Genomic DNA, 72089 nt, shown 5'->3' on the forward strand with positions numbered 1-72089 from the left:
GGAGTTAAAACAGAAGGAAACATTTTCTCTCACAACCAGGAGACCTTAATTGCCCCCTTCACTCGTACATGTTTATACTACTGCGCATGAGTGTTTCTGCTCTTAAGGAAGATTCGTTATTTGAATCATAATTCCTGTTGCTGGTGCTGACCGAAAAGCAAGAACAACAAATAATGAAAGATGTTTAATTGCAGTTTGGGCCTTGAGCGTAGATAGGAGCTTATTGTCTGAATGTTGACCCTATGATGAGGGAAATGGTTGCCTCTGCTCTCGGGTGATGTGTGGGATGGTGCCAGTGTAATTACATCAGAGATTTTAGATTACAATCTTTTTTTTTGCCCCACTTGCGCGTCTGAAATCATTGCACATGCTCAGATAATATCTACAATGTACTCATTTACAAGAGTGGGTCATTTTGTTTTATATAAACAACTTGTGGTACCGTGGGTTTCAGTGTATACTAATGCTGATGTTATCTCAGCCACAAGGAGTGAGTGTTAGCCTGTTGACAGGCCCACCTGTATGCCTCCGTACATTATTGAAGACTGCGTTGTCATGGCAACTGCAAGATCTCATTGGTATTCTAGGCTAGTGAGGAACTACAGCTGCAGAGGAGTTTATGTGCCACACACGTAATGACTGATCTGTTCTATGTGGATTTGGATAAAATACATTTTGGCTTGAAGACCAGAACCTAGACTCTATTTTTAGATCGGGGGAGGGGGATGCTTGAAGGTATGTTTTGCTGTCCTCTCTATCAAACCAGATTATTCTCCTCCCATTACATACTACGTCCCTCGTAGACTTCATACTACGTCCCTAGTAGACTTATCAGGACTGTGAGAAAATATCTAGGCAATTTAGATTGTTGATCATAAAAAATGAATTATTGAATAAGGAGAATGAAATGGTATTTATTTTCTTATCTGAATACGATGAAGTATCCTAGTAACATTGCCTGTTTGTCACGCTGATCACAGAGTACAATCAAGCCTTGTGGGAACTGGCATTGTAGTATTCTTTTTGGGGAGGGTTCAATTCCCCCTCCCCTTCCTGAAAGCACACTTGCCCTGGTGTGACTGCACTATTACACTGTGGCCATGCTTTGCTCAAGACAACTGAATTTCGGAAGGCCATTTGGTCATTTTATACTTCTTGACATTTCTCAACAATTAATTACAGCTTAGAGGGTGATTATCCTAATTTCTTCTTGAAAGCCCCTCTATTTATTCCAGTGCCGTTTTCAAAAACAAATATAACCCATGAATTAGCCTCCAAGGCTTGCCATTTTGACACATTTATCATTCGCCCATGCTAATTAAATATTTGTTGCCTGTCTGGATGTGTGACACTTCAGTTCAGTTTTTTCCAGTATGAATCTTTTGGATTTACTCAGGATTCAGCAGTGTGGTTTTAGGGAGCTACTTTGCTATGGAGGGAAGGTTGGTAATTAGAGCACAATTTCTGCCCAAATGGTGGTCATCGGATGGCACTGACATTATCTGGGGCATCTGCAGCCCTCTGGTATCTTGCTGAGGAGGCCATTCTTTATGTGAGCTTAGGCAAGTGAGTATTGGCAGTCCATCTGATGGCTGGGGTGAATCACATCTGAGTTTGATCCTGTCTTTGTCCAACATTCACATATACTCAGGATGTGGGCAAGGCCACATTTTGTTGTCCGTCTCCTGTTTCTCTGAGAATGTGTTGGGGGGCACTTCAGGGGCGATTAAGAGATGACCACATATTGCGGGACTGGTAGGTTTCCCCCCCTGGAGGACATCAGTGAATCACTTGGGTTTTCACGGTCATTTTTTTTGTGGTGCGAGCCCACAAATTATCGCATTTATTGAGTCCAATTTCACAACTTGCCATGGTTACTAGCCAAGTACCGTAACCATTAGGCTACCCTACACATGTGTAACTCGATAGCAATCAAGAGTAAGAACCTTGGCACATTTACCATTTCCCCTCTTTAGTCAGTTGCACTGAGGTCAATTTGATCATCTCTCCCAATCCCATGAGTGAGGTCAGCTCATTCAGCACAGAGAAAGGATGGAACTTTCCAGGTCTGCAAAGCTCATTATGACACTAGGGACTGCATCTTCTTACTCAAGGGTGGGAGCGATTCTTATCAAAGTTTGAGTTCTTCTGCTAACAGTGGAATACCCAAAATGATACCTGCACAATCCTCAATTTTTTTCTCCCCCTCCCCCCACCCCCCCCCCCCCCCCCCCAAGTTAAAATTCAAAAGCGAAGTTGGGAGACTGGAAGATTCCCATTTCACGCACTCTGCACCATGTTTTTCTCCTTGAGGAAGAAAGAAAAACTGAAGATACATTTCTTCCCACACCATGTGAGCCTCTTGGCAACTAATTACATTTATTAACACTCCCGGCACTGTGGAAATAATAAGAAAGTATCTGCACTGATTACATCCAAATGAAGCAATGACATTTGCAAATTGCTCTGATTTTTCAGCGTAATTATTCCTGGCATCATATTCTGAGAAGCATAGCTGGAGTGTTTGTAAAACAATGTGATACATGAAGAAATCTCAAATATGAAACTTAGCTGGGCTTCCCCAATTACTGATGCACAGCCTGGAGTGTGGCACTGACCAGAAAGGTGAGTCAGCTGACCTCAGCAAGGTTGCACCCATGGATAGTCCTACTGGAAAAATGCACTTTTGGAACTTGTGCAAGGACAAAGTTGGGCTAAGGTGTGATGCCTCCACGGCAAAATAGCCTGCTGGCATTTTATGTCTTGGCTAATACATATAATGCCACTTGGACAAGGTACCAACTGGGTAAGGCCTGTGGAACTGTGCCCCAACAAGAGTCTGCATACTCAAGACATGACTGGAGAGAAGGAGAGAAGGGGAAGGGGGAAGAAAATCACATCTTCTACTTCCTTGTGCCCTATAGGCCTTACCCAATTGGTACCTTGTCCAAGTGACATTATATGTTTTAGCAAAGACATTTTGCTGTGGAGGGCATCACAGCTTAGCCCAACCTTCTCCTTGCACAAGTTCCACAGATGCAAATTTCCAGTAGGACTATCCAGCTCTACAACCCTCCGAGATCTCTGCGCTCCTCCAATTCTGCCCCCTTGAGTATTCCTGATTTTCATCGCTCCTCCATTGGTGGCCGTGCCTTCAGCTGCCTAGGCCCTTAGCTCTGGAATTCCTTTTCTGAACCTCTCCGCCTCTCTGCCTCTCTCTCCTCCTTTTAAGACGCTCCTTAAAACCTATCTCTTTGACCAAGCTTTTGGTCACCTGTCCTAATATCTCCTTATGTGGCTCGGTGTCTAGTTTTGTTTGATAACGCTCCTGTGAAATGCCTTGGGACGCTATATAGATGCAAGTTGTTGTATATTTACAGAAATACAAGCCATTTTTCTGTTTATCTTTCTCAGATGCAATATAACTTGGCACACAGTGGCTAACACTTCACTTCTGAGTAACCATTTCCTGAACCATTCCTAACTTTTTCAGGATGTGGAGATGCCGGTGATGGACTGGGGTGGACAAATGTAAGGAATCTTACAACACCAGGTTATAGTCCAACAAATTTATTTTAAAATCACAAGCTTTCGGAGATTATCTCCTTCGTCAGATGAATGAATGAAAAGGTTCTCAAATCGCATATCTTATACTATGTTGGGACAGCATCACACCAATCAAAAGGTGTCGTTGTTATTCAAACAGGCCAGTCACGGAGAACAGCACGTCCCAGTACACTCGATATACATTGTGTCTATTACACAGGCAGGCAGAAAGAAACTCAAAATGGCAGAGAGAGAGAGAGAGAGAGAGAATTTTAAAAAACATATAATTTTTTTCCCCCCTTTTTGCTGGTGGGGTTACGTGTAGCGTGACATGAACCCAAGATCCCGGTTGAGGCCGTCCTCATGGGTGCGGAACTTGGCTATCAACTTCTGCTCGACGATTTTGCGTTGTCGTGTGTCTCGAAGGCCGCCTTGGAGAACGCTTACCCGAAGATCGGTGGCTGAATGTCCTTGACTGCTAAAGTGTTCCCCGACTGGGAGGGAACCCTCCTGTTTGGCGATTGTTGCGCGGTGTCCGTTCATCCGTTGTCGCAGCGTCTGCATGGTCTCGCCAATGTACCATGCTCCGGGGCATCCTTTCCTGCAACGTATGAGGTAAACAACGTTGGCCGAGTCACAGGAGTATGAACCATGTACCTGGTGGGTGGTGTCCTCTCGTGTGATGGTGGTATCCGTGTCGATGATCTGGCATGTCTTGCAGAGGTTGCCGTTTTTTGATGTCTAAGATAAACATCCTTCTTCCTGCATTGCTCCCCTACCCAGTTTATTTATTCCGTGGGTAATTAAACCCACGAGATCACAGTTTTCACTTGTGAAAATCAAAAATAGTGACTTTCACATTCATAGTTGCTGTTTCTACATAGAATAATTCCAGATACTCAGTGACGACTCCAACCCTCTCGATAAGACAACTTCTTATTGTGAGGCCATTTTCAGAACAGGTACATGCTGTATTAAGAGTTCAAGCAGCATGTTTGTACTTGGAAAAGAGACAAGCTTTGAAATTATCTACTGCCTTTAAGTGAAAGAACTGCACTTGTATTTTGCCAGTTTATTTTTCCTAATTTTTTGAAATATTTGTGCACAATTATTGCAATTATTTTTGAGTTCATCAGACAAATCAAAGAAATATTTTAAAATTTTTCTTTTTGTATCAGTATGAATGCTCTTAATTTTTTAATGAGGTCAATTGGCAGCATTCCTCCTTTGAAACAATATCAAACCGAGGGCAGCGTGTCCTGTTTTTTCTCTTCCCATCTTTATTTGATGGATTCTGTTAAAATTGGTTATACACAAGTCAGTTTTAACAGATGATTTTGAGCTTCTTATGTGTTTGCAGCTGCACTCACCGGGGTGAGTGGTGAATATTCCATCACACTCCTGACTTGATCCATGTAGATAGTAGAGAGGCATTGAGAGGTCAGGAGGTGAACCACTTGTTACAGACTACCCAGCCTCTGCCCTGCTCTTGTAGCTACAGAGTTGATATGGCTGGTCTAGTTATGCTTCTGGTCACTGGTGGCTTCCAGGGCATTGATGGTAGGGAACATGGTGTTGGTGGTGCCATTGGATGTCAGAGGGAGATGGTTGGGCCTTTAGTTGTTGGGGATGGTCATTTATGCCACATGACTGCCAATTGATGGGTTCCCAACCATTTGTCAGCTCAAGCCTGGATGTTGTCCATCCTCCTGTAGGCTAGCATGAGCTGCTTCATTATCGGAGAGGTTACAAATGGAGCTGAACATTGTAGAATCATCAGCGAGCATCCCCACTTCTGACCTAATGACAGTCATTGATGAAGCAGCTGAATATGGTTGAGCCAAAGATACTGCACAGAAGAACTCCAGCAGCAACATCCTAGGGCTGCAACGATTGGCCTCTGACAACGACAACCTTTGTGCAGGTATGACTTGAACCACTGTAGGGTTCTCCCCTTGACCCCCACTGAAGTGATCTTGCTAGGGTTCCTTGGTGTTATATTTTGTAAACTGCTTCCTTGATGTTGAAGGCAGCTACACTCATCTCTCCAATAACATTAATAAACTTATAAAATTGACTTTTTTTTTCCTTGACTATCTTCATTAATGTTTTTATTTGGAAACCTCAATTAATCTCAAGAGCCTGGGCTTGCAGTTGATATGTTTTCCAAAGCTATCACTATGTGCTGCAGGGAAACATCAAGTGCAACTTTGCCTGCAATTCTAAGCAGGGCAGCAGCGTCCATGGAGAGAGAAACAAAGATAACGTTTCAGGTCGATGACCTTTCATCAGAACTGGGAGATGTTAGAGATTAACAGCTTTTAAGCAAATACAGAGCAAGGGAAAAGGGGGGAGGGAAGGTCTGTGATAAAGTGGAGGGCAGGAATAATTAAATGACAATAGGGCTGATGGGGAAAGGGAAAGTGGGTGATAATGGGACAAATAAAGAAGCAAAAGATGGGTCCAGAGGAAGTGTAAATAGTTACAGCAACAGCAGAAGCATGGGAAATCTGGCAAAGAGGAGAAGGCTCCCATGGCCCGGGAATGTGGCGGAGAAAGGCAGGTAGATCCCAGTCTCCTCACCCCCATCCCCCTCCCTCTGCTGTTGCTGTAACCGTTTACACTCTCTCTTATTGGAGATGGTTATTGCCTAGTACTTATATGGTGCATACGTTACTTGCTATTTATCAGCCCAAGCCTGGATGTTGTCCAGGTCTTGCTGAATGTGGGCATGGACTGCTTCATTATCTGTGCAATCAATAGCAAACAGCCCCTATCCTGACCCCTTATGATGGAAGGAAGGTCATTGATGAAGCATCTGAAAATAGTTCAGCAAAAGTGATGGGAAGAGTTGTCAACAGTACTATCAAGCGATACTTACTCACCAATAACCAATAGCCAAGGGTGGTACAATAGAAGAGGCCCACAGAGGAAAGTTGGTGTATGAAAATGGAGTGGTCTAAGACCTCAGAGAGATCATGGAGATGAGAAGAGAATCCACCACAAGTCTTCACAAATTGGAAATATCAGATTTCTATTCTGGAATAGGGGATCCACTTTTAGGATTGGGATTATGGACAGAGTAGAAACTTTCCTCCACACCTGGTCCATGATGGGAATGCTTGATGTTGGCACTGACATTATAGTAAAATGTTCCTTTTGTGCAACTGGCACAGCTTTGATGTCCTTCATGTGGACTAGTCCAAATTGCCCTGCTATACTTTAATTAGTTACACTTTTCCATTGGCACAAATCAACAAATGTATCTGTGCCAGCGGTTAGCTGGAGCACTTCTGTGGTGAACATACTGATATTTTAAACTATGGAAAACTGTCTTAAGGTTAAGTATTGTAGAGGCCATGATTCATTCTTTATATTGGAAGGCAGTGAAGTCGAAAACACAAGGCAGCCTTGCAAACTCATAGAACAGTGCAGGCAATTTAATATAAACTCAAGACTGTTCCAGGAGCAATCCTTTCATCTCAGATCGGAAGCCCTTCCTGTTCCGAACGGAACCCCTTCCCATTCCGATTGGAACACCTTCCCATTTCATGTACTCTCAGGTCAGGTAAAGCACAGTCATACACTCCTTCCACTCCACAGTCAGTCCTGTGGCCTCATAGTGAGTTCCAAATTAGGAGCAATTTCTGCTGTGGAGCAAGGTCCAATAGAAACTGGGCAGCAATTAACCAAGCTCATTTCATGTGTGGCACTTGCAGCCAATAGAGAAGGGGGAGATCCTCATCCCATCTGTCTGCACTGACACTGAACACATTTATTAAAGTGAATGACTAATGTGCGAGCCCTCTGCACTACTGAGGCATTTAAGATTTCATTTATTGCTTCTATGTGCTGGATATTTTGGCCATTAAGTTTCTCAGCCTTGCAGGTTTTGACTATTCTTTTGTTTTAGTTGCTGTTTTTTTCCCTGAGCTAAATACTCCATCGAGGGTCTCGTGTCTTGATAAAAGTAGCTCCATTTTTGCAGTATCAAATACTAAAATTAGGTTTGACACAAGCAAAGATTTTGTGTGTGTGGTTTAATTTGTTTTTATACTATAGTTTGAGGCTCTGTTTATTACAGTCCCAACCTCCTCTGTGGTTCTTTGTGTTACACTGACAGCTGAAACAAATGCAGTGTGATGTTCACAGAAGGAGGTTTCAGCTGTTTGTGGATACTGCTGTTTTACAGAAAAACTGCAGTTGATGACAGAGATATCCTCTGAGGTATAGATAGATTGATAGATGAATGATAGAAAATGTAGGATACATAATGAGCTGAGGGATATCATGGTGAGTGGGCTGGCCTGGTAACTCACTGGCCATAATTTCATCAAGATTGATGGCATAACCAAGAGTGGAACTTAAGTCCGTTCCTCTGAACCATTAAGAAAATCAAACGATAAGTTGGATGAAAATTTTAATTTTAAATAGAAATTAAAATTTCCCATAATGCCATTTGTTCTCAATTATGGTATCATTGCCATGAAATATGAAAAATATTTAATGTGCATAAGTATGTAATATAAAACGGTATTCAAAATTAATAGGGGGCTTTTGTGAAACACAAGTGTAGTCATCGTGTCAAAAATATTGATGGCTGCTGAGAGATTTGTACTTTGAGCCAGATTCAATATGTTAAAAATTAGAGGTGGGTCTATCCGATTTTAAAGAGATGCTGTTTTTATGCCTGAGAGGAAGGCTAGTCATGCAACCGCACATCAGTTCCATCACGTTACACCAAAGCAGTACATTTATAGGATGGGATTGTGTGTTTTGATGCAAATTGTGTCACAGCATCCAATTGTTAGGCAAACTCTGGTCCTTTGAATCCTCCGCCCCTTTATGTCCACTGTCCGATGCTCTCCCTTCACCAAGTTAAATTCATCACTAAGAACTAATATCAATACCTCGGCACTTTGGTTCTACTTTTGTTGACGTTGGTATGGCACTGCCAGGGAGATTTCCTCCCAATCGCAAGTTTCGAGTGACAGCTTGTCCTGAACAGCTTGTCACTGACCACGGCCCAGGTTTGGCTATCTGATTCTGGTCACAGTGTCTGAGGTGAGCACAACTTAATCATTCACCTCTGGCCCCAGCACAAAAATGAGTGCCCTAGTGTCTAAAGCCTTCTGGAAATCCAAGTACACCACATCCACAGGATCCCCTTTATCCACGTTGCTTGTTACTTCCTCAAAGAACTCTAATAAATTAGTCAAACACGATTTCCCTTTCACAAAGCCGTGTTGACTCTGCCTGATTGCATTGAGATTTTCTAAGTGCCCTGCTATAACCTCCTTAATAATAGATTCTAGCATTATCCCTATGACAGATGTTAAGCCAACTGGTCTGTAGTTTCCTGCTTTCTGTCTACCTCCTTTCTTGAATAGAAGAGTTACATTTGCTGTTTTCCAATCTGATGGGACCCATCCAGAATCTAGGGAATTTTGGAAAATTAATACCAATGCATCTACTATCTCTGCAGCCACTTCTTAAGACCCTAGGATGAAGTCTGTCAGGACCTGGGGACTTGTCAGCTTTTAGTTCTAATATTTTTTTCCGAACCTTTTCCCTGGTGATTGTAAATGTTTAAGTTCCTCCCTCCCTTTCACCTCTTGATTCACAATTATTTCTGGCATGTTATTTGTAACCTCTACTGTGAAGACAGATGCAAAACATCTGTTCAATTCATCCACCATTTCTTTATTCTCCGTTATTAATTCCCCAGACTCACTCTCTAGAGGACCAACGCTCACTTTCCTTTTTTCCTTTTTAAATACCTGTAGAAACTCTTACTATCTGTTTTTATATTTCTCGCTAGCTTTCTCTCGTAATCTTAATTTCTCCCTCCTTATTGTTCTTTCAGTCATTCGTTGCTGTTTTTTATATTCTGTCCAATCTTCTGACCTGCCACTGATCTTCATGGAATTGCATGCTTTTTCTTTCAATTTGATACTATCTTTAACTTTCTTATGATGTGGAGATGCCGGTGAAGGACTGGGGTGTACAAATGTAAGGAATCTTACAACACCAGGTTATAGTCCAACAGTTTCATTTGAAAATCACAAGCTTTCGGAGGTTTTCTCCTTCGTCAGGTGAGTGTCGGATTCTTTGAAAATTACCGCATATATAGTCAAAGAACAATGCCTGGTGATTACATATAATCTTTCCAACTGCCCGTTATCAAGGCAATCAAAGGAATTGAATAGTGTTCAGACAGAAAAACATTAGATACTGGACCACTGAATATACAAATGGCCAGAACCAAAGACAGGGAGGGAGAGAGAGAGAGAGAAACATCCGAAAGGAAGAGAAAGAGAGAGAATGACCAGTTGTATTAAAAACAGATAGCTTTTTTTTTCGCTGGTGGGGTTATATGTAGCGCGACATGAACCCAAGATCCCGATGAGGCCGTCCTCATGGGTGCGGAACTTGGCTATCAATTTCTGCTCGACGATTTTGCGTTGTCTTGTGTCTCGAAGGCCGCCTTGAAGAACGCTTACCCGAAGATCGGTGGCTGAATGTCCTTGGCTGCTGAAGTGTTCCCCGACTGGGAGGGAACCCTCCTGTCTGGCGATTGTTGCGCGGTGTCCGTTCATCCGTTGTCGCAGTGTCTGCATGGTCTCGCCAATGTACCATGCTCCGGGGCATCCTTTCCTGCAACGTATGAGGTAGACAACGTTGGCCGAGTCACAGGAGTATGAACCATGTACCTGGTAGGTGGTGTCCTTTCGTGTGATGGTGGTATCTGTGTCGATGATCTGGCATGTCTTGCAGAGGTTGCCGTTGCAGAGTTGTGTGGTGTCGTGGACGCTGTTCTCCTGAAACCTGGGTAGTTTGCTGCGAACGATGGTCCGTTTGAGGTTGGGTGGCTGTTTGAAGGCGAGTAGTGGAGGTGTGGGGATGGCCTTAGCGAGGTGTTCGTCGTCATCGATGACATGTTGAAGGCTGCGGAGAACATGGCGTAGTTTCTCCGCTCCAGGGAAGTACTGGACGACGAAGGGTACTCTGTTGGTTGCGTCCCCTGTTTGTCTTCTGAGGAGGTCTATGCAATTTTTCGCTGTGGCCCGTCGGAACTGTCGATTGATGAGTCGAGCGTCATATCCCGTTCTTACGAGGGCGTCTTTCACCGTCTGTAGGTGTCCATCGCGTTCCTCCTCGTCTGAGCAGATCCTGTGTATTCGCAGGGCCTGTCCATAGGGGATGGCCTCTTTGACGTGGTTAGGGTGGAAGCTGGAAAAGTAGAGCATTGTGAGGTTGTCCGTGGGCTTGCGGTAGAGTGAGGTGCTGAGGTGCCCGTCTTTGATGGAGATTTGAGTGTCCAAGAAAGAAACCGATTCTGAGGGGTAGTCCATGGTGAGTTTGATGGTGGGATGGAACTTGTTGATGTTATCGTGTAGTCTCTTCAGTGATTCTTCGCCGTGGGTCCATAGGAAGAAAATGTCGTCGATGTATCTGGTGTATAGCGTTGGTTGGAGGTCCTGTGCAGTGAAGAAGTCGTGCTCGAACTTGTGCATGAAAATGTTGGCGTATTGGGGTGCGAATTTGGTCCCCATGGCTGTTCCGTGTGTTTGGGTAAAGAACTGGTTATCGAAGGTGAAGACATTGTGATCCAGGATGAAGCGAATGAGTTGTAGGATGGCGTCTGGAGATTGGCTGTTGTTGGTGTTGAGTACTGAGGCTGTTGCAGCGATGCCGTCATCGTGGGGGATACTGGTGTAGAGTGCCGAGACGTCCATCGTGGTGAGAAGTGCTCCTGGTTCAACTGGTCCATGGGTACTGAGTTTTTGTAGTGTCGCGACAGAAGCCGGGGGTTCCCTGTACGATGGGTTTCAGGATGCCCTCGACGTATCCAGAGAGGTTCTCACACAGGGTTCCGTTGCCTGATACGATAGGACATCTGGGTGTGTTGGCTTTGTGTATCTTTGGGAGGCAGTAGAAGTCTCCCACGTGGGGAGTACGTGGGATGAGAGTGCGTAGGATGCTTTGAAGGTCTGGATCGAAGGTCTTGATCAGTTTGTTGAGCTGGTGGGTGTGTTCTTTGGTCGGGTCTGTGGGTAACCGTCTGTCGTGTTCCTGGTTGTCCAGTTGTCGGTATGCTTCTTTGCAATAGTCCGTTCTGTTCTGTATGACGATGGCTCCTCCTTTGTCCGCTGGTTTGATGACGATGTTGCGGTTGGTCTTGAGAGCGTTGATGGCGTTGCATTGTGCTCGGGTGACATTCTGGACTGTCCTGTGAGTGCGGCTGATGAATCTGGCATTGACACTGATCAGCCGCACTCACAAAACAGTCCAGAATGTCACCCGAGCACAACGCAACGCCATCGACGCCCTCAAGACCAGCCGCAACATCGTCATCAAACCAGCAGACAAAGGAGGAGCCATTGTCATACAGAACAGAACAGACTATTGCAAAGAAGCATACCGACAACTGGACAACTAGGAACACGACAGACGGTTACCCGCAGATCCGACCAAAGAACACACTCACCAGCTCAACAAACTGATCAAGACCTTCAATCCAGACCTTCAAAGCATCCTACGTGCTCTCATCCCACGTACTCCCCGCGTGGGAGACTTCTACTGCCTCCCAAAGATACACAAAGCCAACACACCCGGACGTCCTATCGTATCAGGCAACGGAACCCTGTATGAGAACCTCTCTGGATACGTCGAGGGCATCCTCAAACCCATCGTACAGGGAACCCCCGGCTTCTGTCGCGACACTACAGACTTCCTACAAAAACTCAGCACCCACGGACCAGTTGAACAAGGAACACTTCTCACCACGATGGACGTCTCGGCACTCTACACCAGTATCCTCCACGATGACGGCATCGCTGCAACAGCCTCAGTACTCAACACCAACAACAGCCAATCTCCAGACGCCATCCTACAACTCATTCGCTTCATCCTGGATCACAATGTCTTCACCTTCGACAACCAGTTCTTTACCCAAACACACGGAACAGCCATGGGGGCCAAATTCGCACCCCAATACGCCAACATTTTCATGCACAAGTTCGAGCACGACTTCCTCACTGCACAGGACCTCCAACCAACGCTATACACCAGATACATCGACGACATTTTCTTTCTATGGACCCATGGCGAAGAATCACTGAAGAGACTACACGATAACATCAACAAGTTCCATCCCACCATCAAACTCACCATGGACTACTCCTCAGAATCGGTTTCATTCTTGGACGGGCACCTCAGCACCTCACTCTACCGCAAGCCCACGGACAACTTCACAATGCTCCACTTTTCCAGCTTCCACCCTAACCACCTCAAAGAGGCCATTCCCTATGGACAGGCCCTGCGAATACACAGGATCTTCTCAGACGAGGAGGAACGCGATAGACACCTACAGACAGTGAAAGACGCCCTCGTAAGAACGGGATATGACGCTCGACTCGTCGATCGACAGTTCCGACGGGCCACAGCGAAAAATCACATCGACCTCCTCAGAAGACAAACACTGGACGCAACCAACAGAGTACCCTTCGTCGTCCAGTACTTCCCCGGAGCGGAGAAACTACGTCATGTTCTCCGCAGCCTTCAACATGTCATTGATGACGACGAACACCTCGCTAAGGCCATCCCCACACCTCCACTACTCGCCTTTAAACAGCCACCCAACCTCAAACAGACCATCGTTCGCAGCAAATTACCCAGGTTTCAGGAGAACAGCGTCCACGACACGACACAACCCTGCCACGGTAACCTCTGCAAGACATGCCAGATCATCAACACAGATACCACCATCACACGAGAGGTCACCACCCACCATGTACATGGTTCATACTCCTGTGACTTGGCCAACGTTGTCTACCTCATACGTTGCAGGAAAGGATGCCCCGGAGCATGGTACATTGGCGAGACCATGCAGACACTGCGACAACGGATGAACGGACACCGCGCAACAATTGCCTGACAGGAGGGTTCCCTCCCAGTTGGGGAACACTTCAGCAGTCAAGGACATTCAGCCACCGATCTTCGTGTAAGCATTCTTCAAGGCGGCCTTCGAGTTATCTGTTTTTAATACAACTGTTCATTCTCTCTCTTTCTCTTCCTTTCAGATGTTTCTCTCTCTCTCTCTCTCCCTCCCTGTCTTTGGTTCTGGCCGTTTGTATATTCAGTGGTCTAGTATCCAATGTTTTTCTGTCTGAACACTATTCAATTCCTTTGATTGCCTTGATAACGGGCAGTTGGAAAGATTATATGTAATCACCAGGCATTGTTCTGTGACTATATATGCGGTAATTTTCAAAGAATCTGACACTCACCTGACGAAGGAGAAAACCTCCGAAAGCTTGTGATTTTCAAATAAAACTGTTGGACTATAACCTGGTGTTGTAAGATTCCTTACATTTAACTTTCTTAGTTAGCCAGGGATGGGACGTCCTTCCCCTCGAGTCTTTCTTTCTCTCTGGAATGTATCTTTGCTGAGTGTTATGAAATATCTCATTAAATGTCTGCCGCTGCATCTCTACTGACCTATCCCTTAACCTAATTTCCCAGTTCACTTTAGCCAGCTCTGTCTTCATGCTCTCATTATTGCCCTTATTTAAGTTTAAAACACTAGTCTTAGACTTACTTTTCTCTCCCTCAAACTGAATGCGAAATTCAACAATATTGTGATCACTGCTACCTGGAGGCTCCTTTATAATGAGGTCATTAATTAATCCTGTCTCATTACAGATTACCAGATTTAGAATAGCCTGCTCTCTGGTTGGTTCTGGAACGTGCTGCCCTAAGAAACTGTCCCGAAAGCACTCTATGAACATGACATGGCATGTTTCACACAGCACGGGAAACATGCTGAGGCAGCATTGAAATCACTTGCCTTCATTCTTAAATAGATTTATGTATATTTCAAGTCCTTTAAGGTGGGACTTCCGGGTTCGGGAACGGCGCGCTCCCAGATAACTCTGGATCGTGCGCATTCTTAGGCATGTTGGAGCCGGGATTTCTGCCCGCTCCTGGAAATCCTGATTTTCTTTGCGCTTCCCCTGCCCCCCGCCCCCAAAACACCCGCGCTTTCATTTCAAAATAGAGCCCATATTCTCTCACTCTCTCTCACTCACACACACACACACACACACACACACACAGTGGTATTTGTGATGGAGCAGCAATCTCTTTTGTTTTGAGTTATAAAAGACCGTGGAGGGGTTATTTGATGAAATTGCACCAGTAAATACAGAGCCCCTTGCTAGTGGGAGTTATGTGGGAATTTGGGCACTATTTCATTTGGACAGAAAATCATGGAGTGCATGCAATTGAATTTCCAATATGTTCTTCCACCAGTCAAGGCTCTGTGCTGGGAGCCTGATTTCGTTACATCTATTTTTAATTTTTCTTTGAGAATTTGTATCTGGTCTGTATTGTGATTATTTTTAATCGGTTATTGAGTGGCTGGAAACGGCCAATCTCGGTGGAATACAAAAATTTAGCTGGAACAGGATTCCCACCGTACTGCCCAAAGCTATTTAAATATTGTGGCTTTGAGTTCCTTTCCTTTTCTGATGTTTTTAATTATATGTGTATGCATGGCCATCAACAGGTTATGGATGGCGGAAGCATTCCTGCCTTATTGTTTACAAGACAAAACCCTCCTGAATGCTCTCAGACCCTCACAACAACTCCTTCCAAATTATTCCCAGATCACAGGTCTCTTCTCTCTACCTTCTCCAACTCAGGACTCCCTCGCCCCCTAAGTTAGAGGAGGTAGAGTGATTCAAGGCCCTGGGACATTCCGTCCAGTGTTCACAGACTCTGGGCCCTCCCCAGTACTCTGACAGTACCTCTACTACTTTTCACTCCCACATGCACCAACCTCCTAGCATTACTACACTCCAGAAGTATCCTCCCACCATTACTACACCATTCCCACTAGACCCAGAACCCAGGAGCCCTCTCCTCAATATCCCGCAACAGCAACAGCCCTTCATTTATCCCACACTTCTTACTGCTCCCAGACCTCTGAACCATTTGCCCAACATGGCCAAAACCACACGATCCCCTCCTCCTCAAAAGTTAGTATTGCTATATGTCATCTATCTACCTGCAATCTGAAACATCTCTGCTATCATCTTGTGTATCCTAGACATTACATCGAGATACAATTGAGTACATAGCAAAACAAACAAGTAATAATAATTAAGATTTACAATTTTCACAAAAAATATGGACATAATTGAAGCCAGCAATAGTGCTAACATTCCCAAAAGACCATGCAATGAAAACACAATTTGACTGATTCACCTTAAAGCAGTGATCCTAATGATATATTGTACATTACATGGCATATAAGAGCATGCCCTCCAACTCACCAGGAGCAACCCCAAAGGGGGTTCGCTAGTTCATTTTAGAAGACTTGTATTCAGTGCGTGTCTGACCCACTCCAGATGGAACACTTAGTTACAGATACAAAATATTCTTTTAAAAAATGAACAAAAACCAGAACTTTGCAGGCAATTTACTGACCTCTAATTCACCCTGAGAATTTGCAAGCAGCCCTAATTACCTGGATTTCCACTGGAAGTACTTGCACATTGGCCTTAAAGGGACAGGCCATGTTAGCAGCAAATATCAGAAGCACATATATATATAGATAGATATCCCATGGCATTGTTCATAGTAAGTTGGAGGATGTGCTGTATTATAAGGACAGAAACATTATTCTGCTTATGGGTAGAGGTAAAGGCAACATGGTCAAATTACTTTAAATGGACACAATGTGATGTGAGTTAAAAGATCATGGATTCTCTGTAGATTGGCAGCTGCTTGTAAATCTCCAGCTCCTCCCCAGGATCAGAAAATAGCAGAAAATGACTGTCTCTCTCTTTTTTAAGAATTGTTGTCAATCTGTAACAAAGTGGGGAAAGGGTGGGGAAGTGGAGTTAAGGTAAAAATCAGATCAGCCATGATCTCATTAAATGGCGGAGCAGGCTCGAGGGGCCGAATGGCCGACTCCTGCTCCTATCTCTTACGGTCTTATGGTCTCTTATGGTGATGGGTGTGTCTAGCCACAAGATTTTATCCATAGACTAGCAAACCTCACATGGCACTGCTCGTGATAAGTCAGTATGGTTAAAGAAAATTATACCATAATAGACAATGCTCTCAAAAGTCCTCGATGGGGTTTATCTTGGTTTAAGTGTCGAGATGCGCCTGCTGGGAACCTCTGCTGCTGACTCTGGTGGACTCTCCAGGGTCACGGGACGTTCCTTGATTTCCCTGCTAATGGTGGGTGCCTGAGCCACTGGAGGTGCATCTGGGATGCAGCAATAATGAAGATGTCGGAAAGCCTGGTGGAGATGGTCCAGCCAAGAGTGTAGGGAGGAGTTGGAGTGTCACAGCCCAAGCTGGAAAGAAGATGTAGCAGCCCCCACCCCACTCCCCCTGTGACTCCTTTTGTAAGAGCTGGTGTGCCGAATCTCAGCTTGGACCCCAGGTGGGCCCCACTTCTGCCCCTTGTCTGACCAGAAATATGATTGGCAGAGGGCATTTCTGCCAATCTGCAAACCATTGGTATAATCTGAGCTCACAGAGTCTCAGCCGAATTCCATGTAATTAAAATGGAGTTTGACGTAGCCAGTCATTGTAAATCAGTGGCACTGATAATATATTATGTGTTACATACCCTAGCCTCCCTATTGTTCTAAAATGGCTACAACCACTGTGAGCAATGGAATAGGAGACCCACAAGTAGATATAATTTTTGTCTCTTACTTCAACTTCGCACTGCACATCCTGGTGGCCCCCGCTATCATTGGATACATCTGGGATGCTCCTCAAAGAAGTGTCCCAGGAAGTACTATACCAGGTCTGCATATTCAGTGAGCTCCACCAGGGGTAAATTCATGACATCTAAGGAACCAGTCCCCTTTCAACAGCACCTTGCTGAACAGTGCCGGCACACTGCGGCTCATCATTCCATTCATTCACTTCCATGGGGTAAGAAATTCTGTTCTACACTGACCTTGTGCCAACTAATGTAGGCAAGGCAAAAGGAGATGCGGTGCACTGCATTTTGAAGAGTTCATTGAGTTGCATAGCAGCCAATTCCACCTGCCTAACTGCTCAGTGAATGAACAAATGAACTGTCCCACATTGCTTCACATTTCCAAAGCAACAGAGTGACACACAGGTGGAGCTGGGCTGCCACCTCTCCCGTCTCGATGAGCTGCCATAAGCCTAGCGCTAGACAGTTTTTACACAATGATTAGCAGCTTTTGTTAACTGCTGCCTGGTCTATTTTTAGACGGCGCTCCCAGAGTCTTACTTAAGCCGCTTAAGAGATGCATGTGGCTCGTAAGACATTGATTACCCACCCATGTGTTAGAATGTAGCTAGTGATTCTTGCAGTATGCAATAAATAGAACTCCAGCCATAATTTTGACACTGCTACATGCATGAACTGTTTGTGTACAATAAGGCTCACTGCCACACTTAACAGGTCAGATTCTAGGTGATATTGAATATCTGATGAATTTAAATTCTATTTTGGTAAATATTTTAGAAATGTATCTGCACTTTTTTTTCATGATGGTGTAACAGCTGACAGAAGCAGCTGGTGTTTGGATTACCCGGAATGGTTCACTTTGTAGATCAAGATGCCCAGACTGGGGATAAACTGAGAGGGTCATATAAGATGCTAGGGAAAACTGATAGAAAATCTTAGTAGACCTAAGATTATTCATTTAGCAAAAGAGAAGCAGTACATTGTACTACTTGGAAACTCTCAACTTAAAACATCAAAGATTTCAAGTAAAACAACAAAACGCACTTAGTCTTGCTGGAAAAATATTTACTCATCGTTCGATGAAATAAACTGATGTGAAACTAAATGGTTCTGACACAACCTTATATAAGCTCTGCCTACCCTCTTTTGATGGCACACGATGAATAATTTAACCAGTACTGTAACACTAATGGCAATGTTATTGAGAAATCTCATACGAGAGACCAATATGTGAGGGGGAGGATAAGGCAATAAAAGAAACAGAACAGCCAGATCACACCAGTGGTTTTGAAACTTTCTATGTGGAGGATCTCCTGCAAATATTGATATCCCCCCACCCCCCAAAACCCCGCAAGTCTTAACTTCTGAAGGACTGCCCCAGCCAGTCAAAGGAAAGCTCTGCAATCATTAATTTTTATTGGTGTAAAGCAAATAAATTCCATGCTAGGGAGTCAATAAATACAGAAAAACAAAAATAGAAATCATGAGACACGAAACCAGATTGTCAGAAATCTGATCACCTCAGAGACCCATTGGGATCCCCTTGCGGACCCCCTAAGTTTATCAGACCCCGGATTGAAAAGCTATGGATTTCATTAATGCCTAAAGTGAAGGGTGACAGAATACAATTGTTGATCTGAATTCTAAGACTGTATTATTGCACTTATTATTATCCATCATGGGAAGAAGCGTTTCTTATTGTAATAAGAAAATATAGCTTTGTGGTACAAAAGGGACTTTTATATGTGCACAAGCACCATGCTTTAAATGGACTGGTACATCTGAAGTTGACATTTGAATTCTGCGAAGTTTGGTTCCTTGAACATCCAAATCTTGATCCAATTTGGATTCAGATTTTTGTTGAATTGCTGTTCTCTGCCTCCTTATTCTCCCCAGTTTGTTTCCGCCTACAGTCCTTGGTTGTTGACTCTTACAGGGATACAGTTAAATACCATAACTTAGGATGTGGAAAGACAATAGGAGACTGTGCAATGCAGTTGACAGTCACAGTTTGTACCTTTGGATCCTCCTGGTTGTTCAGTAAAGGAAATGGACATCACCACCACTCTTGAACAGACCAAATGTTCATCTAAAGAAGACTGATCTCCACAGATTAACACTTCATTTTGCCTTCGGTACCTCATCCAGCTGGTCTGTCTTCATCTAAGAGCCTAGCAGGTGAATGTCTGGAGATTGTTTGAAAGTAAAGGACATCAGAATTGAGCCCAATCCTGTTCTCCCTTAATACCCACAAACATACACTTTCCAGCAGTGGTCACTGGATCGAGGTCAGGGGGTAAATTTTAATCTAGCGGTGGGATCTCAGCAGGGCGTCAATAAGCGGGTGGGAAACCGAGAACATTTTTTTGTGCGTTTTCTCGAGCGATCACGACTAAATTGAAGGCCCTTAATGTTACTTCCGGGTTTTGCGTCTCTAAGCTACGCAGAGGGTGTACTGCACACCCGAATAACGTACTGGGAGCTGGTGTATTTAAAGGACCATTGCAAGCATGGATTTTGAGGGAGAAAGGAGGAATGTGCAGAGATGCAGCATCACAGGTGTAAGGCAGCACCCTGCTTTAGTGACTTATCTCTGGAGCTGTTGCTGGCTGGTGTCAGGAGCAGGAGGGAGATACTGTACCCGGCTGACTGGAGGAAGCGCCCCGCTTCTGCCACCAAGAAGGCGTGGCAGGAGGTGGCAGAGCAGCTGACTAGCAGGAGCACAGTGGCAAGGTCGTGAGTACAATGCAGGAAGCGAGTTAATGACCTGACCAGGAGAGGAAAAGTGAGTATAGTTACCGATTCACCTACATCCTGTGGTGTACATCACCTCCCCTCTCACTCTGTCTTGCTAAGCCTACTCCATCACATCACTCCTCACACCCACTTAAGTCTCATTATCAACTTACCTTCACTTTCTGTATATTTCCTCACCTCCCCATTTGTGAACCCACCTCTCCCACTCAGCCCAATCCTGATGCAATGTGATGAATTTGTCCGATACTCACCCTCTGAAACAGCTCTTTCATTGTCAGCCTCACCCAAAGCAACGCATCCATCGGGTGACCACATCACCCTCACTCACTCACATGTTTGTTCTTTCTCCCGTTGTAGCAGAAGAGAGTGCAAAATGCACAGGAGAGGAGTAGGGCAGGAAGGGGCCCACCACAAATAGTGGCCCTGACCGAGGCAGAGGAGGATTCATTCTACCTCAGCCGCATGGTTGAATGCCTGGCCATCGGAGATGGCGAGGCTAGCAACCCACAACGGCTGGTGATAGAACTTTAACATCCTTCACGTACATCATGAATTGATGTTATCAATGATTGACCTGTTGCACACTTCAGGATGCTCATCGCAACATCACTTCTGCGATGATTCTTAATATTGCTGTATGTTTTCTTCCAGGGCCTTCTAGGAGTGCTGAAGAGGCACATGACCTGGACGAGGGTGATTCCTCAGAGGAGCTCCATGCCTCTGAGGGCGCACCGTCACATTATAGCGAGCCATGCATCAGTGCGGATACTCACCCTTCAGTGGATAGGAACAGGAGTAGGCCATTCAACCCCTCGTGCCTGCTCCGCCATTTGATAAGATCTGTGATCTAACTCCATATACCTGCCTTTGGCCCATATCCCTTAATACCTTTGGTTGCCAAAAAGCTATCTATCTCAGATTTAAATTTAGCAATTGAGCTAGTATCAATTGCCGTTTGCGGAAGAGAGTTCCAAACTTCTACCACCCTTTGTGTGTAGAAATGTTTTCTAATCCCACTCCTGAAAGGTCTGGCTCTGATTTTTGGACTGTGTCCCCTACTCCTAGAATCCCCAACCAGCGGAAATAGTTTCTCTCTATCCACCCTATCTGTTCCCCTTAATATCTTAAACTTCGATCAGATCACCCCTTAACCTTCGAAACTCTAGAGAATACAACCCCAATTTGTGTAATCTCTCCTCGTAACTTAACCCTTGAAGTCCAGGTATCATTCTAGTAAATCTACGCTGCACTCCCTTCCAAGGCCAATATGTCCTTCCAAAGGTGCGGTGCCCAGAACTGCTCTCAGTACTCCAGGTGTGGTCTAACCAGGGTTTTGTATAGCTGCAGCATAACTTCTGCCCCCTTGTACTCCAGTCCTCTTGATACAAAGGCCAGCATTCCATTAGCCTTATTGATTATTTTCTGCACCTGTTCATGACACTTTAATGATCAATGTACCTGAAGCCCTAAATCCCTTTGGACATCCACTGTTTTTAACTTTTTACCATTTAGAAAGTACCCTGTTCTATCCTTTTTTGATCCAAAGTGGATGACCTTACATTTGCCTGCATTGAATTTCATTTGCCTCAGTTTTGCCCATTCACCTAATCTATCAATATCGCTTTGTAATTTTATGTTTTCATCTACACTGCTTACAATGCCACCAATCTTTGTGTCATCGGCAAACTTAGATATGAGACTTTCTATGCCTTCATCTAAGTTGTTAATAAATATTGTGAATAATTGAGGCCCCAAGACAGATCCCTGCGGGACTCCACTAGTCACATCCGGCCAAAGTGAGTACCTTCCCATTATCCCGACTCTCTGTCGCCTTTCGCTCAGCCAACTTCCTAACCAAGTCCGTACTTTTCCCTCGAATCCATGGGCTTCTATCTTACTAGACAGATAGTTGGGTTGTCACCTGGTGATTCATCACAGGCAAGTGAGCATGAGCAGACACTGGTGGCAGGGGCAGATGTGGAGAGTCCGCGTTGGTGAGCACACTCCTCTCCAGGCTCTGCTCAGTTGGACGTAGATGCTGAACCCCGGGAGCCTTGAAAAGGAGAATGATCGAGGTACAGATGTACCTTTGCAACATACTGAAAAATGTGTCGCGCTCACTCTCCACAATAGCGGAGAGGATGGAGGAGTCCACCTCCAGCGTTAGTGGACTGGTGGCGCAGGTAAGTGCGGGAATGTCTCTGATGGAGAGAGTGGTAGGTTCCGTTGCGCTTCAGGCACGATTCACAAATGAGACCATTCAGGCCGTGCAGACTCAGGATGACCACTATTTTGCCACCTTAAACAGGCAGACAGACATACATTAGCACTGGCATTACAAGGCATCACAGATGTCCTCCAAGCTGTTGTCCAGCAGAGTGGTAGGAGTGATGAGGCCCTACCCCAGGAGAGGGATGATGGCGAAAGGTGACATATAAATGGGGACTCCACTCAAAGCTCTCCCACGTCTCACCTAATGCCCCCAACCGGTACCTGCAATGCAAAGAATTTGTGATCACCAAGGGAATGCACAAGGGTGTCTGAATAAATGTCATGTTTTTCATTCCACGTTGTAAATGTCATACCTGTCACCACCACTGCCATGTCTTGTCCATTCTTGAGTCCCATTCGTGAAAGCACCCTTGCATGTCCCTCATCGTGTGCCGCAAGACTTGATGCCAAGCATTGAGTGCATTTACAATGGGTGTATGTGTGGTTCTAGGACTGTTTTGTGCAAACGGGGATGCGGGGGGGGTGGGGGGGTGCGGCTGATGGTATTGGTGTTCCAGGTGGTCTGAGTACTTCACTATTGTCACTTTGCAGATCTCTTTGAGAATCCATCAAGTATGAGTGACTCCCAGGCATCACGAGCAGCCAGATGTGCCGCTGTTCTGCCAATAGGTTGCCCATTGTCGCCCTCCTCGTCCCCCTCCTTGTCCCCCTCCTCCTCCTCGTCTTCTTCAATGTCGATGGCAGGATGTCATCCACCTGTAACCCTCTCTGTTGAGAGATGTTGTGCAGGATGCAACACACGACTATTATTCTACACACTCTTGCCGGTGAGCACTGAAGGGCTCCCCCAGATCGATCCAGGCACCTGAAGCGCATCTTCAGCATTCCTATGGCTTGTTCAATGACAGACCTGGTGGTGATGTGACTGTCGTTGTACCGCTGCTGTGCCTCGCTGGTGGGGTTTCTCAGAGGTGTCATGAACCATCTCTGCAGGGAATTTCCCTTGTCTCCAAGGAGCCAGCCCTTAAGCTGGGCTTGTGCGTGGAAGAGGGCCAGGATGTTGGATTCATGCAAAATGAAGGAATTATGGCAGCTGTCAGAAAATTCGGCACACACCTGCAGAAATCTCTTCCCGTGGTCGCAAACCAGCTGCGCATTGAGGGAGTGATATCCCTTTCGGTTGATGAACAGTCCTGACTCACGTGCAGGTCCTTGGATTGCTACGTGTGTGCGATAAATTGCACCCTGCACCCGTGGGAAACCAGTCAGAGAGTGGAAACCCACTGCCCTCTCAGTCTGGCTGATGTTGATGGGGAAGTTGATGTAGTGGGATGGCCTGGCAAACAAGCCATCCGTGACTTGTCGTATACACTTATGTGCAGACGACTGAGAGATCCTGGTGATGTCGCCTTACTTCATCTCACTCCATCAACATATAGGATTAGATGAAGTAAGAACCTTGGTTAGTCCACACTTGGAGTACTGTGCACAATTCTGGTCTCTATATTATAGAAAGGATATGAAGGCATTGGAGAAGGTGCAAAAAAGATTCACAAGGATGATACCAGAACTGAGAGGATATCATTATCAGGAAAGGCTGAACAGGCTGGGGCTCTTTTCTCTAGAAAAGAGAAGACTGTTGGGTGACCTGATAGAGATTTTTAAAATAATGATAGGGTTTGATAGGGTAGACGTAGAGAAAATATTTCCACTTGTGGGGCAGTCCAAAACTAGAGGTCATAAATACAAAATAGTCGCTAATAAATCCAACAGGCAATTCAGGAGAAACTTCTTTATGCACTTCTTTGTGGAACATAAGGCTTCCTCAGTTTTGAGTTGAGTAGATGGCATAGTCGGAATTGATTCCATGGCTATCTGTAGTTAATTGTGACAGTTTATAGAACCTCTTCTCAGAGTACAATCCAAAGACTGTCACAAGACGTTGTCCCGAGCTTCTGGCTATACCATATTAGCCCTCATGTGTTTTTTACTTGCATATTGTAAATCGATCACTAGAGGGCCCCCTGATGGGAGTAAGCATACTGCAGCAATTACACTCCCCAGGTCTCCTCTTATACTGGAATGTTACACCGTTTGGAGAATATTCCTGAGGGTCTGAAATAAAAGCAGCCATTATATTACCACACCAACTTGAGTGGTTATTCAGACATAACAAGCCATGCTCTCAATTTAGTCTTAAACCATCCCTTTCTTTAAGCTTGCAACTTAAGGATCCATGAAGCAGCTTTTGCGTGAGAAGATCGCTCTACAGTGGTCGTTATATTGAATGATATTCCAGTCTGGTCTCACTGAAAACGATAAACAGATCCTGTAGATGTTCTGTAATATTAAGAAAATACCATACATCTAAACTAATGGGACTGATTCATTATGCATACAATATCGTAGCCCTTGTACAGAGTGTAGAATAGCTACAAAGCCTTAAGGCTGAAATCACTGGGTTCCAACTGGCATTTGTGCAACAAATTAAAGAAAACACAGTGTGGAGTTGTAGATTTTCCTTTGTAGATTTCCTGAATCAAACACACAGTGTAATTTATAAAACTTGATCTTTAACATTTTCAACCCCCTCACCCCTGCCGGGTTTAGTGATTCTATTGCTCTTTCATCTCTAAAGAAAAGTGGAAACTAAATTACGTACATATAAGGATGCTACTTCTATGCTTGTAACTTGAAGTACCCGTTACGGAATGTGTTTGGTTGTCTTGATTGCCATTTAAATACTGTATATTACAAGGTACCTGGCTTACTCACTGGTACATGAGGGAAAGGGGACCTCTTGAGCATAAATGGAGGTTTCACTAAAAATTGCTGATGTACATCATGTTCTCATACCTGATCTCCAATTCACATATCCAGAAGTAAATGACCACTTACTTCTCACAGAAAGGAATTAGAAGCACTGTTGGGAAAAATCTATTCTGAACATGATGAAGGGGACATTAAGAACTCTGGGATCACGAACAAGGCTTGTACCCTTATGCAAACGTTGTGAAAATTGGTAGTTTGTTAAAAATGCAATTATAATCCTTACTAGCTTAAAAATAACTACCAGGACAACCTGGTCTTAATATCACACATATTTGGCATCAATTTATTTGAAACCCTCATCTAGTCCTAATGAGAAAAGGGTTTGATGTCTTGAAGATAAAGTTATTCCCCGGTGCTTTAGCTGCGAGGAGAGGCACGAGTTCCAAGGCAGTAACTTATCTCCACATATCATTAATTATTAAATTGTTGAACATAATATTGCTTGTTCTGTGGCATCATTCAATATTTTGATTTTAAAAATCAATCATTTGGCGGCTGAGAGGTTTGTTTCAGATCACATTATGGTAAAACAGAGCTCTGAACCAATATCCCAAATTAAAAGACTAACCTTTCACCTCTGGTACCTTGGTCTGAATCCCGCTCAGAAGATGCAATGAGTTCCATTTGTGTAAAATGAATTTAATCCATCTCAATCCGGTTGCTAGTGGAGGCAAGTCAATGCATCAAAGTATCCCATGATTTGACACTAATCTGTCTTACTCAAAGGCCATTGTGCTATAGGCTCATCCATCTTCTGTCCAAGAAGTCTACATTAAAACATGTTATTTTGGTATATCCAATCATTTCAGCCTCTGGAATGGAACAAGTTGTGCCTCTCTGACGTAGAGAAGATTGGACGATGAAATGAGGCAGCACATTTTCCTTTCACCTCTTGGGCTTGAGTTAGCATCTTGTCTAAACAGATAGGATAAAAGTTTCTTTTCTCTACCAGCTGCCTTACATGAACTGGGTTTGGACAGACTTGACCTATTTCCCAGTAAGTGTGATTCACTAATTGACCATTTTACTAAGATTACAAAGACGGCTGCTGCGGGAAAATACAAATGTCTGATTTGTCCCCTCATGATTCAGTGAACTTCTCCAGTGACTAACTAAGTCATACGAACCACTAAGATATAAGGTTCAGTCACTGATCTAGGCTGAGTTAGCCAGGCAGTGGTAGGGTTGCTACAATTGGCCTCAGCCCAGGTGTAAGGTAGCATATGTGTAGGTAGTTGAATGCATACTTTGCATATGGAACATGCTCTCTAGCTTCCAATGTTCAGTCAGAATACATCAGAGAAATGGGGCCAATCTTTGCCCTTTCTCCTCCCATGTATAAACAGACTAGATCGGAATTCTACCGTATATATCCAAGATGCCACACCAGTTTGCTCTGAACTGCCTTAGTACCAGTCCAGAGTAATTTAATAATTACACCCAAGTCAATTACATCGAGTTACATCGAGTCTATAGCACAAAAACAGGCCATTCAACCTAACTGGTCTATTTATGGTCCGTTTATGCTCCAGACGAGCCTCCTCCCACCCCTCTACATCTAACTCTACCAGCACAATTTCAAAATTTGCAGATGACACAAAACTTGGAAGTGTAGTAAACAGTGAGGAGGATAGTGATAGACTTCAAGAGGACATAGACAGGCTGGTGGAATGGACGGATATATGGCAGATGAAATTTAACGCAGAGAAGTGCGAAGTAATACATTTTGGCAGGAAGAACGAGGAGAGGTAATATGAACTAAATGGTACAATTCTAAAGGAATTGGAACAGAAAGATCTGGGGGTATATGTGCACAAATCTTTGAAGGTGGCAGGGCAGGTTGAGAAAGCAGTTCAAAAAGTATACAGGATCCTGGGCTTTATCAACAGAGGCATAGAGTTCAAAAGCAAGGAAGTTATGATGAACCTTTATAAAACACTGGTTCAGCCACAACTGGAGTATAGTGTCCAATTCTGGGCACCGCACTTTAGGAAGGATGTGAAGGCCTTGGAGAGGGTGCAGAAAAGATTTACTAGAATTTTTTCCAGGGATGAGGGACTTCAGTTACGTAGATAGGAAGGTCGAGAGAAAATTTGACAGAAGTGTTCAAAATCAAGAAGGGTTTAGATAAAGTAAATAAAGAGAAACTGTTCCCATTGGCGGAAGGAATCAAGAACTAGAGGGCACAGATTTAAGGTGATCGGCAAAAGAACCAAAGGCGACAAGAGGAAAAACTTTTTTACGCAGCGAGTAGTTATGACGTGGAATATGCTGCCTGAATGGTTGGTGGAAGCAGATTCAATCACTGCTTTCAAAAGGGAATTGAATAAATACTTGAAGAGGAAAATTTTGCAGGACTATGGGGAAAGAGCAGGGGAATGGGACTAACTGGATTGCTCTTACAAAGAGCCGGCACAGGCTCGATGGGCTGAATGGCCTCATTCTGTGCTGTAACCATTCCCCGATTTTAAGTCTTTCTATTCCTTTTTCCCTTTGTACTTACCTAGCTTCCCCTTAAGTGTATCAATGCTATTTGCCTCAACTACTCCTTGTGGTAGCATGTTCCACATTCTCACCACTCTTTTGGTAAAGAAGTTCCTCCTGAATTCCTTATTGGATTCATTAGTGACTATTTTATATTTATGATCTCTAGTTTTGGACCCCCCCCCCCCCCGACAAGTAAAAACATTTTCTCTACATTTACCCTATCAAACCCTTTCATAATCTTAAAGACCTCTACCAAATCACCCCTCAGATGATTCTAAAGTAAAGAGCCCCAGCCAGATCAGCCTTTCCTGATGAGTATATCCTCTTAGTTCTGGTATCATCCTTGTGAATCTTTTTTGCATCTTCTCCAATGCCCTATAATATGAAGACCAGAACTCCAAGTGTGGTCTAACCAAGGTTCTGTACAAGTTTAACATAACTTCTCTGCTTTTCAATTATTTCCCTCTAGAAATGCTTTTTTTATGGGCTTATTAACCTATGTTGCCACTTTTAGTGATTTGTGTATCTGTACCCCTAGATCCCTTTGCTCCTCTAGCACATTTAGACTTATTATTCAAACAGTATGTGGCCTCTTTATATTTCCTACCAAAATGCACCACCTCACAATCTATCCATATTGAAATTCATTTGGCAATTAACCCAAGAGCAATGAGTTAATTCCTTCATGTCAGAGCTATAAAAGACAGAGTCGGATGTTGTGACTACTAAATTTAATACACATCTATGTTAACGTAATAATAATCTCTCACAATGAAGCTTCTGTCTATGGAAGGCATTTGATTAGGTCTTCCATTGAGGCAAGTGTTTTGATTAGTGATGAGTTTTTATTAATGTTATGTTACACAATTGTATAAATTAAAGGTATCAAAAATTTAAGGAGAGATTATAAAACTGACAAGTGCATTAAAATATTTATCATCAGTGGACTTTAATGGCTCACTGAGATTCTGCAGAACAGTTCAGTGCATTTTCACCTAATCCTTTGGTAGTTCAACTTTGGGTTGCCTACTGTTCAACTTCATCTTAGATGCTCTTCTTTCCCTCGGGAACACCTGTGCACCATCTCCATCGCCATCATGTCATTTAATCTCGTGCTCAGAGGCATGAGCTTAAATGACATGGCACTACACATAGCAATTTTTACTTCTGTCACTTTAGAACCTCTCTTAACTTTACAACTTCAGCTTTTAAGCTCTTTATGCTTGAATTACTCTACAGTTTGAACTTTGACTGTAAGCAAAGGCTCAAATTCTGAGAAAAGCCCAAAAGCACCAGTTTAAGAGGATCTCTCAATCACTTTTCCCCTCGAATTTTTTTAAATTCATCTAATTGATGGATGTCAGTGTTGGGGGTGCAACACTTTTCTTCTTTCCGCACACAATGTCAGCATAAAACTGTGCACCGAAGATCAGGTATAATGCAAGTTAGCTGAGGAATAAGTCTTCCTCTGGTTGCCCTAACAACTTGTCTTAACCCCAATCTCAGAACAGCACCCTCTACTGTTAGAATCATTGCATTTCAGTAATCTGTTGAATATGACCTAAATAAGGCTCAAATTAATTAATTAATATGCACATCTAAAATACTTATCAGTATTTTTGCAGGTGATCTTCATAGATATCAACCAGATTCTGGCTTCATGATATGATAAATTGACCAACCTAGAATTATTTACTCATTTGAAAATGTCAAAATAGTAGGTCAGAATAGCTCCACTATGAAGGATGTTTAGTGAAGAGAATCAACTGTCACTTTCATTCATCCTTAAAATTCATATGCCTTAATTTCTAAAGTCATGTTAACTCTGAGTTTCGATGTAAGGGATGACGTGCAAGGGCAGATAGGCGAGCTTTATGGATTATGACAACAATTTCTAACAAGAGACCACAGCCAACTTCAGAAACTCCAACTCTAGCTTTAGGATCATCCGACAGAACTTGATGCATTGTCTCAGTGCATCGTTTCCTCTAAGGATCCATCTTTTGGAAGTTCACCCTCAGCATTTGGAGTTGTACATTAGGTTTAGTCCTCCGGTTAGTTTAGTAAATGGTTGTTCTACATTTAATCGCTAAGTAGACCATCTGTCTTGTTTTGTTAGACTCTCACTTGTGCATAAGCAGCTGATGCTCGTAGAGTGTGTGACTATAGCTTTTGAGTGATGATCAATTATTCTGTCATCTGTAGATGGATCATGAAATAATTGGTAAAATGAATTCAGCTGGATGTCTCCAAAAAATGCCCAAATACATCTCAGTAAAGGAATTTAACAAAAAGGTGCACTGATTACAAGGCAACTGTTTGATCTTTTGAGTCACCAAATTGTTGACTTGGTGGATTGTGCAGTGACCACCATTTAATTATGTTTTGCCAATCACTCCAAACGTTGCAGCACACTATGTAACAGACTTTACAACCCTTGTCAAATCAAAACTAAACATTAATTCACAATTTAGTAATGTTCCAGGGCAGTTGGTTATCTTAGAAGATTTTGGATGAGCGTGACATTAAATGAATGAAGGGATATGCAATATCCCTTTTATGTCAACAAGAATGTAGAAATTATTCACAAGGCAAAAGAAAATTCAGTTTTAACTGTGGCCAGTTCGATCCCATGGGGGAAGAGCTGCTCTTCCCACTATGTGTAATAACATTGTACAGATGTTGTTGTTAAATATATTTACAGTGTTGCTGCACACAAAGACCAGAGTAATTCCCCCGCCCCCCCCATCCCATTGAGAACCAACCCACTTTCCTAGCAATGAATACTTACACTAAAATGTCAGTCTGTAAAGATGAAGGTAGGTATATCTATGTATTATTTAAAAATCTTGTGTGTGCAGGCACTTCCTGTCCAACTTCCTGTTGTCATATTTTTACGTTAACATTGAAACTGCTGGTGTACAGATTGAGATTGGAAATCTTGTAAACTGTTGTCAGCAACAATGTAGTTCCTGGCTCTGGCCAATAGGTAGTGCTGTGGAGAGAGTTGCTGAAGTTTCTTTCCCAACTCCATATTCATGCAATGCCACAGGGAATTTACTAGTTAATATTTAATAATATATAAGCCTTGAAGTATCAATATGTCTAAAGTGTGACAGGTCCATTACTCATCTATTATGGAGTCATCAAACATGACAATCACATTTCCTATCTTTTTATAACAACTATATTGTTAGCATAACTTAGAGGTGTGGAGCTTGCCATAGAAAGGGGTTAATATTTTGCCCTTGGCTTGCTGCATCTTTCACTGAAATATCAATTTGAATGGGTGCCCATTCAAGTGAAAGGAAGGTGTAATTTCAGATCCATTATTTTACATAATGTGCACATTTTTCACATTGCTTATTTTGCCAGAAGATACATCTAGAACTTGACACATTGTGCGCTAAAATGTCCATGAGTGTTCTCCCATCAATGGGAAGAAACTGTCAGCTGGCTTCAGGATGGATGAGTTTTGTGTGCACATTAGTGTTACTGTTTTCAATGGGGGAAACTGACTGACTCGCTCTTTGCAGCTCACTTACTGCAGTTTACCATTTATTTTCACATGGTCCAGCCAGCACTTTAGGTGCTCCATGTGTAAATGCTCTGCCCTAAGTTATGCTGAATGATATAGACCTGGAAGACCCAGTTTCAATCCCTGCTCAATGTTGTCTTAGTACATCTTAGTCAGGCCAGTATTCAAGGCACTACAAACAGCCTCAGCATCACCAAGGGTGTTAGCCGTGTCTCAGAGGTCACACTCTCACCTCTGAATCAGAAGGTTGTGGATTCAAGCTCCACTCCAGAGACTTGAACACAAAATCCAGGCTAACACTGAGGGAGTGCTGCACTGTCTGAGGTTCTATCTTTCAGATGAGACGTTAAACTGAGGCCCCGTCTTGCCTTTCAGGTGAAAGTAAAAGATCTCATGGCTCTATTTCAAAGAAGAGCGGGCGAGTTCTCTCTCTTGTCCTGGCCAACATTTGTCCCTCAACCATCATCACTAAAAACAGATTATCCCATTGCTGTCCATGGGACTTTGCTGTTTGCAAATTGGCTGTTGCACTTCCTACATTACAACAGTGACTACACTTCGAAAAGTACTTCATTGGCTGTAAAGTGCTTTGGGACGTCCTGAGGTCATGAAAGGTGCTATATAAATGCAAGCCTGCCAAGGGTGGAAAAAATCAACTAATTCTTGCACTTCAGCCAACCTGCTGGATTGTGTGTATGTGAATGAATATCAGGTGAGGACAGGATGGGGCTCAGTTGTATTACTCCTCATATAGTTAAATAGCCTTCTAGCGCATGTTGTCTAGGGTAACAGGAAGATTGACAAGTTGGGTGAGGGACTGGATAGGTACTGGGCAGTAATTTTAATGCATAGGAAAATGTATGTGCTCCTAGTGAGTGAGACTGTATGCCAGAGTGCATCCGGAAAATTTATCCCATTTCACAATATTTGTTATTTTTAGGGGAAAAAATGCAAATTAGTTTGGAGCAGTGTTCTGTATTTTATATAAGTAAACAGGTGAATATAATCTGTAAATTACAGCACTAGTTTCACTGTACAGTGAATGAATAAAATGTATGTGTGTGTGTTTAATATATGTCTGCACACACTTCCTGTCTCCAAAATCTTACTTCCGGATGTCATATTTTTGTCATATTCTTGTCAACTTTTTCACATTTTGAATTCCTATGTCCACTTTTATAATGGAAACTGCCAATGTAAATGTGTCACACTGTAATTACAGTCTCTTGCCAGTAGTGGTGTAGTGCCTCAGTCTTGCATCCCCAACACCTCATCTTCTATTGCAGAGAAACATCTACGCTCCAATCAGTTCTACTTCCCAGATTGCCCTACGTTTTGCTCGTTACCGGTCAATCATATAAAATAAAAGTATATTATAAAAATAGAGACTAAATGCTTGACTTTAAAATAGGAACTCAATTATGTCTGCATGCCCTGGTCCAATTATTCCCATGACCTCTAACCTCACTTCATCTGAAAACCACATTTGGCCTTGACTCCTCATGTGCAAGAGATCAACTAATGTGTGTGCTTGTGATAAATATATCTATATAGTGTGTATATATAACATTCAACACCCAACCATGTTTATGCCTGCAGAATATAAATTTATGTTCTATATTGTCCAATTTTTGTGCATGTTTGTGTGAGGGAGGAGGCAGGATTTGAATATTAAATAAATACTGGGTTTTCATTCATTTTTCCCTCTTGTATCCTGTACAACAGCCACTGACCATCAGTTGAAAGAGCTGCTGATTAACCTGTTTGCAAGCCTCTCTTAATGTCACTCTGTTACCTGAGACTAGGATCTCCATGAGAACAGACAAGAGTAACTTGCTCTCTCTTCACTACTACCTGGTGGGAAAGCTCCAAGTTGCCCTCTGTGCTTCTCCTGATAATCTGCCTGGGACTGGGAACCCCTTGAATCTGGGTACTTTGCTGTATCCAGCTTTGTGTCTTTGGATCTGAAGTAGATCGTAGATAATCTGGACGTATCGTCTGTCCTCTAATCCAAAATGATAATCTATTTTACTGTAACATAAGTAAAGTGAAAGTGTTCAGGAGCTACGATGTGTCGTACTTTGGGGATTTTGGGTGGCTATCAAAGGAACATCCCTGTGGTGCATCCCATGTCCATGATGCATCCTGAGTCTCAAAGCACTGCAGTGTAATCCGTTTCTGTAGTCAAACTACAGTCGCCTAGTTACATGTGCAAATGCTACAACTGCAATTTCAAATGTTGCACTGGTTAAAATTAAGCTTTAACTTGAATCTATAATTGGGAAATTATCATGACCTTTCAAAGCAGTAATCACATTTCAACACACATGGCTTTTCTGATTTATTTTTAAATTGTATTTGGTGCAAAGAATTGAATGATATATTCATCATTTTAATAACACTATTAAAATTGATGCCTCGTATCTGAAGAATCAATACTCCCAGTAGGACATGTTGTAGATGACATAGAAATTGCACTGGAATTACAGCCTGTCACATTTCTAAATAACCCTAATGAGGAGTTTATTAAGGACCCTTGTACTGGTGCAATCTTCTTGTACAGTATTTCTAAATGTTTTTACATGGTTGTATTTTGATCTCAAGCAGGGTGGGAGTGGTTTAAAACATTGAGTTAGGTCACTGAACTTTCCTGCATTCTTCAGAAAAAATGCCATTGCTCACATTACATATGGACTCCATTTCCCCAACTGCAAAGTGTAAGTGCCATTGACTCTGAAACAAGCACAAAAACTGTGCTTTGCTGTATCCAGTTTGATATTTTCATTCTCCCTTTATAAGGGCATGGGGAAACAGCAGCGGAATGGGACTAAAGTCAATAGCTGTTCCAGAGAGCCAGCACGGACACAATGGGTCAAATGGCCTCCTTCTGAAATGTAAAATTCTATGGTATAGATTTTCAGCTTGACCGGCTGGACGGTAATCTAACAGAGTGGATGGGCCCTGCCTTTTATTGAACTCACCGATTTTCAGTCCATTAAATGATAACCGGGCTGGTTCTACAACGGATGAGCGATGTACTCGATCCAGATTACCATCCGGGCAGTGAAGTGAAAATCTAACCCAATAATGTAGGTACTCGGATGTTGGCACATAGGAGAAGAAATCTAGCGCAGCTGGCACAAGTGCCCAAAAAGGCTATTTTGCCCGTTTGGAATCTGCAAACAGTATAGAGGTAATTTTGACTTTAGACAATGGTGTAAAATGTGCAGTATGGGCTCTACCGCATGGTACCACCTCTCCTGAGTTTAGTTTCCATTGAAGTCAATAGAAATGAAAATCGGGAGCGGTGTTTAATGGGTGGTCAAGCTGATATTGTGTGTTTTACACTATCATCTATAAAGTGAAAATTACCCCTATCCCTCCCCCTTCCCCTAAATTTGTGCACAGATGAGACTTACCGGGATTGGATTGTGGAAAGTACTTGAAGTTCATTGTGCATGAATCAAACGTAGACAGGATAGACAGCCTGGTCTATGATGGTAAGTTTGGTTTAACTTTATTAGTTGTACAAGATCTTGCTTAAGAGTAAAGGTAAAGGTAAACAAACCTGAGGAACACCAAGACCAGCACAATCCAATCACATAGTTCTACATGTGATCAGGGGAAGCTATTGATGAGCACTCAGGTGCTTATACATTTTATAGGCTACTATATTTGTGAAACCAAAGACTGGTTCAGTTAGGAGGGCAGGGAGCAACAGAGATCCATAGATTACAAAACAACACTGATACTTTTAAAAATGATTTAGTGCTCTGGGAGTTCAATCACCAATTTTTCTCCTCTGATTATCTCCCCTGTGATAAAGATTTTGACTACTTGATGCAATATGATCCCATGGGTGTCATTCAATCTCTAGTACTTTGCCCAAGTGTGAGCCTTTCAGTATCAATGGGCTATTTGGCTGCAGAGGGCATCACATTATCCTCACCCAATGCCCACACTTGTGTACTTACAACGGTGATGATCAGGAATGGGAATCCGAGCTTCTTTTATCTTCCCTAACTCAAGGACATTGTGGCCAAATGCAGTCCTCCTACTATCACTAACCTGGCTGAGGTCAACTAGTTGGGTAATTAAACCTACGGCTTTTCTACTCTGTATCATTCAGCTACTCACTGGATAAACTCACTGAACCATTGGAGGAGTCCCTCAGATGGACCAAATCCCCATGGAACATAAATGCAACGTTTCCCATTGTTACAATTTCCTCTCCCTCTAGAGATCTCTTATACTGCCAAGACCACCAGGGAGACTGAAGCATAGCAAAAGGGAAAATAGATCCATAGACTACCACTAGACATTTGGGGATTCCAGCCAGTCACGCCCTCAAGTCTATCGGGCTAAATAATTATAGTATTGTTTTTAAACAAGAAACTTTACTGTGACTGATAAACAATGGCAGCCGTAATGAATGGGCAACTTTTAGCGGACATTGGCTGTGTATATGCAGTGAGACATTTTATCCCTTTGTGTAATAGAGGAGGTGGTGAAAGGAGAAGAAATGGTTGAGTGATATGGTCCATCATAGACCAGGCTGTCTATCCTGTCTACGTTTGATTCATACACAATGAACTTTATGGACCATTGACAGAAGTGGTTACTGAGCTCTGCAAATGTATCCCTGTGTGAAAAGTCACATGGCCTTGAGCATGACATAGAGTGCTGCTTAATTATTAACATTGCATCTACTAAACATGCCTTTACTAGTGCATACTACATTACTACCTCTTTTCTGAAAATATATCTTCACACTATATTCAAAAGTAGGTGCAGCCACTTTATTTCTCCTCCATTCCTGTTTTCTGTAGTGATCTTACTCTTTGCTTCCCTAATACTTGCCCTTGGTGAGAGTGTATGATGTGGGGTGTCTCCTACCTAATCTTGTACTCCTTCTAAGTGGAAGGAGTAAGTGTGGTGGCTGCAAAGTTGCTCCTCAGTGGGGGCCTGTAGGGGTGTCCCTGTGGTGAGGCCCCTCTTTGTGTTGGGCCATGAGGTAGCCCTGCAATTACTGCCAGGATTTTCCTCCCCCTCCTACCGCACCCCTCCCCCCGCTCCCCCCCTCCCCCCCACACCCCCCTGCTTTACCCGGGACAGCGGATTGCTGCTCCTGTTCACTACCTGCCACTAGTTCAGTCCTCTCAAGGGGCTGGCTGGATTGGACGGATGTTGTTTTACCCCAAGGGGTAGCTGCCGCATCACTCACGCACACTCACGCTCACACGCACGGACTCACACACACGGACTCACACACACAGACTCGCTCACATGCTCACAGTCACACTCACACACTCTCACTCTCATAATCTCACTCTCACACTCTCACACTCTCGCATGCTCACACACACTCACACACACACTCTCGCTCACACACACACTCTCACTCTCACACTTTTGCATGCTCACACACACACTCTCGCTCACACACTCTCGCTCACTCACATACTCTCGCTCACACACTCTCGCTCACACACTCTCGCTCACACACTCTCGCTCACACACTCTCACTCTCATACTCTAAAATATTTCAAAGGAAATATTCAAATCTAACAATATAAGGAAACTGGATAAAAACTGACAATTGTTAAAGACCCTGGGTCAGTTCTCCTGTGCTCAGCATGCTCCCTAGTTCAGAGAAGAGGTTTTTTCAATTTATTATAGGTAATTGTTTATGAAAATTGCACAATTATGGTCTATTGATACAAATTATGGGTGAGACAATTCCCAGGACCTTGCCTGCCTTGGACCTCTGACACTGACCCTGCCAAGGCTCACAGGATCAAGGGTTTGAACCGGCAGGAGCGAGCCCTTAGCAGTGTGGAGTTGCATCTGTGGATCCTTCCTCCTCCACCTCATCCCACGCCAAAGACCCTGAAAATGGAGGTAGTACCTGTAGAGGGGGAAAGGGGGGTTGTTGCTGGATACCCCCCATGGAAGGGAATTTGGGTGTCCTGAGTGGCTCCCTTATGAAAGGGGTCACTTCAAGCCTACCCCTCTACAAAGTATTTTCTTGGGGGGGGGGCGCGGGGGTGGGGGGGCGTTGCTTAGCTCTTACTTTGGCCTGAACCTTCAAGTGAGCCCCAGCTCCACCAGGATCAGGCAAGTGTATCTGAGCTGGTGGTATATCAGGTTCTGACAGAGGACTTGGAATGAGAGCTCCCCACTTAGGGAGACGCCAAGCCACTTTATTTTGATGATCTCACAGTGGGGAGCAAAGGTTCTGGCCCCACTAGATCAATCAGGAATCTTTGGCTTAGTTTGCAGTGATTCGGTTAGACCTCCGCCAGACTTACAAAGGAGGCCCAAGGGACAACTTTTGGACATAATGTATATTATGCACGGAAAAGAGACACATAATACAAACAGCATACAGCAGGGAGCCACGTAATGGTTTAAGCTACTTGGAGACTTACCTGATTTGTTCTGGTTACTTGAGTTGTCAGCAATCTCAATCCACTCATATTAACTGCTGGTCCTGTGGTTGACATATCAGTTAGAATAGGCCAATATTTCAATTGTGTATCCGATTTTTTTTACATCTTTTGAAGCCAGGTAAGATTTTTTTTCTATTTGTGGGCTTAAGAATGATCAGACCCATTTTAATTTGTTTTTAAATTTAATTTGAGTGCTAATGACATCAATGGCACTGAATTAAAGTAGTTATTGAAGGAGCTGAATTAGCATTAGCAGCGAGAGTCATCAAACGAGTGCCAATTCAAGAAGATGTATGTTCAGCTCCCTTGCACTTTTGTTCATAATGAGCCTCCCTACCCAGTATCCAAATCCAGTCATAGCTGCTTATTTTCTGGGCGTCCCAACTGATTCCACACCATTTTGTTTATAAGTTGAATTCCATAATTTTAATTTTGTTACACACTATAATGAATCTACACAGTTCCAAGTTAACAAATGTTGGGGTAGATTTTCCTTTTCACTGCCTAGGTGGCAATCTGGCAGAGCAGATCGCAGTTTGTGGAACCTGCCTGATTTTCATTCCATTCAGGTGATGAAGAGGAAAATTTTACCCGTTCTATTGGTGTCCATACCTCCAGCTGCCTAGGCCCTAAGCTCTGGAATTCCTTCCCTAAACCTCTCCACCTCTTTACCTCTCTCCTCCTTTAAGACGCTCCTTAAAACCTACCTCTTTGACCAAGCTTTTGGTCTCTTGTCCTAATATCTCCTTATGTGGCTCGGTGTCAAATTTTGTCTGATAACGCTCCTGTGAAGCGCCTTGGGACATTTTACCACGTTAAAGACGCTATATAAATACAAGTTGTTACTCCCAGAATTCTATTTCTATTACTGGACAAAGCAATCCATTGTGTTATGAACTTGCTGGTTGGACATTACTGTAATGTTGCATGACTGCAGGCCTCAGATAGACTCTCAGCTTATCTTACCCCTTCACAGTGTAATCATGCATTCCTGTGACAGCAGAGACTATAATGTCTACCTATAATGTCTACCTTTTGAATGAGTTTTTACGTCCTAATTCAATAATGGTTACTATATATATATTTTTTTAGAGTATTATGATCAATCAGAGACAAATTACTTGAGTACAGTGACCATATGATTCCATTGTAACATGAGGCTTGCTGAGTATTGCTGTTGAATTATGTACACACTGGATATGTTCAGAATCCAGTGCTTATATAAGGGACTAAATGATAGAAAGGCCCTACCCTAGACTTCATACAGCTTAGTCTAGTCAATATGACAAAATTCACAAATCCCACTCCCAGGAGGGAGCTGGGCTCAAAGCGAGTATGGGCCAGAGATAGGGATACAACACTGAAGCACTGATTCTGTAACCTATGCTCCCTTCAAGTGTGGCTCACTGCTGAGAGTGTGGGACTGGTTTATTTACACTATAGAGAGAAAACAGATTCACCAAGAGCTTTGCACGAACTCTGGAAGGTGAAATCACTGTGGATATGTCAAAGACTGTGTGAGCTCGGCTCAGTGGTAGCATTCTTCCCTCTGAATCAGAAGGTTGTGGGTTCAAGCCTCACTCCAAGATTTGAGCGCATGGATCTAGTCCAACATTTCAGTGCAGTACTAAGGAAGTGTTGCATAGTCGGGTATGTCATCTCTCAGATGGAGGCCTGATCTGCCTGTTGATGTGGACATGGCACTGTTTGAAGAAGAATGAGAATTCTTCTTGTGTCTTGGCCAACATTCATCCCTCAACCATCAAAGCAGAATAACTGGTCATGCATCTCATTGCTGTTTATTGGACATTGCTGTACAGATATTGATTGCCTTGTATGCCTGCACAACAACAGTAACTACATCTCAAAAAGTAATTCTTTGGCTGTGAAGTGTTTTCGAATGTCCTGAGGATATAAAACGCACTATTATATTCAATTTTTTTTAGTATATATTAAGGTTTGTCTACATGGTTATAATAAGTTTGGACTGAAAGTCGATAAATCCCAAGAATCTGATGATCTATATCCCAGGGTTTTGAAAGAGGTGGCTATAGAGATAGTGGATGCATTGGTTGTCATCTTCCAAAATTCTATAGATTCTGGAATGATTCCTGCAGATTGGAAGTTACCAAATGTAACCCCACTGTTTAAGAAAGGAGGGAGAGAGAAAACAGGAACTACAGACCTGTTAGCCTGACATCAATAGTAGGGAAAATGCTAGAATCTATTATAAAGGATGTGATAACAGGACACTTAGAAAATAATAATAGGATTTGGCAGAGTCAACATGGATTTATGAAAGAGAAATCATATTTGACAAACCTATTGGAGTTCTTTGAGGATGTAACTATTAGAATAGATAAGGGGGAGCCAGTGGATGTGGTGTATTTGGATTTTCAGAAGGCTTTTGATAAGGTCCCACACAGGAGGTTGGTGAACAAAGTTAGAGCGCATGGAATTGGGGGCAAAATACTGGCATGGATTGAGAATTGGTTAACAGACAGAAAACAGAGTAGGAATAAACGGGTCTTCTTCAGGTCAGCAGACTGTGACGAGTGGGGTACCGCAGGGATTGGTACTTGGGCCCCAGCTATTCACAATCTATATCAATGATTTGGATGAGGGGACGAGATGTAATATTTCCAAGTTTGCTGATGACACAAAACTAGGTGAGAATGTAAGTTGTGAGGAGGATGCAAAGAGGCTTCAAGGGGATATAGACAGGCTAAGTGAGTGGGCAAGAACACTTGATGGAATATAATGTGGAAAAATGTGAAGTTATCCACTTTGACAGGAAAAACAGAAATGCAGAGTATTTTTTAAATGGTGAGAGATTGGGAAATGTTTATGTTCAAAGGGACCTGGGTGTCCTTGTACATGAGTCATTGAAAACTGACATGCAGGTGCAGCAAGCAATTAGGAAGACAAATGATATGTTGGTCTTTATTACAAGAGGATTTGAGTACAGGAGTAAAGATGTCTTACTGCAATTATATAGAGCCTTGGTGAGACCGCACCTGGAGTATTGTGTACAATTTTGGTCTCCTTAGCTAAGAAAGGATATACTTGCCATCGAGGGAGTGCAACGAAGGTTCACCAGACTGATTCCTGGGATGGCGGGATTGTTGTAAGAGGAGAGATTGAATAGACTAGGCCTGTCTTCTCCAGAGTTTAGAAGAATGAGAGGTGATCTCATTGAAACATACAAAATTCTTACAGGGCTCGACAGGGTAGACACAGGGAGGATGTTTCCCCTGGCTGTGGAATCTAGAACCAGGGGTCACAGTCTCAGAATAAGAGGTAGGCCATTTAGGACTGAGATGAGAAGAAATTTCTTCACTCAGAGGATGGTGAATCTTTGGAATCCTCTAACCCAGAGGGCAGTGGAGGCTCAGTCATTGAGTACATTCAAAACAGAGATCGATAGATTTTTAGATATTAAAGGCATCAAGGGATATGGGGATAGTGCAGGAAAATGAGGTAGAAGATCAGCCATGATCTTGTTGAATGGTGGAGCAGGCTCGAGGGGCCGGATGGCCTACTCCTGCTCCTATTTCTTACGTTCTTATGTTCTAAGTTTGCTTTTACTTAGCTAAAGGAACATTAGATGGAAAATAAGTTACAAAAAATACAAATATCTTTTTCTTTAGAACAGTACAAGGAAAACAAATACAGTTCCAGAGACTGTTCCTGTTAGTATTTCAGTGTACTGCTTTCCTCTGATTTTACACAACATAGCGTGGAAATTGCACTGTGCAATAGTAACATACGAACGATTCACATGCCCATATCAAATTCCTTGGTCTGTTACTTTAACTTGGGCAGCATCCCATTTAAAGCCTTCATTAAAACAGTGGAGAGAGGAATTTGATATTATTGCATATGACACTAACTTCCTAGATAGTAACTTTCAGGGAGTAAACTAATACTATAATTTCCCAAATTGCACACCATGTTAGCTGAATCATTTGTAGCATAAATTGATGATATTCTGCCATGTGGTTATTGGAAGTTGCTCAATGTTGAATGCTTTTATTTTGATTTGAAAGGCATGGTCTTATTATATGAGGATATCTATGCTCAGTTTATGCTAGTGGTGGCATTAATTTGGTGCCAACATCACCAGTGAATCACCTCCAGTTGGGTAGTGTGGCACAGAAGTTGTGCCCTGCTTTCAAAGCCAATGCTCAGCACAATGTCACGGCATGCAGTGTGAAACCTGTTATTACTGGCGCAACTCTGACCTGCACCCTTGTCATGGTAGACTCGCATGCCTGGCTGGGTGAAGCTGACTATGTGCAAAGTATTTTGACAAAGTCTATTTGGAAATTAATGGGTTCCTAACCAATTCATTCATATTCTTGGATCATAAAATTCCTATATGACAAGTGTTGATGGCTAAAATTAAATCTGTAATGCTACGCCTAGTCACCCCTACCAGTTTCTATTTGGATAATGTTAACTGAGCAGAATTGTTGCAAACTTGATTTGCAGTCTCAAGGACCTCATTCAGAGGCTTCATTGACTATTACATAGGATCTACAGCAGAGAAACAGGTCATTCTGTCCGACTGGTCTGTGCCAATGTTGATGCTCCGCACGAGCCTCTTATCACTCTAACAAACCTCTTCTCACTCAGCCCTCGTGTCCCTCTGGTCCTTTCTCTGTCACGTATGCATCAAGTCTCCCCCTAAATGCATCAATGCTACCTGCTTCAACCATTCGATGTGGCAGCAAGTTCCACATTCTTACCATTCTCTGCGCAAAGAAATCTCTTAAATTCTTTATTTGATCTGTTAGTGGCTATTTTGTATTTATGCCCCCTTGTTCTGGACTCACCCACAAGCGGAAACAATTTATCCACATTCACCTTATCAAGCCCCTTGATAATTTTAAAGACCTCTATCATATCACCCGTTAATCCTTTTTGCAGAGAAAAGATCCCCAGCCTGCTCAATCTTTCCTGATCATTGCATCCTCTCAATTCTGGTAACGTCCTTGTAAATCTTTACTGCACTTACTTACTCTAGTGCTTCAATATACTTCTTGTAGTATGGAGACCAGAACTGCACACATTACTTCGAATGTGGTATTAGCTTAGTGTAATCAACCTACAACAACAACAACAATTTGCATTTATATAGCGCCTTTAACGAAGTAAAACGTACTAAGACACTTCAGAGGAGTGTTATCAAACAAAATTTGATACCGAGCCACTTAGAGATATTAGGAGAGGTGACCAAAAGCTTGGTTAAAGGGGTAGGTTTTAAGGCACGTCTTAAAGGAGGAGAGAGAGGCGGAGAGATTTCGGGAGGGAATTCCAGAGCTTAGGGCCTAGGCAGCTGAAGGCACGGCCGCCAATGGTGGAACGATGAAAATCAGAAATGCGCAAGAGGCCAGAATAGGAGGAGCGCAGAGAGGGTTGTAGGGCTGGAGGAGGTTACAGAGATAGGGAGGGATGAGGCCATAGAGGGATTTGAAAACCTAGGGAGAACACAGACTAGAGAGGAAGTATGTGTGATGTCTGGAAGTTGAAATCGATGTGGGTGTGTGGGTCACAACATAATAATTGATGAGTTTTCTCAATTGGCAGATGGTTAAAACCAACCCTTTTTACCTGTTGAAATCTTGAATAACCATAGACAAAACTATCGGCTGCTAATTTCCTTGGAGCTTTTCCTGCTCCGTATTCGTAACTTTGCCAGAAGTGCGGAGGATACCTTATTTACTTGTGTAAACAGATCTCCCCTAAATCTCCGTTGAAGTTATGGAGGCAAAGCAAGAGTAGCTCTATGGAAATTCCCGGCCATATTCTTAATATTGATTCGTGGAGGATTTGATCTTGGATTAAGAAAGATTCAGTGCTGCTGAAGAGCATAGTGGCCACTAATGCTCTTCAGCAGCACTGAATCTTTCTTAATATTGTAACAGAAATATTTTGTAAAGTTGAGAATTCATAAAATACCATTTTGTTGAGTATTTTGAATTAGTTAAAAAGTTAGTGATCACATGGAATGACTCGTCTGAGCCATGTAAGCCCAGGGCTGGCAGTGAAACTTTTGAGCCTATGCCTCCGATGCACTGTTAAAGCTAACACAGCAGGGCCTGGCACTCTCATATCTCCTCACTGTACTTTCCATGGCAACACTCGAGGCTATTATTGATGCAAAGTGGAAGATGTTCAAATCAGCGCTGCCATTCATCAACATAATTAGTATAAAAATCTGTTTTTGGCACTGATGCTGAACTTGCAATTAAGACTGAAATTAAAACACTTCATATTGGGGAAACTGTCTCAAAATCGTTGTTTTATTCTGTTGTGTCTTGTGGATCAGTTCTATTCACCTTGAAACCTTCTCCAGGAAAAGATTTAAACTAGGACACAGACAATTCTTTGAATTGCTGCAGTTCAAACACTTTTCTAGTCTCCGGTTATACATTTTTTTTTAAACAGCAATGAATCATTGGTTTTATGATGACACTGGGGACAGGGGTAATGCTCTGACTGCTTCACGGATGTAAAAGCACGAGGAAGAATTTCCTGTGTGCAGCTCGGGGAGGCTTCCAAATGCTTGCTCAAGAGACAAAACATTTTATTAACTTATCATTTAAAAAATCAATTGATTTACCTCTTATTTTTAAACGTATTTTCATAGCAACTGCTGGGGCATTTTTAATTCCAAACTAAATGTGATCCCAAACTCTGTGGGAAGGATTTTTTTTTAACAGTAAACGATTAAAGCAAAATGGACAGATATTTAATCAGCGAGGATCCTTGGTGCTGATACTTGCACAAAATAAGTGTTAATACTTTATTGATTATTTAAAAACCTGTTGATCTGTGCACAGATGGAATCCATTAACTGCTCTTTCCCTCTGCCCACAGTGTCCCCTATCGATCATAGATCCCATGATGCATTGCTCTGTAGAGTGCTACTGTTCCAAATCAGGGATTTCTTTTTTTTTAAATGCAAGTCACTAAGATGGCAAACAATTATCTGTATTACATTAAAAATCGTAGGTCTGCATTCACTTCCTGGTCACTTTTTCCATAATAAATTCCTATGTCAACATTTGAAATGGAATCTGCCTATGTAAACTTGTCACGCCGAAATTACAAGTCAACACCATTACTAGCAGGAACATGTAATTATAGCATGATACATTTACACTCCCTCCTAACCCCAGCCCCCAGCTCTCTCAACCCCCCCTCCCCCCATTCTCTCCCAACTGCAGCAAGGAGTCTCTCTATTCCCCATCTCCTCTCCCCCAGGCCATCTAACTGTTCATCCATTTCTACTGCCATTTTAAATATTGACATAGGAATTTATAATGGAATTAAAAAAGGGACCGATTATATGACATCAAAATGATGATTGAATTATTTTTACAAGCCCTAATCCAATTATCCCCTGCTCTTGAATCCATTTTCAACTGAACACTATACTTAGTCTTGACTTCCATGTGAAACGCCACAGGAGATTAGCGTAATTAAAATTCTTGCATATGGCCTGCATTGCACTTTAAATGCATCTGTAGCATGAAATCTCTTCCATCACACCTTTCTGATAGGCTCTGTTAAAATTAATCATGCTGATTCGCTCAGATGTGTCGAGAAAGGTGAAGTTACCAATCAGGAACCAGAAACCCAAACAAAACCAGCCAATCAAATCACTCAATTATTTTTCTAGGGTGCTAATCTGAAACTAGCAACTGTCACAAAATAAACTAATCAAATTGTTCAACTTTTTTTGTGATTTCTTTGACCAACCTTGTTTCCTCAGCCAGCCAATGATGTAATCCTAAAAAATAACATTTATAACATCAAAAACTTAATTCATAAAAATATTTTAAGTGTGCCCATAAAATGGGACATGTTCTATTGGAAATCTGTTTCATAAGCCTATCTTCCCTTGGGCACCTGGCTTCTGCTTCTTTGCTGGAGCTTGCTTTCTTCAATGGGGCATTGCCTTGGATATGTTTTTGGGCCTCCATGCCTGCCCAGCCATTTAGGCCTCTGTACATGTATCTCACTTCAGTGCTCAGACACACAATGCAGACTCTCCCACAGGATGTTCTAGCTCCTTCACAAGTGTTTTCGTATCTGTGCCTTTCTCCAGTCCTCTTTCTCCAGTCCTTCCTCAAATGCCCTGGTTGAACAGTAGTAGAGAAGATTCTTTCCCCACACTCCCTCCTAACCCTAGCCCCCAGCTCCCTCAACCCTCCCTTCCCCCCACTCTCTCCCAACTACAGCAAGAAGTCTCCCTATTTCCCATCCCCCACATCTGACATTTTAGCATAGATGTAGGAGTTGGCACTTTACACCTCTACTCTTGATCCAAGGAGTCAACACTTCAAGAAAGCCTTATTGTTCATGTCTGTAAGAAAAGCTCCAGGCCAACACAGAGTCACCACTCAATGCCTAAAATAATTCAACAGGTCATTATTTTATCACAAAATAATCTCCATCTCTTTCCTTCCCATTTTGTTTTGGTTAGCCTTACAAATGGGCACACTTATTTTCTTTCTCCCCATTCTGATGAAGTGTTTCTACTTGAAATCATAGAATCATGGAATCTTACAGTACAGAAGGAAGCCATTTAGCCCACCGGGCCTGTGCTGACTCTTTGAAGGAGCTAGCCAATCAGTCCCACTCCCCTGCTCTTTCCCCATAGCCCTGCAATTTTCTACCCTTCAAGTATTTATCCAATTCGATAATGTTAACCTGTCTTTTTTTTCCAAATGCTGACAGACCTATGTATTTTCAGCAGTGTCTGTTTTAATGCTGATCTTACATAGTTGATATATGTAAACCTGTAACCTGTAAATGGTGCTCACACCAGAGCATTAAATAGATTAGCATTGAAGCTTCTTAGATGCCAGCCTGCAGTCCACGGAACTTTGAATTCATGTTGCCAAAAGGTGATCATTTTAATCTTACCCATTCAAAAAAAAAACTTACTGATTGGGTTAAACATTTCCCTTTTTTAAAAAGAAATCCCACCAGTTATTTCAGTGGATGTGACCTTACCACCTGCCTCTGAAGTTCCCAACTGCATGAAGAAGCAGGGTTGCTAATGTAACACCGTTATTTAAAAAGGGTAGTAGGCAGAAGGCTGGAAATTATAGGCCAGTTAGCTTAACATCTGTGGTGGGTAAAATTTTGGAGTCTATTATTAAGGAGACAGTAACGGAACATTTAGATAAGCATAATTTAATAGGACAAAGTCAGCATGGCTTTATGAAGGGGAAGTCATGTCTGACAAATTTGCTTGAGTTCTTCGAGGATATAACGTATAGGGTGGATAAAGGGGAACCAGTGGACATAGTGTATTTAGACTTCCAGAAGGCATTCGACAAGGTGCCACATAAAAGATTATTACTTAAGATAAAAAATCACGGGATTGGGGGTAATATTCTGGCATGGGTGGAGGATTGGTTATCAAACAGGAAGCAGAGAGTTGGGATAAATGGTTCATTTTCGGACTGGCAACCAGTAACCAGTGGTGTTCCACAGGGGTCGGTGCTGGGTCCCCAACTCTTTACAATCTATATTAACGATTTGGAGGAGGGGACCGAGTGCAACATATCAAAATTTGCAGATGATACAAAGATGGGAGGGAAAGTAGAGAGTGAGGAGGACATAAAAAACCTGCAAGGGGATATAGACAGGCTGGGTGAGTGGGCGGAGATTTGGCAGATGCAATATAATATTGGAAAATGTGAGGTTATGCACTTTGGCAGGAAAAATCAGAGAGCAAGTTATTTTCTTAATGGCGAGAGACTGGAAAGTACTGCAGTACAAAGGGATCTGGGGGTCCTAGTGCAAGAAAATCAAAAAGTTGGTATGCAGGTGCAGCAGGTGATCAAGAAAGCCAACGGAATGTTGGCTTTTATTGCTAGGGGGATAGAATATAAAAACAAGGAGGTATTGCTGCAGTTATATAAGGTATTGGTGAGACCGCACCTGGAATACTGCATACAGTTTTGGTCTCCATACTTAAGAAAAGACATACTTGCTCTCGAGGCAGTACAAAGAAGGTTCACGCGGTTAATCCCGGGGATGAGGGGGCGGACATATGAGGAGAGGTTGAGTAGATTGGGACTCTACTCATTGGAGTTCAGAAGAATGAGAGGCGATCTTATTGAAACATATAAGATTGTGAAGGGTCTTGATCGGGTGGATGCAGTAAGGATGTTCCCAAAGATGGGTGAAACTAGAACTAGGGGGCATAATCTTAGAATAAGGGGCTGCTCTTTCAAAACTGAGATGAGGAGAAACTTCTTCACTCAGAGGGTGGTAGGTCTGTGGAATTTGCTGCCCCAGGAAGCTGTGGAAGCTACATCATTAGATAAATTTAAAACAGAAATAGGCAGTTTCCTAGAAGTAAAGGGAATTAGGGGTTATGGGGAGCGGGCAGGAAATTGGACATGAAGCTGAGTTCGGATCGGTCAATGCCCTGTGGGTGGCGGAGAGGGCCCAGGGGCTATGTGGCCGGGTCCTGCTCCGACTTCTTGTGTTCTTTAGATTTGTGGTTGGGATCAGATCAGCCATGATCTTATTGAATGGCGGAGCAGGCTCGAGGGGCCGATTGGCCTACTCCTGCTCCAATTTCTTATGTTCTTATGTTCTTATGTTATAATCTGCTCCAATAGCCTAGATTTAATCAAATGCAGCTATGGATGCCAATGATTCATTGCACACCTGAGTGACCAGTAAGATATAATTAGGGCTTAGAGTGTCACAAAGGTTCAATCACTGATGCCTTCCTAGAAGATTTCACTTATGCATATATGCAATAAATATGTAATTCATTCAAGTGCAGGGCCTTTTGAAATTCAAAATGATTTACGATGTAACTTTAATTATCATTGAAACATTCATGGCATCGGAAACCATTATCACAGGTAACGAGGAGCAATATTACAAAATATGTTTAGAATGGACGTAAAGGTTGGTCTGCTGCCCCTTTTGGTTGGTCTGTTGGTTTCTTTTCACCATAATACATTACTACTTCGGGCAATGCCAAATCATTGTGATGGCTAAGTTAAGTTTTGTCATATTTTGGTTTATGTTGCCATTAAAAGTCCATTGTCCCTTTCACGGGTATAATATAGCAAGTTCCAACTGATAGCCTTCTCTCCTCCCAGACACGTACATGCGGAAAGTCTGTTCAATGAAATCCCAATCACACAACTGTCCATCAAGCGTTCGTGAGTTTATATTCTAAAGCATGGTAAATATGGAGCATAAAAGGAGAATTGTAATAAGTGGACAAAAAAAGCCTAGTTTATCTTCTAAATATAAAAATGATTGACAAAAATTTCTTTCCACCTGCAATTTTCTCCCCACTCTTCTGAAAATGCTGCCATATCTGGGATTGCCTTTCCATCGGTATTTTCCTCCCTCTGTGCCCTCAAGAAGGCAGCCTTCATGGGCTCAATTCTGAATTGGTGGCGGGTTGGCAGCAAGGGGGTGAAGGTGCGCGTGGCAAACCTGCATAAACAAAACTTACCGTTTCTGATGCATTCACATCCTGATTGATGATGATTAATGTGCTCTCTGGGTTTCGCGCCCTGCAGCCAGCCTGATTGACAATGGGGGGGGGGGGAGGGAGGGTGGAGAGCAAAAGAGAGACGTCATCCAGTGCTGGAACAGTAGACCGGGGTAGGGGAGAGTGGAAGGTTGAAGGGGAGAGGGGGAGATCGGAGAGTGAGACATCGGACATCGGAGCAGGGTGGAAAGGTAGGTTGATTTTGTGTTTTAACGTCGTGCAATGGTTTTTGATGTACTTTATTTTGTTTCTTTTTCCCCGATCCGGCCCTTCATGCCTAGTTTCACCAGGCGTGAATCAGAAGCGGTGGGCAAGCAGCCCAGGTAAGTTTTTAAAAAATCGTTCCAACTACCTAATATGTCACAAGTAAAGTGCCTTAAGTACCTCAATGAGGTATATTTGGCTCTTTAATTATCATCCCGCCTGCTTTAATTGCCGAGAGAGAGTGCCGAGAGAGAGAGAAAGAGTACCTGCAATTTCCCCGTAAAATTGAGCCCCATGTATGAGTCTAGACAGTGAGTATCAACAGACTATTCAACTTGTGGGGCATCCTGACCAAGCTAATCCTGGCTTCACTCTACAACTACATACAAACTTACCCACAGGAGTCACTGTACAGGTACAGTAACCTTGGTTTATTTTTCACCTTTTATAGGATGCTGAGGCCATTGCCTCCTACTTCCACCCCAGCTAATATCATCCACTGTGCACTGATGGAGGATTCAATCAGGAACCTTCAAGGTCCATATAGAGCTGACCCATATGTGACTGTACCTTTATTAACTGAGCCGTTAGGGGAAGCTGGTAAACATTTTTGCTGTTATTTAATATATTGTAATGAGAGGTTTTAGGTAGAAGGAAAGGCTTGAAAAGTTTGGGCTTTTTTTTAATCATTGGAACAGAGAAGGTTAAGGTGGGTCAGTGGTTTTAATTTAGTGGTCCTAATAGTGGTTCTAAAATGATGAAAGGTTTTGAGATGCTAACTAATGAAACATTATTTCCATTTGTTGGCAAATCAATAACAAGAGGACAAAGACTTGGATTATCATCACAAGAATGAAGATAAAAGTTAGATTTTTTTTAACACAGAGCATTATTAGAAGATGCAGTGTTTTTATCACAGATGGCTGTTGAGGTGGAGACTATACCATCATGTCATAGGAATTGGATAAGTATTTGAAAAGGAAGAATATAAAAGGATACAGAGAAATAGGAATAGAGTAGATTGCTTCAGTTGAGGAGCTAGTAAAGGCACAATGGGCTGAATGGCCATTACCTCTACCTTCTGTGCTGTAATTTCTACAATTCTGTGTGTACCTGTATTAAAACAGCTTTAAGATTTAATGTCTCAAGACTTGAAATTAATTCTGTCTTTCTAATTAATCTCAGACCAAAGGGGCCACCACGAAATGCCACCAATTCACACAACATCCCTTCACGGCAATTTAGTACATTTCTTGGCATGACCCATAATAATCATCAGCTTCAAAAGGTAACATTTGTCCCAGTGTCTAATCAGTAAACTGTTGTGAAACTAGAAATGAGGGCATAGACTTCAAGACTGCATCGAAAATCATTAACTCCTTGTTAAAATGTTTGGAGCATAATATATTTGTACCTACATGTCTTGCACAGGAGCTAGGTATCTTATACATTGGAGATGAATAAATCAGAGAGCAGAATCTTAAATGTACATTGTCATCCTCTCAAACTTTTGCAAATCTGCTTTGGTGGGCCAATAACTGACTTGAGGTTTCCGCAGGAACTGAAATGGAGAATCATGTGGGATATGTGAATGTGTTGTTAGCTCAACCCTGTGTGCACCAGGCAACTTAAGCAGAATTAAGTTTTACTACTTTCCTTTCCTTGGACTAATATTTATTTGGACCTATCCATCTCGCCTAATCTGATGCGGTCATTTGAAGATGGGCTGCACATGCCCATGCCGAGCATTTATCCGATCAACATCTATTAAACATGAGACTGTGAACATCTGTGCCCGTTGCCTCCACCCATTATAATCTGAAGAGCGTAAGAATGTAACTGAAGAGCCTGTGTTAGATAGTGCCTTGACATCCCAAAGCACTTCACAATCACAGAAGTACTTTTGAAGTGTGGTCACTGTTGTAATAGAGGGAAACATGGCAGCCAATTTCCACACAGCAAGATCCCATAAATGGCAATGAGATAAATGACCGCATAATTTTGTTTTAACAATGTTGGTTGAGGGATAAATACTAGTCAGGACACTGGGAGAACTCCCCTGCTCTTCTTCAAATAATGCCATGGGATCTTTTATGTTCATCTGAGAAGTCACAGGTCACAGTAAATGGTACGCACATCCAATAATGTCAGCATTGACCAGCATCTGCACACTCTTACATTGAAAGCTTTCCTATTAGTATAGATGTGTGCATTCTTGAAAGGGGCATAGATGGATGTAGAAGTATAGCCATGGGAACCCAAGGCACTGAGGCAGTCAGCAACGGAAAGGAATGACTTTTTAGCTCATTGTTGCTGAGATAGAAGCTAAATTAATGAGGTGTGCTCCTGAGCAAAGCAGTGACAGCTTGAGAAATTATTGTGGACATTATTGACAGTGATGCCATGGTTGCCTTGTCTGGGGATCAACAAAGCCCCCAGTCGTACAGAAAATGAGCACAGCAGTCACATTTAGCAGCACTTGCAAAATGCAATTCATGTTAGCCTGACAATCCAACTCCTCTAACTCCCTTTACAGATCACGGAGCAATTGCTTATCAAATCTAACTCTCCGAAAACTATGCACGTTATACAAGTCTATAAAACTAAAGACAATTCTGTAAATCCTGAAGACCATTTCCATTCCTTGAATTCTATTCTACCCTGTGTCTCCAGTAGTCATCAGGCATTTTGAAATGAGTCATTTATAACTCCTGGAGAGCTGTGGCAGGAATCAGAGATTTTAATCCATTTTGTGTGGATGAAATGTTCCAAAATACTGAGTGCAATCAAAGTGCACTGAGGCAAATTAGTGCAGAAATAAACCTTTGGCCTCTCACATGCTGAGTCAGGCCACTGAAGTATGATGGTCCAGAGAATGAGGGGCACTAGTCAGAGTATGACTTGTTTTCTTACATAGGTTGACACAAAGTCAGAGGGTGATTCAACCCAGACTATTATTGATGCCCCCCGGTGACAATTATGATGAGGAATAGGTCATGTTGGGACCTATTTGTTTTGCCCTCTCAAGTACACCAGTTTCAAAAAGAGAGGATAAAACCTTAGGATTCAAAACCCTGCTGGAGGAATAATAAAGATTAAAGAAACACCAGTTAATCTGCTATAGCATTGCACACGGGGAGTCGAAACCAAGTGTAGTCTTCGGGTTTTTTGTTATTCATTCATGGAATGTGGGTGTCGCTGGCAACACCAGCATTTATTGCCCATCCGTAATTGCCCTTGAGAAGGTGGTGATGAGCCACCACCTTGAACCGCTGCAGTCTGTGTGGTGAAGGTGCTCCCACAGGTGAGAAACAGTTGAAGGTGGGGGTTAAGTGAACCAGAGTACACAGATGAAAGCTGGTCCTCAGTTTAAAGTCTTCGATTCTGCTCTTGTTTTTATAGTTGAATAGCAAAACTTAGGCAATTTGGGAAACAGAAGTAGAGTTGTTTGCAATATAGGGGCATGATTTTGACCCTAAGCCGGGAAGGGGGCGGAGGGGTCAAAGTGCACATGGGAAATATGGAAGCACGGGTTTCCCGGATATCCTTATGATTTTGACGTAAGGATGTTTTTTATTTTTTTGTGGTTGGTTTCCCGTCTGACTGACCGGCCTGAATGACAGGCTGATCTCAGTCGGACAGGAGACCAGCCAGAGAGAGGACGTCTTCAGGTAAGTCTCTGTTTGTATGGATGGGAGGGGGGGCATGGGTGGGCACGGAAGCACTTGTGGGCAAGGGGGTCACAGGGGAGGAGTCAGTCATGGGGGGAGGGATCGGGGGTCAGTCACGGGAAGGGTTGTCAGGATCGGGGGTCATCGCGGGGTCCGTGATCATTGGGGAGGATCAGGGGTCATCGCGGGGGTCAGCAATCTTTGGGGGGAGTCGGAAATTGGGGGGGACTGCGATTGTTGTGGGGAGGGGGGGGTCTGTGATCATTGTGGGGGGTTGTGATCATTGAGGGGTTGCTGCGTAGGCTTGTTGGGCCAGGCAGAAGCACACCTGCTCCTCTGGGCCCACAAGCTGTGCCAGAAGGTGCACTTATCTGTTAGTTTCGGGCCTTCTCGCCTTCTTTCACGTGGCGTAAAAGAGAAGGCCCGGGAATCCTGGCCCCCAGGGTTTGAAATTGGAAACTCTGGAAAAATGGAGGCCTGAAGCCTCCTTGAAAGGTTTTAATCACCAACCCGCTTCCTGGGTATAGGTTGGTCGCTCGCCCTCGTCCTGTCCTGGTGAAAACCGGAAGTGGGTGGGTTGGAGGCGGGTTGGGGGCAGGACCGAAATGGTTGCAGTTTTGAATGCCCCCCCTCAATCCCCCCGTTTTTCAATGTTAAAATCGATCCCTAGGAATTTCCCTGCATACAAACTGAGTGCTTGGGAGATGCATGCTACAGCACCACTAGTGTCAGAAGGGTGCAATTACAGTGTGGCAAATTTATATAGGCAGTTTCCATTGTAAATGTAGAGCTAGGAATTTATAATAGAAAAGCATTTTAAAAAGTATGGCAAAAATAAGACAGAGGGGAAATCTGCTTTCTAAACGGGAAGTGTGCACAGGCATTAAGCTATTTAATATAGATGTGAGAATTATCTACAAAACAACAGGGTCAGTATGTAGTTTCAGCAGCCTCCTCAGTCTCTGTTTGCAGGACTCCCACACGTTCTCTATTTTGTTCCGAGGGGAGTAAAGGATTTGAATGGGCTGATTTCTGAAGGAACACATTTCACTATAAATGCAATATTTTGTTCATAGCAAGAACATTGTTTGAAGCTTATAGCATGGATTTTTGTTTAAAACTCAAAATGAGATTCAAAGCACATAGGGTTTTGCACTGCACAACAGTTCGAAGATCAGGGCCATTTTGTGTCACTTCTCATTAATTTGAAAAATTCTGCTAGTAAAGCTGTCACGATATTGACTGTAAATGTGTGAAATTGAAGTGTTTATAAAGGTGTCCTCTGTGACTGTATAATACGATGTCTTATGGTGACGGGAGGAATTTTGACAATGGTGTGTTTTAGATTGCAGTATGGCACCATGGGGCTTTGTTGCACATTGCCTGGCCACAGAAGCGGGCACCCAAAGTATAGAAAATACTGAGGGGGAATACCATAAGAATGCTGACATTACCCATTTATCCCATTCAGCAGTTATGATTATCAGGTATTATACTCGTAGTCCATGGATTATCTTATGTCGACAGTTCCCATAAGAAAATATATTGGCTTTAATCTCACAAATCCACACTTTCAACACTCAATTCGAATAATATTCTAGTCTTGCTCTATTCCAATGTGGGCATTTCTACCTTCATTTTCACTATATATACAGAAGGGCGTATTTATCAAAGTGAATTCTGTTTCCTTAACATACTCGCTGCTCATGTTTATCTTTTCCTTTCAAACATTCTTACTTCCAGTTTCACAGAAAAAAGATTTGGGAGGCTTTTCAGTCAGAACAGTGACGATCGTCATCACATATGCTCCAGAGTGTTGCTGGACGCCTACTTTTGGTGCATTGTTAATCTGTATATTTAACTTTTACAATTAATTATTTAATTTATATCCACTTTCAGATACTGAATGTTAGCACCATGACACGAAAGCTGGGAAGTCAACAAACTCAATCACCTTGGCTAACATCGCCAGGGTGACGAAAATGGAGTGCTAACTTGGCTTTGTGGCGGTGACAATAAAAAGGGATTATTTTCGATCCAACCTTCGTTACTTTTATATTAAGCACTTATCATCCAGACTCGATATTTTCAATGCTCTCCTGGGTGGCCTCCCACCTTGTACCCTCCGTAAACTTGAGCTCATCCAAAACTCTGCAGCCCATATCCTAACTCGCATCAAGTCCTACTCACCTATCAACCCTATATTCGTTGACCTACATTGGCTCCTGGTCTGGCAATACCTCGATTTTAAAATTCACATCCTTGTGTTCAAATACCGCAATTGCCCCGCACCTCCCTATCTCTGTAACCTCCTCCAGCCCTACAACCCTCCGAGATCTCTTTCTTCCTCCAATTCTGGCTCCTTGCGCATCCCCGATTTCCATTGCCCCACCACTGGCTGCCATGCATTCAGCTACCTAGGCCCTAAGTTCTGGATTTCCCTCCTAAACCTCTCCACCTCTCTACCTCTCTCTCATCCTTTAAGATGCTCCTTAAAGCCTACATCTTTGACCAATCACCCATCCTAATATCTCTTTGTGGCTTGGTGTCAAATTTTGTTTGATAATGCTCTTGTGAAGTGCCTTGGTACATTTTACTATGATAAGGACACTATATAAATGAAAGTTGCATGGAATGTACAGCACAGAAAAAGGCCATTCAGCCCAACTTGTCCATGCTGGTGTTTATGCTCCACATGAGCTTCCTTCCGCCCCTCTTCATCTAACCCTATCAGCATATCCTTCCATTCCTTTCTCCCTCATGTGTTTATCTAGCTTTCTCTTAAATGCATCAAAGATCAGTATCCATGAGCAGAAAGGATGTCAATCCTTTGTTCTTTATAAGCTCCAAATATACCATCTTACACTCTCTTCTTCCTCTCTACATCCTCACTATTTTGAAATCAAGATTCATTGTGCTACCACCTACTCTTATCTCTTTCTTTCTCAGAAACAAAGTTGTTGTTATCCTCAGCATTGCCTCCTTTTTAAAAGGACCGTCATTAAAATGTAATGATCGTCTTTGTGCTAAGGCTCAGTGTTGATGACGGTGTTCAAATTAAGGCTCCCTCCCATTCTCTTTCACAATGAATTTGCAGTTTCTGTAAGTGGATCTGCATTCCCTATTGATCTGAAACTGACAGCTCTTTTGTATTGTTGAGGGCGTTAGCCTGCCATGGAATTAACAACTTTCCTTTTAATCAAATATTTCATACTGGAAGTTGCACAGCTTACCCAGCAGGTACTCCTGACCTCTGATAGGTAGATAAACATCTTGATGTCAGACTGAATCATTCTGGTTAAAATTACAAGTTGAATTTATTTGTAAGAATTACAATTACATAAAAACAAAAAACTACGAACACGCGACGAGCAATGTAATATTTTACTTACATGCTACTTTAAACTGCCTCAAAAATAACTTGTTTAAAACATTAGAGCTCTTTTCAGAAACTTTTAACTGAATTTTCAATGGCAATAACATAGGCATGTTTCTGCCCCTCCAGTCTCATCACTGTGATATGGAAAACAAACATTTAAAACAAGGGATTTGGGGAAGCCAACCACACTTAAGCTTCCAACACTCCTGATCAAAGGGATTCTGTCACGCAGGCTCCGACACATGCTGTAGACCGATAAAGCATTAAGTGCCAATTTCTGGCATTTGAATGAATTATGATATCTTTGCCATTCCTGACTTCTGAATCGCATTACAAATAACTTGGTCTTGAGAATTCTTGGTGACGATTATGTGTCTGCAACCTTCACATGTGATCAGCATTGCCAAACCAGGAGAGAATTCCTGATGTCATTAATATGTAATATCTTCCTTTTGAGAGATTATCTGGATGCATAGCCCCCAGTGAAGCATATTTATCTACCCCAGCCAAAGGTATTGGATTTCCTTTTGGAAAACAGTTAACAGAATTTAATTTTATTTCAAATTCACAGTATATTAGCCTTTTATAAATTTCATATGGGAAAAAGCACCATATTACAGAATATTTGTATGATTTGAAGCAAATTAGGCTTTGAATCTGCAACAGATTGTATGTGGTTAAACTATTTTTTTTTTAAATCTTCATTTTGCTTTCTTCCCTGAAAGAAAAGGGATGATACTGAACAGGTGGTGCTACTACCATCAGTCAGCTCGTTCCCTCCTCACCATCCCAATCCCCACCAAAGGCTCAGCTGAAATTGGGAACTCATGGGTGACAACCCACAGTGATGCAGCTTTTTGATGCATTGACATGTCCTGTACCACAGGGATGTCTGCCTTTCACTACTGAATGGATACTTATAAGGTACTAGTTGGTTAGCTGAAAGGTGAAAACTAAATATGGGGATGCATATTTTTACAAATCTGGTGGGCCTGATAGGAGCATAGGAACTGCTAGACGTAAAAAGACCAAGGTCCATCTAGTTTGCCTTCTACCATCCTAATTTCATGATGCAACAGTAATGGTGTTTTTGACTAATTGTGGCAATTTAATCTAATTAAATTAGTCTGCAACAGATCCAAATGTAAAGGGGAGTAAAACCACTAGTGGTGTAAAACTTTGGGAACCATAGGTCCAAAGTCACTTGTTCCTCCCAACCTGATCACCTGTGCAATTAGATTAAAATCCTAGCTTTGACTTGCATTCATAGAATTACATAGAATGTACAGCACAGAAGGCAATTTGGCCCAACAAGTCCATGCCTGTGTTAATTCGCCAAACAAGCCCCTTCCCACCCTTCTTCATCTAACCCCATCAACATATCTTTCTATTCCTTTCTCCCTCATGTGTTTATCTAGCTTCCCCTTAAATACACTTATGCTAGTCGCCTCAACTACTGCTTGTGGAGTGAGTTCCATATTCTAACCACTCTCTAGGAAAAGAAGTTTCTCCTGAATTCCCCATTAGATTTATTAGTGAATATCTTATATTTATGGGCCCCTAGTTCTGGTCTTCCCTGCAAGTGGAAACTTTCTCTATGTCTATCCTATGAAACCCTTTCATAATCTTAAAGACCTCTATCAGGTCACCCCTCAGTCTTCTATTTTCTAGAGAGAAGAGCCCCAGACTGTTCAACCTTTCCTGAAAGGTATAACCTCTCAGTTCTGGTATCATCCTAGTATTTTTTTTTGCATCTTCTCCAGTGCCTTTATATCATTTTTAAAATATGGAGACCAGAACTGTTCGCAGTACTCCAAGTGTGGTCTAACCAAGGTTCTATACAAGTTTAACATAACTTCTCTGCTTTTCATTTCTATCCCTCTAGAAATTAATCCCAGTGCTTTGTTTGCTTTTTTTATGGCCTTATTAACCTGTGTCGCTACTTTTAGTGATTTGTGTATCTATACCCCAGAGCCCTACCCCATTTAAACTTTTATTTTCCAAGGAATATGTAGTCTCCTTGTTCTTCCTACCAAAAAGTACCATCTCACATCTATATTGAAATTCATTTGCCAATTACACGCCCATTCTGCAAGTTTATTAATGTCTTTCTATATTTTGTCCCAGTCCTCCTCAGTATCAACTATACCCCTCAATTTAGTGTCGTCCACAAATTTTGAAAATATACTTCCGATTCCCAAGTCCAAATCGCTTATCTAAATGGTGAACAACAGTGGTCCCAGCACCGATCCTTGTGGAACACCACTTCCCACCTTTTGACAGTCTGAGTAACTACCTTTAACCCCTACTCTGTTTTCTGTTTTGCAGCCAGCTTGTTATCCAATCTGCTACTTGTCCCCTGACTCTACATGCTTTGACCTTAATCATGAATCTACCATGCGGACCTTACCAAAGGCTTATTCAAACTTGATTACCTCCACCAGTAAGACTAGCTGCTTCTTGGTTGTGATTCTGGATGTAGTGGGAAGAAAATCTTAAAGCTGATAAGACTGACACTAATGTGCCATTCCTATCAGTCAGTAGAGAATGGCACATAGAGAAATTATCAATATAAACCATCACACCAGCTTAAGAAGGACAGTATGAGGTGACAGGAAATGAGAAGAATAAAGGAAAGTGTGTCATATAACCATTATGTTTCACTGTCAGACTGTCAGATGTGAGAGATTTATTTGGAGTAGAAGAGAAGGCAAAACTTTGATGGGTCTAGGTCATTTCTAATATTGTTAAAATGAAAAGAACACAGTAATTTATCATAGTAGGTACACCACAGGAGGAGACCATTCGCCCCGCTGTGCCTGTGCCACTTAGTGGGTGAATTTAAATCTAATAAGCAATGACCACTGCTGGTTCACCACTGAGAGCAATTTCCAGCCCAATAGCTGAGGGAATTAATAAGCGCACATAGAGATCAACAATTGGATAAATTAATGGTTTGAATTTGGAGGATCCAACACATCACTTTGTTGATGCAAAAGTGAATTTAATGAAGACAGTGAACAAATGGGTCAGAGCTTCCACTACATTGGCAGTTGTTTGAGATACATACCCATTACTGTGCTCCAAGGAATCAAACATGTACTTACTAAGTGAACAAAGCAAATACTTGTTTAAGTAGTATAAAGATTGAGATAGCTATCATTTGGGGACAAGGGGGAGGAAAAACACATAATTAAAAAGTTAAGGAGTATTTGAACAAAAAGTACTGCCCATAGACTTTCCATCTCCTTTAATAAACCTTCACAGTCACTCAGTATAGAACCTGTATGTTTCTACAGCAATTAGTAGACAGTTGGACATCCAGTCTCTTTAAAGAACCCAAGCTTTAACAGAAACTTTAACTAAGATCATAACATAGATACAGATGAGGAAGGCCAATAATCCTATCTTAGCTTATCCACCCAGAAAAACCCTACAATCCTGCCATCACATATTCCAACTGTTTCTCAGGTGATTACAGCATTTTTGCTTCCACTACCATGTGTTGATCACTCGTTCAGTGAAGAGCTTTCTGACTGGTACTAAATTTGCCGTTCGTAAGCTTAAACCTGTGTCTCTTTGTCCTACTGTCATGGTTTAATTTGAAATAGTGTTCTAGATTTAACTTCTCAATACCATTTACTACTAGTAGAGCTCCTGTGGCATTGTCGTCATTTATCATTAGGGACGTTATCCACAAAGTGTGATGGGAACTGTTACAAGGAGTACATGTGATGGTTACAGGAAGTGCTCACCATTACTTTTGCAATATTACATCTTAGTCATCTCCTTTCAAGGCTGAGAAACCCAACTTTCTCCAGTATTTCCTGATAATGCACGAGGGATCAGCCTCTTCTCTGAACTGCCTCCAGAACTTGAATGTCTCTCTTTGTTTTTAAGTTGAGAATTGGGCACAGTACTCAAGGTGTGATCCGACCAGAGCTCTGTACAGTTATATTCCCACTGTTGTGACAGTAAACATCTGAATCTCTTTTGCATTGACCCAAAAGTGCTTGTACAATGGCAGTCTCAGTGGTACAATTGTTGCTTTCATTCCTTCACCTAGTCTTCTTTCCATTTTAGTTATCGTGAATGTTGGTTATCTCGACAATATTGTATGCTTATTTATTTACAACAACAGCAACTTGCATTTATTTATGATGTGGAGATGCCGGTGATGGACTGGGGTGGACAAATGTAAGGAATCTTACAACACCAGGTTATAGTCCAACAGTTTTATTTGAAAATCACAAGCTTTCGGAGCTTACCTCCTTCGTCAGGTGAGTGAGTGAACCCTTCACTCACTCACCTGACGAAGGAGGTAAGCTCCGAAAGCTTGTGATTTTCAAATAAAACTGTTGGACTATAACCTGGTGTTGTAAGATTCCTTACATTTGCATTTATTTAGGCTCAGTTACCATACCAACTATTTTCCTAATGGTTAAATTATGTAATTGAGGACCCATAAATTCCTGTATAAATCTGATCAGTTTCAATTATTTACCGTGGAATAATATTGTGGGGATGAATTTTCCTCAGGGTTGGATAAAACTCTGTTGGACAACTTACCTAGAATTCTTAAAAGGAAAAATGATGGGAAACGAGATCACCTTAAAAAGGTAAACCTGGAATACTATGATTGAAAGAACGAGAAATATGCTAAACATAGACTGTAAATAGAAGAGTTAATAACTCCATTATCATTGTATCATGCAACTACCAAGATGGTAGAAGATGATCTAGATAGACCTTTTCTCATCCAGCAATTCCTATGTTCCTATGAAAGGAATAAATTCACACATTTCCTTCCTTAAAAAGTAACCAATGTTTGATCAGCATCAATGAAGCCCACTAAATAATTTTATTCAAATTTTCATAAGTCTCAAAAATGTCCATTTTTTGCAACTATTAATGATTATGTCTGATCTACTTATAATAATAGTAAGAGTGAGTTACTGACTTCCTCCTGAAACTATGATATGTTGGTTGAAACACTCACTTGGTGGTAATTATCGTAGCGTCATATTATCATAGTAGGTATAGCGCAGGAGGAGGCCATTCGGCCCATTGGGCCTGTGCCGACTATTTGAAAGAGCTTTCCAATTAGTCCCATAACCCTGTAAAATGTTTTCCCTTCAAGTATTTATACAATTCCTTTTTGAAAGTTACCATTCAATCGGCTTCCACCACCCTTTCAGGCACTGCATTCCAAATCGTTACAACTCGCTGCGTAAAAAAATGTTTCCTCATGTCGCCTCTGGCTCTTTTGCCGATCACCTTAAATCTGTGTCCTTTGGTTACTGACCCTTCTGCCACTGGAAACAGTTTCTCCTTATTTACTCTGTCAATGCCTCTATCAAATCTACCCTTAACCTTCTCTGTTCTAAGGAGAACAACCCCAGCTTCTCCAATCTCGCCACATAACTGAAGTCCCCCATTGCTGGTACCATTCTAGTAAATCTCTTCTGCACCCTCTCCAAGGTATTGACATCCTTTCTAAAGTGTGGTGCCCATAATTGAACACAATTCTCCAGCTGAGGCCTAACCAATGTTTTATAAAGGTTTAACATAACTTCCTAGCTTTTGTATTCTTTGCCTCTATTAATAAAGCCCAGAACCCCATATGCTTTTTTAACACCTTCTCAACTTGTCCTGCCACTTTCAAAGATTTGTGTATGTGCAGCCCCAGGACTCTCTGTTCCTGCACCCCCTTTAAAATTAAACCATTTAGTTTATATTGCCTCTCCTCATTCTTCCTACCAAAATGTATCACTTCACACTTCTCTGCTTTAAATTTCATCTGCCACGTGCCTACCCATTTTACCAGTCTGTCTATGTCCTTCTGAAGTCAGTCCACATTGTTTACTACATTTCCGCGTTTCATGTCATCTGCAAGCTTTGAAATTATACCCTCCATACTCAAGTCCAGGTCCTTAATATATACCAGATCTATAAATATTTTGCAAATTATGTAGCCTTTATAAATTTTGAACTTTTAAGATTACAAATTCAAATCAGATTTGTTCATGAATATTTCTATTTGTCGTAATTCTCCTGCTGAATATGAGTTCATTTGAGATTAGGTTCTAGAAATGCAGTTCTGATGCAGTTGCCTTGGGCTACTTAATGTTGGGTCAGAAATAAAGTCACAATGCATAAAGTTCTTGTCTCTCCCCTTAGTGTATTGTGTCACTCCGAGTGAAGCTGTGGAACTTGCACAGTTCCTCCTGTAACATTATTAATAAGTGTGCCAAATAAACATTTCTACACACCCAAGGTAAAATTAACTGGAAGGTCAGCCCAACACTTGATGCAGTGAGCTCATAGTAAGAATAAGCTTTATGATTTAACAGTTGGACGTAGAGTTCAAATCTAAAGGCCAGTCGAAGTAGCAAAAATGTTCCTAGATAATTTGGACAAGTTCCCTCTTCCAGCCACTCAACAGGAATACCAGGAAACTATATTCCTTAACCTCTTGAGCACCATAAATATTTGACTTGATTCTTCCCCTCTCAATAACGATACAAAAAAACTCCTGTGTCCTACTCACCTCCTGACTCCCCAAAGCCTTTCCACCATCTACAAGGCACAAGTCAGGAGTGTGATGGAATACTCTCCACTTGCCTGGATGAGTGCAGCTCCAACAACACTCAAGAAGCTCGACACCATCCAAGATAAAGCAGCCCGCTTGATTGGCACCCCATCCACCACCCTAAACATTCACTCCCTTCACCACCGGCGCACTGTGGCTGCAGTGTGTACCATCCACAGGATGCACTGCAGCAACTCGCAAAGGCTTCTTCGACAGCACCTCCCAAACCCGCGACCTCTACCACCTAGAAGGACAAGGGCAGCAGGCGCATGGGAACAACACCACCTGCACGTTCCCCTCCAAGTCACACACCATCCCGACTTGGAAATATATCGCCGTTCCTTCATTGTCGCTGGGTCAAAATCCTGGAACTCCCTTCCTAACAGCACTGTGGGAGAACCGTCACCACATGGACTGCAGAGGTTCAAGAAGGCGGCTCACCACCACCTTCTCGAGGGCAATTAGGGATGGGCAATAAATGCCGGCCTTGCCAGCGATGCCCACATCCCGTGAACGAATAAAAAAAATTTAAAAATTCGGAATATTTAATAACACCTGTCATGGGAATCTGACTTTGTGTTCATGGAAACGATAGAACCTTTTCCCCACATCAGATTTCTGGAGAATTACAACAGATAGTTTAATGGATAGACACATAGCAACCGACCCACACGGGAATACGAAAGAAAAATCCCTAGCCGACTGCCAATGGTTCCCTTGCAGCTACCATCTCCGGCTCACGTACACCAATGTGTGCAGAAGGAATGCAAACCACTGAATTATCCATTCCAGGGATGCACAATGGCATTCTTTTAAAGGGCATAGTTGATTTATCTTCCCTTTATGTATGGAAAGTTTGATTCAGTTTGAACTTGGAGTCAATACTCAGTCCACATCATAAAACTATTGCCAGTTTTGTGCTGATTGCCCTAGATTATAAATCCAGTTCTGAACAGTTTTCACCTTTTTGATTTTGAACTGAACCATTTAGAAATTTAAATTTTAAATTAAAAAATTTACAAACCAAGATACCTAGCATTTTTTTTGCTAAATACATGAAAATTGTAAAAATGAATTGTATGTCTTTTGATAAGGAGGCCATAAAAAAAATATTATGAACTTTGTCATTGAATTTTTATCAGCAGCAAAGCAAACATTTCAACTTGAGCCAGCATCAATCACAGCCTCTGCTTTCCCCTATCCTGCCCTCTGTCTGGTGATGGACTCAGGAGAAGGTGGCAACCTTAGCTCTAAAAATAAAACCAAGAATAAATGAATATGACAAACACAGATTTCACATTGAGTGTCTCCTAAAACTCAAGGCTGAGCTTGTCAGGATAGTTGAAAGGGATATATGACCTTGCTATCTATCCTTACCAGCCAGGCAAGGGTTAATCCATCACTGGATAATGATACAACAGTAGACTTACTTAACAAGATTAACAAGGGTACAAAGTTAAAAAAAATGTAATAAAGCTGATCTCTGCAAGGAATTTAAATGTTATCTTCTCAACCCATTAAAGCGCATAGACTAACCCCCTCCCTCGTTCTCTTCTATTTCCTGCTCCTTTTTGCAGCACTATTCATCATAGCTAGGTCGGCAGCTCCCTGCTCAGACAGGTACCTTATTAAAAATTCCACAGATGCTCGCAGCACTTCATTGGCATGCCTGTTGCATGGTGTGCCCCCTGTCGGAATGTGGGTCTCCGTCGAAAACGACCTGGATGGCTGCCACTTTCTGCTTTATGATTGGCGTAACAGTGCAGCACAATCGCTGCAGTGTCAATTCTGAGCAGCAGGGCTTTAAACAGCTGCAAGAGCTACTGGACGCTGTAACAGAGCGAGGTTGACATCTGTGAACACCGACCGATGGAGAAATGGAGAGCCACATAAGACATTCTACGTAAACAAATTCTATGTAAAGGACCTTGTAGAGAAATACTGAAATATGGAGATATAAAAGTCAAGTGCTGATGTATGGTACACATCGTGTATCTACAGTGAGTACAATATAAACAGAGAAACACTTATTCACGCACATTAACACACGTGCTTAAACATACTTTGATTTCAAAATTCTCATCTTCGTATTCAAATCCCTTCACGGCCTCACTCCTCCCTATCTCTTTAACCTTCTCCAGCCCTACAGATCTCTGAGAACTCTGCATACCTCCAGCTCTGGCCTCTTGTGCATCCCCCTCTTCCTTTGCCCTACCAATGGCGGTCATGCCTTCAGCCGCCTAGGCCCTAAACTCAGAAATTTCCTCCCCTCTCCTCTCCGCCTCTCCAACTCTCTCTCTTCCTTTAAGATGCTGCTTAAAATCTATCTCTTTGACCAAGCATTTGGTCCTAATGTCCTGTCCTAATGTCTCCTTCTTTGGTTCGGTTTCAATTTTTGTCTGAGTACACTCCTGTGACGCACCTTGGGACGTTTTGCTACGTTAAAGGCGCTCTATAAATGCAAGTTGTTATTGTAGATTGACGAATCCAAATAACAAAAAGGTATTGGTACATAAGCCTGTGGTACAGATACCCCTTTAAATACAGTCGTACATAAACTGGAACTTCGAGAGATTCCAGCACAAATACAGGTACAATTTGTGCAAAAGTTCAGCCAAACTGGTAAATGCAGTCATGAATACTATTGCGTTCAATTGCTGTGTTGAACAGGCCTGATGATCTTGACCTTAGTTTATACCTGAGCTCAAAACAGATAACGTGAGTTGACAACAGAACCTGTTTTACATGCTAACAATCACATTATTTTATCTCTCAAAATACTTTTTTTTTAAATGATGACATTTGACCTTGACTTCTGTGTTGAATTGATAGGAAGGTGTGGACAATGAGTGTCTTGGGTACCTGAAGTAATTCTCCCCATTTACAACTCCCAGTTAATCTTGTAATTCTGAATTGGTTTAAAGATGGTGAGGGGCTTCCCTTGGCTCTCGGTAGTGGTGTATGCTTTCAACATCCATGAAACGTAGCCTGTGAGATCAGTCTGTTTTTCAAGGGTATAACTTCAGATGTTTACACAGAGCTACATAGAATGTACAGCACAGAAACAGATCTTTTGGCCCAACTGGTCCATGCCGGTGTTTATGCTCCACATGAGCCTCCTCCTCCTCCTCTTCATCTAACCCTATCTGCATAACCTTCTATTCCTTTCTCCCTCATGTGTTTATCTAGCTTCCCCTTAAATGTATCTATGCTATTCGCCTCAACTACTCCTTGTGGTAGTGAGTTCCACATTCTAACCGCTCTCTGGGTAAAGGAGTTTCTCCTGAATTCCGTATTGGATTTATTAGTGATTATCTTAGTTTTCAGCGATAAGTGGGTGAGGTAAACCGATACACAAAAGAAAGAGGCTCAGGTGTAAGTAAAGGAGTTGGCACAGTTGGACAGATTGAGATGTTTGCGAGACAATGCACCAAAACAGATCCATCTCTGGCTGATGATGGGACAGGCCTTGCGTTTTAGAGCAGGACAGAACTAGACCAGCATTTATCAGCACTTTGAAGGCACAAGGCATGTGGTGTGTCTTTGCATTTCTTTTTCAGATTGCTTTTCTGAAACTGGACACCAGTCTGTTGGCGCAAAAGTAAATAGGTCAACTTCCTTCGCGAGAATACTAGTTTCAACATGTAAATAAAAACTCATTAAGTGGAATTTAATTAAAATGCTGCATATTAAAATGCATTTCTTCCCCTCGCTGAAACTGACATCGCCAGTGACGTATGACCCATTCTCTGAGAGAAGTGCAGAAGGCTAGTATATCATTCCTCTGTCTATTACACTTTCTTGACATAGTCATGAGAGGGAGGGTTGTTAGGAATGTAGCAAGCCTACATTCCAATGCTCTATGGCACTGCATTAATGCCAACCTAGATATGCTTCTTACTTGACATATTGGTGAATTTTGGTGCTCATTGAGGAAAGACATATCAGTGCCGTGGAATGGAAGTCTTTCTCACTTTTGGCACCAAGCAGCAAGCACTTGCCAGCTTAGGCACGGCTATGGGTTAGATGCAGGTTCATGTTTCTGGTACAGTTTCCCCAACAATGTATCTTCATTCCAGTCCCAGACTAGAACCCTTCACTCCACCAGTGTGACATTTCCATTACCCACACCAACTGTCCTTTAATGTATAATGAGTTATATTGCCAATCATGAGCAGATTTGCGCTATGTTGTCGACCCTTCCCCTTCCATCTGGAAATGGGTTAAGACTCATTTCACTTTGAAAACTTACAGCTGTGGCAGAGAGGAGAGTTTTATCCTATCAATATGGATAATATCGAGTGGGACAAGCTCGAGGGGCTGAATGGCCTACTTGTGTTCCTATGTTCCTAATATGGATCCAGATTCAGGTCCCAGAGGTGAAAGAAACATTGGTTTGTTAGCTCATTGTGCCACCCGATCTCCGAGAAAAACTAGTAAAAAAAAAGAAACAGTTCCATAGCTAGTTATTTTTAAGGTCTGATCATAAGCAAGACACAAAGGCTGCAAATTACTTTTGGTGATATAATGGATAAATGCTTAAAATACTTGTATCTGCCATTATAACTGCGGCATCTTTTTAAATGACTAACACCTCTGTTACTGTAGTGGACAGAAGAATGTCATACAAACATTATTTTCACCACCATTCATTTCTGGTCTAAAATCTCATTCAAGCATTTGTGTTGTAAAAATATGCACAAAATCTCAAACAGTTCTTGCTCATTCCGATAAACTTTTAAATTAAACACAAAAGCATTAGTTCTGTGAAAGGGTTTCCTGATTTTAAAAGGTCATTTGTTTTCAGATTGGCACAACTGACAGCAGGACCCCAGCTCTGGGCCCTGCATTAATTACAGGAAATCATTCACAAACTTTACAACAACAGGGAATCAAACTCATGCTGTTCCTTGAACTGGTGGAATCAAATTAATTTCTCAGCGTTCAGTGGCCAGATATTAATGCTGAATGTAACAACTGCTAGCTCAATTTTGCAATGGTTAGAAAAATGTTGAATTGTTTATCCAAGTATTGTTGATTCTGAAGCACAGAATTGCTGGCATGTATATTGATACTGTTTTGTTATTCCTCACCTCTTTAAATTAAGGTTTTAATTCTGTATAAAATGTGCTGAGAGTGGAGGGAGCAGTGCTGATGGGGAATTACAATAGCAGCAGTGAATGTGTTAATTTGCATTCATCTGTCTTTGGGGAGTGGATTGTGTGTCATTTTAGGCGGTTCCTGTTCAATTCTCAGTAATGATTACAGTTGCCACTTTTGCCAAGTCCAAAAAGGATTGAGGAAAGATGGGAGATGGATTATAATTTGAGCTCTGGTATTTGCAGTGTTGATGAAAATTCATTGAAAACCTTAAGAACTGTTGCCTCAATATCATAAGCCATGGGATCAAATATCCAGACTTTTAATTTTCCAGCTTCCATTTTAGAAATTTCCAGACTTCTCACTCCAAAACCGGATGAGTAGCAAACACCAACAGTGAGGAGTGAGCATTCGAGCTACATTTGCAAAGAATTGAGACATGGGATCTGCAGTCGTGCAAAATTATGAGCGAGGCGGGGAGACGGTAACCAGGAACCATAGAGGCACCGAGTCCAGCTTCTCTATATACAATCCTGTTTTCACCTCTATTCTGGTCAGCTCTAACCAGGGACAAATGGTCACCTTTTGTCCCCATGGGTATTGCTGGTGATATGAGAAGACAAATGCCTAAGTTTATTTGATGTTCCTCTGTCTGTTATTTTAATGGGGGCGTTAATCCATTTACAATAAATGGTTTACCGATTTGGTTCAGCATTCATTCACTTCTAGGCTTACATCAAATGTAGTACAGGGCTAGACAGTACTCTACGCTGCTGTTTTTCCCTCCTCCCGCTTATGCTGCAGCTCTCCACCACAGCACCCTCTTCCAGTGGACTCAATTGCAAAGTGTAGACTGGTTAAAAGGTGAATCATACCTTGGGCCCGATGGGGGACAGTCTGCCATTGGAGTTCCTTGGCTACATCCTTTGTCAATATCGAGGAGTAAGGTAATTCCACACATGTAATTATTCAGTTATATCCAACCAGCTTGTTGCATCGCGATACAAGAGGATATCACTTAAATATCTTTGTTTTTTTAATATATTATTCGATCTGCCATGGTGTTGCACATGGGAAGTCAAGTGGAGGGAGTGGAAGGGGGAGACTGCTCATTATGGGGGGGGCGGGTTCCAGTATTCATGGAGGCATGTGATGGCTATTGCAAATCTGCTGATTGGGCTGGGAGAGGACGTCACCAGGAGCTGCTCAGTTGGGAGAGGGGGGGTTTCAGTGGCGGGGTGGGGGGGGGGCAGTTATTGAAAAGCTGCTCAGTGTGAGGGAGGTGCCAATAAGTGAAAATCTGGGGCGTTCTTTGATTTGAATATAATTCCTCACTTCTACATAGCTGGGTGTGATTCTGGGCTTTTCTACATAGCCGCTGTCAATGCTTAATATGGTCTTTGATTATTAATTTTATGTTTCTGCCTCTGCTTTTGCCATGAAATTCTGTTTCTTCCTGCTAACTGTTTCCACTGTGCTGTGCGCATCTTCTATTGACTGCTTCCAGGAGCATGGTGCCTTCACGTCCAATATTCTTCCTTCCATTATTTCTCCTCATCCTTACTTTCTCCACCGCGGAGTCAGTGGACAGTAGCAGAATGGATAGCAAGTTGGCTACAGAACAGAAAACAGAGAGTTGGGGATGAGGGTAGCTAATCAGACAGGCAAAAGGTGGGAAGTGGTGTTCCACAGGGATCGGTGCTGGGACCACTGTTGTTCACAATTTACATTAACGATTTGGATTTTGGAATTTCAAAATTTGCGAATGACACCAAATTGGGGGGTGTAGTTAATGCAAAGGAAGAATGTGTCAAAATGCAAGAGGACATTAATAACCTTGCAGAATGGGCGTGTAATCGGCAAATGAATTTCAATATAGATAAGTGTGAGATGGTGCATTTTGGTAGGAAGAATAAGGAGGCCACATACTGCTTGAATAATAAGTCTGAAAGGGATAGAGGAGCAAAGGGATCTTGGGGTACAGATACACAAATCACTAAAAGTAGTGACGCAGGTTAATAAGGCCATTAAAAAAGGCAAATCAGGTACCGGGGTTCATTTCTAGAGGGATAGAATTGCAAAGCAGAAGGAAGTTATGTTTAACTTGTATATATTCTTGGTTAGACCACACTTGGAGTATTGTGCACAGTTCTGGTCTCCATATTATTATAGAAAGGATTTAGAAGCATTGGAGAGGGTACAAAAAAGATTCACAAGGATGATGCCTGAACTGAGGGGATATCCTTATCAGGAAAGGCTGGGGCTCTTTTCTCTTGAAAGGAGAAGGCTGATGGGTGACCTGATAGAGGTCTTTAAGACAATGAAAGGGTTTGATCAGGTAGATGTAGAGAAAATCTTTCCACTTATGGGGAGTCCAAAACTAGAGGTCATAAATATAAAATAGTCACTTATAAATACAATAAGGAATTCAGGAGAAACCTCTTTATCCAAAGAGTGGTAAGAATGTGGAACATGCGACCACAAGGAGTAGTTGAGGCGAATAGCACAGATGCATTTAAGGGGTAGCTAGATAAGCACATGAGGGAGAAAGGAATAGAAGGGTATCCTGATAGGGTTAGATGAAGTAGGGAGGGAGGAGGCTCGCATGGAGCATAAACACCAGCATAGAGCAGTTGGGCTGAATGGCCTGTTTCGATGCTGTAGTTTCGATATAACTCGATGTAACTGTATGCTGGGAGGTAAGTTCGTTTTACTTTTCCTTTACTTGCCTTTATTAAGATGTCTTCCGTTGGTCTGTAAGGCGCACTATTGTGCCGCCAAGTGGTGATTTCTAGTTACTGTTATTTGCATAGGTATAAAGGGCTTGTGTTTAGTTGATTGGTCACATAACATTAGGCGACATAACGTTACACTCATAGCACAACCCACAGCCTCAACACCATTGGAATGTTGAGATGCCACATCATTTTTAATATATTCTAGTTTTTTTGGAAATGAAACAATTGGATTCTCAACACGGCAATGACTTTTCTCCCCTTGCAAATTTACAGAGAATGTTCAAAGCACGAATCTTTCCAAATCACATCACACAACAATTGAGTAATTAGTACTCGCCCTACCTCCAGCTGATAGTTAGATTGAAATTTCTCCACAGGCGCAGCTCTCACTGGAAGCAGTCCACATTCCACCAAGGCATTTTCCTTTCAGAATGAACATTTCTGACACATGATGGAAACAACATATGTTATTATAGACCCATGGGATTCCCTTTGTTTCCAACTCCTGGCACAAATTTTAAGCAGCTTCCAGGCCGCCCAACTCAAAAGAATGTACTCATTTTTGAGAATAGAAAAAGCCCATTTAGGATTGGCAAGGCCTTCCCTTGTTGATAGATCTCAACCTCACCTACTTATCTTCTCACAAATCCCTCAATTCCTTCTCTCTCCATTTAGTTGTACCTCATTTATACTGCCAGCATCAATGGTCTTCTCTAGTACTTCAATCCACAACTTTATTAGCCTTTGGGTGAAAAAGTTTTCCTTGACTTTTCTTGCTCCTAATGTCCTAATCTGTAATTTGTGCCCCTGCTATTTGAATCTTTGCCACAGTAAATAATTTGCCTGGATTAGTTTTGTAAATTTCCTTTTTAGTCTTGAAACTCCAGTTCAAGTCATGGTGTATAGTTTATAACCTATGATTCATCACAATATATTCTTTATCATCTACATGGGTCTGATAGGTGTGGATTCAACAATCAAGGTATGGAAGCCATAGTGGTGTCACTGCCCCTGAGTTCAATCAATGTGACAGAAAACTGCACCTTAAAAAATCTTAGAAGGGTCTTACTTCTCAATAATGGTCCCTATTAAGCTCTTTCAACAGGATATATTTGTTAAAACAAGCACCGTATGATGAGTTTCCATAAATGCAAGTTGTTATTGTAAACACCATTCCTTCATTTTTCCATTTCCATCATCGGCTTTCACAGTAGTTTTATGTAGTCCAGTTTACATTCACTTCAGTAGATT

The sequence above is a fragment of the Heptranchias perlo genome, chromosome 19 (genome assembly GCF_035084215.1).
Source record: "Heptranchias perlo isolate sHepPer1 chromosome 19, sHepPer1.hap1, whole genome shotgun sequence".
Classification (NCBI taxonomy): domain Eukaryota; kingdom Metazoa; phylum Chordata; class Chondrichthyes; order Hexanchiformes; family Hexanchidae; genus Heptranchias; species Heptranchias perlo.